General features: G+C 40.2%; 7 protein-coding genes across 7 annotated transcripts in view; 6 read left to right on the top strand and 1 right to left on the bottom strand.

Annotated features, from left to right (window-relative positions):
• LOC311085865 (granzyme B(G,H)-like) overlaps window positions 1-7,967 on the top strand; it is a gene marked incomplete at both ends in the record, with an annotated part of 9,593 nt that extends 1,626 nt beyond the window's left edge. Inside the window, 3 exons of the mRNA XM_084118482.1 lie at window positions 5,200-5,257; window positions 7,665-7,751; window positions 7,840-7,967. Coding sequence (XP_083974608.1) covers window positions 5,200-5,257; window positions 7,665-7,751; window positions 7,840-7,967 — 273 coding nt within the window. The remainder of the gene's footprint in view (window positions 1-5,199; window positions 5,258-7,664; window positions 7,752-7,839) is intronic.
• An 8,267-nt stretch (window positions 7,968-16,234) lies between these two features.
• Window positions 16,235-19,819, top strand: LOC311084971 (cathepsin G-like). Its single transcript, XM_084117339.1, has 5 exons — window positions 16,235-17,134; window positions 17,291-17,441; window positions 18,956-19,091; window positions 19,244-19,495; window positions 19,580-19,819. The coding sequence occupies exons 1-5, from the start codon at window positions 17,071-17,073 to the stop codon at window positions 19,736-19,738; spliced, it is 762 nt and encodes a 253-aa protein (XP_083973465.1). The 5' UTR covers window positions 16,235-17,070; the 3' UTR covers window positions 19,739-19,819.
• Window positions 19,737-22,902, top strand: LOC311084972 (granzyme-like protein 1). Its single transcript, XM_084117340.1, has 5 exons — window positions 19,737-20,494; window positions 20,603-20,753; window positions 21,148-21,277; window positions 22,373-22,624; window positions 22,707-22,902. Exons 1-5 carry the CDS (start codon window positions 20,440-20,442, stop codon window positions 22,875-22,877), a joined length of 759 nt encoding a protein of 252 aa, XP_083973466.1. The 5' UTR covers window positions 19,737-20,439; the 3' UTR covers window positions 22,878-22,902.
• An 8,830-nt stretch (window positions 22,903-31,732) lies between these two features.
• On the top strand, window positions 31,733-45,176 carry LOC311085864 (transmembrane protease serine 9-like; the record flags this gene model as incomplete). Its single annotated transcript, XM_084118481.1, has 10 exons — window positions 31,733-31,790; window positions 31,865-32,015; window positions 32,106-32,241; window positions 32,393-32,656; window positions 40,470-40,631; window positions 43,169-43,241; window positions 43,326-43,476; window positions 43,567-43,705; window positions 43,845-44,102; window positions 44,196-45,176. The coding sequence occupies 10 exons, from the start codon at window positions 31,733-31,735 to the stop codon at window positions 44,343-44,345; spliced, it is 1,542 nt and encodes a 513-aa protein (XP_083974607.1). The 3' UTR covers window positions 44,346-45,176.
• Window positions 45,177-48,148: 2,972 nt separating this feature from the next.
• Window positions 48,149-49,441, top strand: LOC311084377 (granzyme B(G,H)). The gene is made up of 5 exons (XM_084116383.1): window positions 48,149-48,212; window positions 48,297-48,447; window positions 48,538-48,676; window positions 48,814-49,077; window positions 49,177-49,441. Exons 1-5 carry the CDS (start codon window positions 48,155-48,157, stop codon window positions 49,333-49,335), a joined length of 771 nt encoding a protein of 256 aa, XP_083972509.1. The 5' UTR covers window positions 48,149-48,154; the 3' UTR covers window positions 49,336-49,441.
• A 721-nt stretch (window positions 49,442-50,162) lies between these two features.
• Window positions 50,163-56,159, bottom strand: micos13 (mitochondrial contact site and cristae organizing system subunit 13). The gene is made up of 4 exons (XM_084116384.1): window positions 55,972-56,159; window positions 55,538-55,694; window positions 50,797-50,848; window positions 50,163-50,670 (listed from the first exon to the last, which is right to left on the bottom strand). The coding sequence occupies exons 1-4, from the start codon at window positions 55,998-56,000 to the stop codon at window positions 50,573-50,575; spliced, it is 336 nt and encodes a 111-aa protein (XP_083972510.1). The 5' UTR covers window positions 56,001-56,159; the 3' UTR covers window positions 50,163-50,572.
• Window positions 56,160-56,509: 350 nt separating this feature from the next.
• Window positions 56,510-61,527, top strand: hsd11b1la (hydroxysteroid (11-beta) dehydrogenase 1-like a). Its single transcript, XM_084115958.1, has 6 exons — window positions 56,510-56,947; window positions 58,284-58,414; window positions 58,500-58,703; window positions 60,241-60,334; window positions 60,422-60,587; window positions 60,846-61,527. Exons 1-6 carry the CDS (start codon window positions 56,860-56,862, stop codon window positions 61,027-61,029), a joined length of 867 nt encoding a protein of 288 aa, XP_083972084.1. The 5' UTR covers window positions 56,510-56,859; the 3' UTR covers window positions 61,030-61,527.
• Window positions 61,528-71,127: the final 9,600 nt, after the last annotated feature.

The following is a 71,127-nucleotide window of genomic DNA, read 5'->3' as shown; positions in this document are numbered from 1 at the left end:
GTGAATGAGGAAAGACAGAAATACCCTAAACTGTTGCTAGAAATGACAGTAGTAATAATAATAATAATAAAACATATTTCCAAACAGGAATGATGTCATGAACTGTTCTGCTTTAACTAAAAATCATAAAATAATATTTTATTTTGTAAAAAAAAAAAAAAAAAATTCAGACAGGTCAAAATATATATGATAATATAAATATAAAAACAGTCCTGGAAAAGTCTCCAGGATTTGAGTTGTAAAATAAAGAACTTTGTAAAATCTTCCTACAAAAGTTATTTAACAATTTGGCAAGTCTAACCACAGATGGTTTGAGCCAGTTTGACTGAGCTCTCAACTGTTTTCTCACATCTAACAGAATTTACGAGAAATATTAGGCATGGATTACATCATGTGGCAGATTAGTCTACTCCCATCAAGAACGCAAACATAACACCTATCTTTTCCACTTCATTGCAAAGTGAGACACAAGAAGCTGTGAAAGAGGAAGTATGAGCACTTTAAGGGGCAAAACCCTTTAAAATTTCTACATTTTCTTCACTTTACAAACAACCATTCAACCATCAATACTGAAGAGAACTTCAGCACTCCAGAGAAACCTTCCCAGAACAGCATCATGATCATCTCTGTGCTTTTGCTAGTCACCCTGCTACCATATCTGATGGAAAATGACAAACTTATATTGCATCTAACTTATATGCAAACTTATATGTCTTCTACATTTACCATAAATGTGCACTTTTAATGTGCATTTTATACATTTTTAGCATTGCTATCACTACACTCAATAACTTGATCTGAAGGAACATTTAGTCAAATCTATTTCAAATCTATTTTTCACAAGATGTAATATAAATATTTGGTGCCCCCAGAATGTGTCTGTGAAATTTCACCTCAAAATACCAACCAGATCATTTATTATAGCTTGTCAAAGTTTCCCCTTTTTGGGTATGTACAAAAACGCACCGTTTTCGTGTGTGTGTAGCAGGTATTGAGAAGAGAATATTATTGTTATGATTGGTTATTTCATTGGTTCATGTAGTTTGTATGGTGCAGTACCGAAAGACTCCAGCAGGGGGTGGGGAGAACGCGGAGAGTTATTATCAGGCACACAGTTCCCTTCCCCCACATATAATACAGAGATTGAGGGAAACTCAACAAGTGTCTGTTTGTATTTTAATATTTCTATGTTCCCCTTTTCAGGGTAACCCCTTAAATATCAGAATATTTAATGTTAATATGAGTCTGTGTATATAGGATGTTATTGTGGAAAGAGATGAGATTGTCGTACATGGCGAACGTGAATAGTTTCCGATGCTATGCTACCATCAGCACGTATCAATGCACTGTATTGTTAGAACATTAAGTTTTATGGGTTTCTAACAGTTCGTATAATGAAAATACAGTGTTATTATGAGTTTGGCTGTAATATTATATCTTCTAACACTGTTTTATGTTTATTTGAGTTTGTATCATACATGAGTGAGTGTTAATGGGTCACGTGCTGAACCGTCCTTGTTCATGTGTGAAGGCCTGCAGTTATCACATAAAATGGATGACTTTTAAAGTGGTATTTACGGTGGCCGAGAGAGCTCAACGCGCTGCAACTGAAGAAAACACATGCAAATAGAAAAAACACCCGCAAATTAAGAAAACATCTTCATCAGTTTCACAACACATGTGTGCTCCAAATACTCACAACACAACCAAATACAGAAACGCGCTGCAAAAGTTCACAACACAAACAAATACAGAAACGCGCTGCAAATAGGACAGAACACAACGGAAATGTTTCTGGGGAACCCAATAAGTGACGGACAGACGGCTGGGACGTGCTTATTGCTCGTGAGCATTACCTATGCCCTACTCTTTTAAAAGGGCAGACGGCAGAGCCCTTGAATTGGGCACTTTGGAGGGAGCGGGGCACTTGTGTGCCATGTTGATGAAGGGAGCAACCAGAGAATGTCTAAGCAACGAAAGACAACGTAATAGGCCTATTTCCTCATTATTTTCACCTGGGATGTTCCCATGACAACGCAGCGCGTGTCCATCAGCTGAATAGCTGTTCTTACCAGAAATATAGTATTATTGCTTTTCACTGAAGAATGGTAAATGTGTCTGCACCTTAACAATTAAAAACACAATTCAGACGTTGCATTTAAAATGAATGAGGAACAGGCTTTGGGTGTCTTTTTTCACCTCTGAGTCTTTCTTTCTGTTTACAAAGTTTCCGATCTTACAAAGCTGAAGTGTATAAATTGTTTATTCAATTTCAACTGAATATTATTTGGAGCAAGTCACCCAATGCCATCCATCCTACTTCATCTACCTCTGCAATTCCCTCAACTCAACACCAGAGGTCAACATCTGACTTCTAAATTGAGCCTTTTTACATTTCCATTGTTCTCAGAAGCAGAAGTCATCATAGTTGGATAAACTTCTATACTCGTCAATGGGAGACAACAGCAAATATAATTGTTTTATTCCCATTTGCTCCATTAGCGCAATAAAAAATCCATGATAGCGTTTCTGCGACTTTTCAAAAGAGTGGAAAAGTATAAAGAGAATGGTGTGGAATTTGCTGTCACTCTCAGCCGTTGCATTAAAAAACACCCTCACAGCGGGGTTTTTTATTTATTTAAGGTTATGAATTGTATTCAAGGAACAAGATGTATGCTGACCTGCTTAGTACTTCTAGATCTCGGCCAAACCCTCTATGACCTGAAAATGAGATAAAAAAGATTAATAAAAACAATATTCACTCACCAAACTGAAAAAAAAAAAGAAAAAGACTTGTGGTCAGCTCAATGTCTCCACCCACGCTTATATTTATACAGTGTTTTATCATGAGAGCTCACTGATCGTCGTCTTCATCATGACCATCATCATCATCTCTCTGCTCCTGCTGGCCTTTTTGCTGCCACACCTGACCTTCACTGGTGAGATTAACTATATAACAGCATATTATGATGATGTATTTTAAAGAGTATTTAATTTGTATGTGCTGATTAAGTTGACTGACAGCACTCCCTCTCTCTCTTTCTCAGCTCATGTGAATGTGGGTATAGTGAACGGCACAGAAGCCAAACCCCACTCCAGACCTTACATGGTTTCACTCCAGATAAATGGGCAACATAAATGCGGTGGATTCCTCATTTCTGATCAGTTTGTCTTGACTGCTGCACATTGCCAAAATAAGTAAGACTTTTGTTTAGTCTGAATGGAATAATGATTGATTATTTATTGTAGCGAATTAGCTAAAAAAAAAGGCAATACGTAATTAATAAGTAATCATACTGGTTATGATCAATTATTACCTACATATTTTAAATCGCCCAAAAAGGGGATACATAGCCCATGTATTTGTATCTATATATATATATATGGATAATTAATTACAACAAATTATAATCAGTTATGAATATACAGATAGGCTAGAATAGATCAATTTTCAGAATAACCTTTAACAGAATTAATTTCACATCGAATAATCTGTTCGTCCACCGAACCGACAGTACGATCTTCTTATTAACTCTCAAGGAAGATTATGCTTCTTATCAGTTACTCTCAATAAAGGTTATTCTTCTGGTCATGAAGACTAACTTTCCTGTTCTATTAGATTAATATAAAGTACTCAACAATATAAAAGCTTGTAGCTTAAGGTCTCACATTTAAGAGACTTTGTTAGGTGAGCAGGAGTCAGAGGCAATCAAGCGTATAATGGGTTTTAATAAATGAAATCACAAATACATAAGACTACACTTAAACAAAGAATACATATAAACAGAATAACGAAAAGTAAAGAAAGAAAGAAAGAAAGAAAGAAAGAGAGCAGATCACAGAATGGCAAATATCACAAACAGTTAACCTTTGAGAACAGCAAAGAATCAAATCACCTTAAAGCAGGGGCAAACAATCGTAAACGCATCTAAATCTCGATAAAAATAATACTGGCATGGATCTTTGGTGCTGAGCAAGAATGCATGTGTGTGTGATGATCCTCGCTGCGTTCTTTTAGTTCTTCCAGAGAGCGCGTCGCCGGTATATATATATAGCTAAGGCAAACCGAGAGGTTTAATTCGGCACCAAGAAAGATATGTCTGGAAGATACAGAAGTAATATGAGGTGGTAAACACACACAAATATATTATGAGTTAAATGGAAAGAATGTTTGTGTATGTATATTGGTGCATCTCTCAGAGGTCTATCCATGCCACCTGGCCTCAGTGCCTGCCGTGGGAGGGGAGTTGAGTTGATTATGATCTTATTGAAGCTCACAACAGAGTTTGGAGGTGTTTCTGTTTAACCTTTGCCATGCCACTAAAGTGACAATGGGGCAATTTGATGCAGACTCACTGGCTCTAGGCCTGTGATTTACATGAATGAGTCCAATAGGTTAAAAGCTTTCTGAAGCTTTGTCCAGACGCTACAGTGAAGTTTTTTTTATATATGTAATGACATAGTTTACAGACTTTTGTTATCAAATCAGTATGCTCAATATGCTTTTATAAAATAATGCATACAACTGTGAGAAATAATACTACTTTCTTTCAAAAGAAATGAAATTCTGACAGCTGTGGTTGGCGCACATAACCTAAAAAATGAGAGTGAGGGTTCAGTCCGCATCGGAGTAAAGTCCTACATCAAGCATCCGGACACTGAGAATGACATTATGATGTTGCAGGTAAATATCTACACTTGTTCCAGTTGCAGAAAAACATAATTAAACAATAAAATAAATAAATAAAAATTCACATTCAGGACTTCTGTACATTAACTGAGAAAACAATATACTAAACTGTGGTTTAATCTTATGGAAGATTATTAAATCTGTACATTTAATAATGAATGCTTTTGAATCACAGCTAGAAAGAAAACTCAAACCAAGCAAACGTGTAGATTGGATATCATTACCAAACAAAGAATCCATCGACAAAAAAGATCCTGATTGTAGTGTTGCGGGCTGGGGACGTCTGGCAATGAAGGGTCCAAGGAGTGATCGTCTAATGGAGGCCAAAGTGAAGATAGTGGATAACAAAACATGTAAAAAGAAATGGAAAAGAAAACTGAAATACTCAGAGTCACAGATGATGTGTGCACATGGCGACGGTGGATCCTGCAAAGTATGTAATAATTTTCAAGTGAGTTTTAATTGTGATATGGCATTTTAGTGACGTGTTGATCTGTGTTTCTTAACAGGGGGATTCAGGAGGTCCTTTGGTTTGTGGAAACACTGCAGTTGGTGTCACATCTTTCGGTGACCCTAAACACTGTAATTCATATGAGTATCCTAATGTGTATACTAAGATTTCACCATTTCTTCCATGGATACATAAAAACATGAGAAATGTTAAGTTACTTTATTGAAAATAAAAAAGGAAAAGTTTTTCCTGAATTCCTCCAAAAACACAACTTTTATCATTAAAAGTATCACATTGTAAGCATCAATCAGTCAAAGTGTGTTCATTTTCACAACCATTACAAGTTAGCATTTCACATTAGCAAGTATGACCAGAGGTGGACAGTAACAAAGTACATTTACTTGAGTACTGTACTGTAAGTCTGGAAGCTTACGCTGCTATTTTGAACCAATAATCTGAACAAAAGGCAGTTGAAGGATGACGTGTATAATTCAAATCTTTGGGTGTTCGAGCCCCTGCCCTATTTCAAAATTAATCAAAAGTGCCCATCTCAAACAAATATCAATGATAATATTGTGGTTAATAAAACAAAATGCATTTGATTATAATTAACATGACAATGTGTACAAAACTAAAGTAGCTTAAATTCACGCTTATTTTTTAATGGGTTGCGTCAAGTTGCGTGTGTCTTGCTTGCTTTGGTCTTGACTGTCTCCGTCTGTTTTCGAGGGTCTGAAACTCTGGAGTAGTGTGTGGACGGCAGCCAGGCATAACCGTAGCAAAAGTTATGCGTTTTAAAATGAAAATGCACTAGTGTAAACGCAAGTATCCAGACTGTGGGATACTTGCGTTTACACTAGTGCATTTTCATTTTAAAACTCAGGAACCGATGCTCTCGAGCCAAATATGGTTCTTTCAGTGAGTATATGGTTCGACGGCAGGAAAAAAATAAACCGAACAATTTATTTTTATTTTCAGTAATAAAAGGTTGTGTGTCGATTCAATTAAAAATCCACATATCACATGTTTTAAAATATTAAATAATTAATTGAAGCCTGTTTGTCATGTTAATACACCAACCAATCGTCATCTGGCACAACAAGTTAAAATTTCATTGGACAATGTGAAGTGTAGCGGTAACAGACAAATTTACATTTATGAAGCGATCTGAATCTGCGTCGCTGAACTAATGAATTGTTAATTGACTACAAAGCACTGCACAAAACCAGCACCAAAAGTAACATTAATGGTATTCAACTCACAAGTCAAGTTACTTGTAATTAATCTATATTGATACACTGTTTACCATTTGATGAAGCCCAGGCCTACAGGCCTATTATGTGAAGTGTAGGCTGACAACAACACGTGAAATGGTGACTTTATTATTTCAACATTTTTGATCATTTTGTATGGAGTTTCCTTTGTGTCTTTTTTATTCAATCAAACATACTGCATTTGAGAGTAAACCTAATTATTTTGTAATTAAAAAAAATTAAAAGATTGCAAAAAAGTCTTCTTAAGGCTCAAAAATAAAGAAATGATTTGCAGTGCATGTAAATCTTAGACAAGCTTTATTTTTCTTTGTGGATTTCGAACACTTTTACTTTTTAATTTTACTCTCTTTTCTGCTATCTTTTTTGCGGGTCTAAATCTTTTGCTTGCGAGTTGAAAAGTTTTGCTTGCGAATTAAACTGTCTCAGTGGGCGGTCTCTACCAACCAGGATGGAAGGTCCTTTTCTATTGGTCACCCTGGATCAAAGGTTGACAGGTTGACCATGCCCATTACGTTTTCCCGCTGCTGCCGCGCAGTGTGTCTGAGAGAAGAGCGAGCGAACTTGTAACATGGCGAGCAACAGGTCCTTTACTGATTTAATATCATAAACTCAGTGACAAGTGAACTGAATTATTCTCTTATTATGCTCTCCCATTTTAAATACTTTTAAATACATTTAAATACAGCAATAGTATAATATTAGTACTACTGGTCAAAAATTTGCACACAGATTACTTTTTTTTTTTTAAGAAGTCCCTAATGCGCATCAAGCCTGCATTTATTTGATCAAAAATACAGAAACAAATTCTATTTTTTATTCTATTTTTATAAGGTTTCTCTTTAATATACTTTAAAAAATAGAATTTATTTCTGTGATGCAAAGCATATATATATATGTATATGTATATGTGCCCCTTTTTACATTTGAGCCCCTGCCCCTGAGGAACTCTCTGCATCGGATTGTTCTTGTATATCCTGCCTATAAATCTTAGCCTTTTTGGAATGATATTATGCTTTTTTAAGGGTAACAATCTGCATACCAGGTATAATGAAGTGTAAAATATTCAAGTACCAAAATGCATGCATTCATGCTTAATTCTTATCGTCTAAACCATCTTTAGTCTGAATAACAAGAACAGTATCTTTTCATCACTGTGTTGCTCATACTGCAAGAAGAAAAAAAAGAATTGGGGGCAACTCAGTGACTCCACCCACTTTTACAGTATATTTATACAGTGTTTTGCCATGAGAACTCAATGTCATCTTCATCATGACCATCATCATCATCATCTCTCTGCTCCTGCTGGCCTCTCTGCTGCCACACCTGACCTTCACTGGTGAGATTGATTATATTATGATGATTTTTAAGAATGTTTGATTTGTATATGTGCTGAATAAGTTGACTGACAGCACTCTCTCTCTCAGCTCATGTGAATGTGGGTATAGTGAACGGCACAGAAGCCAAACCCCACTCAGACCTTACATGGTTTCTCTTCAGAGGAACAGGGAACATATCTGTGGTGGATTCCTCATTTCTGATGAGTTTGTCTTGACTGCTGCACATTGCTGGAACCGGTAAGAGTTTGTTTAGAAAGACCTTTTGACTGACAAAAGGAATGCAGTACAACCACACAGTGTTTCATATGACATAAATGACTATCATGACTTCCTCTTTCAACAGATATGAGATTCTGACGGTCGTTGTTAAGGTACAGCAAGAGTTCAGATCACATTGAAGTGACATCCTACATCCAGCATCTAAACTATACATTTAATTATAATTGGAATGACATCATGCTTTTGAGGGTAACAAACTGTAATACTTTTAGTTGTTCTAATAGAATCTGATCAGGAAACAGTGGCACAAAACGCCTCGGTTACGACTGTAACCTCGGTTCCCTGAAGAGGGAACGAGCGTTGCGTCGAGTTTGACGCTATGGGAACGCTTTGCGTGATGACGTCTTGAAGCACATGTAAAATCAGTCCAATGGTGTGGCGGAACGTCAGAGGCGGGTGACGTCACGTACCAGGAAGCTATAAAAGCCGGCCCGAAACAGAAAACGAAAGCTTCGTAAAGTCTGAAGTCGTGTTGACAGGCATGAAGGAGATATGGCAAGGTGACGCAACGCTCGTTCCCTCTTCAGGGAACCGAGGTTACAGTCGTAACCGAGGCGTTCCCTTTCAAGGGAACTCGCGTTGCGTCGAGTTTGACGCTATGGGAACGTCTATACCAACGCCTCCATAGCTACAAATGTCTGTCCTGTGTGAAATCTGGAGAGCAGCACTAGGAAGACAAAACATGAGACCCTGGAGCAGAGTCTAGATCCAGAGAGTAGAACCTGACGAAAGTGTGCGGTGAGGACCAGCCTGCCGCATCACAAACGTCCTGTAACGAAACTCCTGATATAAGGGCCTTAGAGGCCGCCATACTCCTCGTAGAGTGCGACCGGACAGCCAAAGGAGAAGGCTGTCCAGCCGCCTCATAAGCAAGTGAGATAGTCTCAACCACCCACTGCTCATCCTTTGCTTAGACACTGGACCTCCCTTGTTAGGGGAGCAAATGTCACTTTTACGCCACAGGGCAGCTCTGTGGACATACGCGTCTAACGCCCGAACAGGGCAAAGCAAATTATTAGCCTCCTGGTCCGATTTCGAAAGGGAGGAGGACCTCCAAGTGCCACGAGGGAAACGAGATACCAAAGGGGTCTTTCCCCACAGACATTCCACCCAAAGGACTGTGGTAAGCACCTACGGCCGCCACATAAACCTTTAAAGTGGACGGGGTCAGACCTGCAGTGAACCGGTCCTGCAGGAACTCCAGAACTGTACCAATTGGGCAGTTGACTGGATCCAACCGACGGTCACTACACAAAGAGGTGAATACTCTCCAGTTCAGGGCATAAAGTTTCCTCGTGGAGGGAGCTCTGGACTGTAGAATGGTCTCAACAACCTCAGTTGAGAGACCTGACTCTATGAGCTGGGCCCCCTCAGAGGCCAAGCCCACAGGTTCCACAGTTCTGGGCGGGGGTGAAATATCGAGCCCTCCGCCTGGGACAGAAGGTCCCTCCTGACGGGTAGCTCCAGAGGAGGCCCGTCGAGGAGCGACACAAGATCGGGAAACCATACTCTGCCCGGCCAGCGCGGGGCTATAAGAAGCAGGCAAACCCGGTCCCTGCGAACTCTCTCCAGAACTCCCGGGAGCAGAGCAACTGGGGGAAAAGCGTACAGACGTAGCCTCGGCCACGTCTGCACCATAGCATCCAGTCCAAAGGAGCTGGATGCGTGAGGGAGAACCAAAGTGGACAGTGAGACGTCTCTCGAGACGCAAACAGACCCACTTATAATTTCCATATCAGCTCCACCACCTCGGGGGTGGAGCCACCATTCCCCGGGCCTCGGCCCCTGTCTCGACAGAGTGTCTGCTCCTATATTCTGGACCCCGGGGATGTAGGCTGCCTTGAGTGACAGCAACTTCCCCTGGGACCACAAGAGGATATGGCGTGTCAGCGCAAACCCCCTTGATATAGGCGACTACCGACGTGTTGTCCGTATGTACTACACATGGTGTCCCCTGAGACCTGTGACAAAGCTCCTCAGAGCCCGGAAGACAGCTAACATCTCTAGGCTATAGAATGCCAGGAACGATGATGGTCTTCCCACAGACCTTGAGATGAGCGACCCTCAGGATCGCTCCCCAACCCGTGAGGGAAGCATCCGTCGTTAGCAGTTTGCGACGACAAGGAGCTCCCAGCACTGGGCCCTGGGACAGGAACCAAGGTTTCTTCCACATAACCAAGGCACGTAGGCATCACCGCGTGACCTTGATTGTGCGAAATGGGTTGCCCCTCGGGGAAAAACCCTCTGGTCCTGAGCCACCACTGCAGGGGCCTCATGTGCAGCAGTCCAAAAGGTATCCCGTTGGAAGCTGCTGCCATGAGACCCAACAGTCTCTGGAACTGTTTGACAGTGAGTAGCTGGCCTAGCTTTACACTTCTCACAGCTGCCAGGATCGAAGCGTGGCGATGACAGGCGCGCCTGCATCGACACTGAATCCCAAACCACGCCTAAAAAAGTGGTCCTCTAAAATAGAGAAGCACACTTTTCTTGGCGTTCAGCCGTAACCCCAACTCTTTCATATGGGCGAGAACAACATCTCGATGTTGAACCGCCATCTAATGCGACTGAGCTAAAATCAACCAATCGTCGATGTAGTTCGTGATGCGAATACCCCGGAGGCGCAGAGGCGCCAGAGCTGCATCCACGCATTTGGTGAAAGTGCGGGGTGATAAAGCCAGGCCGAATGGAAGAACTCAATATTGGTATGCTTTGCCCCCGAAAGCAAACCTCAGGAACTTCCAATGACACGGACGGATGGAAATATGCGTCCTTGAGGTCTATCGTGACAAACCAGTCCTCGGACTAATCTGTGGCACGATTGTCTCAATGTTAACATTTTGAACTTGAGCTGCATGACAACTCGAAGACCTAAAATGGGACGCAATCCCCCGTCCTACTTTGGAACTATGAAGTACCGGCTGTAAAACCCGGTTTCCCTGTTGGAGGGAGGTACATATTCTATGGCCCCTTTCTCTAACAGAGTGTTTACTTCCTGTTCCATAACCAGAACCTGCTCGGGGCCCACCATTGTGGGCAGGACCCCCATAAACCGCGGTGGGCGTTACTAGAATTGTATCTAATACCCTTTTTCCACGGTCTGCAGGACCCAACGAGAAACATTTGACAGTAGCTTCCACGCTGTCAAAGATTCTACTAGAGGTACCAGTCTCTCGAGACTGGTTTCTGGATTTTGTTGCTGTTGAGTAGTCGGTTCGTCGCCCTGTAACGGCGCACCGGCAGGGAACGACCAAACAGACTGCTCTAGCACCCTCCTCAGAGGGGGCGGGCATCCCGAGGCCACTACGTTTCCGGGTGGACCTTGAGATATGTGCTCGCCGGAGACCGCTGCGCCCTGTAACACCGGAGGCGGCAGGGTTAGCAGAACGGTCCCCTGAGGGCACCGAAGAGAGACGGCACCGTATTTTTCTCCTGCTGTTGAGCAGTCGGTTCGTCGCCCTGTAACGGCGCACCGGCAGGGAACGACCAAACAGACTGCTCTAGCACCCTCCTCAGAGGGGGCGGGCATCCCGAGGCCACTACGTTTCCGGGTGGACCTTGAGATATGTGCTCGCCGGAGACCGCTGCGCCCTGTAACACCGGAGGCGGCAGGGTTAGCAGAACGGTCCCCTGAGGGCACCGAAGAGAGACGGCACCGTATTTTTCTCCTGCTGTTGAGCAGTCGGTTCGTCGCCCTGTAACGGCGCACCGGCAGGGAACGACCAAACAGACTGCTCTAGCACCCTCCTCAGAGGGGGCGGGCATCCCGAGGCCACTACGTTTCCGGGTGGACCTTGAGATATGTGCTCGCCGGAGACCGCTGCGCCCTGTAACGCCGGAGGCGGCAGGGTTAGCAGAACGGTCCCCTGAGGGCACCGAAGAGAGACGGGCACCGTGAAAAGAGGTGTTAACCGCTCTGCTTCGGGGGGACTACCCTCAATTGTCCTGAGCCCTCAGACATCAGGACTTTTTCCCAGCAGCCTTCTTGGCGGTAATAACGGTCCGCAGATCCGTTTTACCCCTCGAAGACTGCTGGGTTTGAGAGCGCCCTCCGTGTCCCCGAGATTTTTGTGGGGGAGCACGGGAGGAAACGCTCTGTTTCTGAGTGGCGCGGCGCTCAGCGCTCTTTCTAGAGGAGTGAGGCTGCTCCCGCTCAGCAGCCTCATAGAAAGAACGGCGGGGGAGAAGTTTCTGGAGAGCAGCAGCTTGCTTAGCGGCTTCTTGTGATTTTGCTACCGCAACACTAACTGCATCACCAAACAGACCAACAGTGGAGACCGGAGCATCTAAGAGAACATGCTTTTCTTTATCCTTGATATCACTTAGATTGAGCCACAGATGCCTCTCAGTGGCCACCAGGGCTGCCATAGACCGCCCGATAGATTTAGCGGTCTCCTTGGTGGCCCTGAGAGACAAATCTGTGGCTCTGCGAAGTTCGGCCACAGTGTCAGGTCCAATTCCCCCGCCCTCCTCCAAATCCCCCAATAATTCAGCCTGATAGGCTTGTAAAATGGACATCGTATGCAGACACGCTGCAGCTTGACCAGCGGCTGCATACGATTTATGAACCAGGGAAGATGTTACTTTAACTGGCTTAGAGGGAAGTGTAGGAGCTTTCAGAGAAGATGCCGTTGCTGGAGAGAGATAGCCCGCAAGCGTCTCTTCCACCTTCGGCATCTCCCCATAACCATACTCTTTATATTTAGATATTGAGGAGTAGTGAGATGTTTGTGGTGTATAAACTCTGTGAGACACTGGTTTCGCCCACGATCTCGACACCTCGGTGTGGAGATCGGGGAAAAACGGCAGGCTCCTGCGCTGGGGCTGCGCACGAGATGGCAGGAAGCGTTCGTCGAGCTTACTTTTCGAACGAACGTCCTGCCTATCTTCTGGCCACTCAATAGACAGTCTGTCAACAGCTCTAGTAATGACATCGAGCAGTTCCTCAAACGCATGAGACTGAGGTGGCGAATCCTCAGACTCAGCTTCAATACTCACAACATCCAACTCCTCAGAGCTGGATAGTTGCAGTACTGGTGCCTCTATCGGGGGGGAAGAAACCGCCGCGCGTGCTTCCACACCCTGATGAGAGGCACTGGATCTGTCAGTAAGAGGCTGAGATAAGGCAGAGCCCGTCTCAACATCCACTGACAGATCCATTTGCGAACCCCAGGTCTGAGATCGCCGCCGAGCCTCAGCCGCGGCGGGACCCGAGCCCTGGGGAACGTGGTCGGGATTGAACCGAGCCAAGCGGGATCGGAGCGTCCGCAATGGAAGCGCACAGCAATGCACACAGTCACCACCCTCGAGTGCTGACTGGGCATGCTCCTCTCCCAAACAAACAACACAAAGAGTGTGTGTGTCACCTCCCGTTAAATAACGCGGGCAGGGATGGACACACACTCTAAACTGCTGCTCGCTCGCCATACTGAATATATATATATATGATATAGACAGACAACACCAAATATACAGACAGATTTCACACAGAGCGCAACTGAAGACTCAGAAAGCTTTCGTTTTCTGTTTCGGGCCGGCTTTTATAGCTTCCTGGTACGTGACGTCACCCGCCTCTGACGTTCCGCCACACCATTGGACTGATTTTACATGTGCTTCAAGACGTCATCACGCAAAGCGTTCCCATAGCGTCAAACTCGACGCAACGCGAGTTCCCTTGAAAGGGAACTGACACACACTGTGTTTGAAATTCTATTGCAATTTCTTGCTGTAAGAAATAACGGAAGGGATTAATTTCTAAAATGGGGGGAAATTAAAAATGCAGAAAATCTTAAAAATCATTGGTAATTTATTAGTCATTTTTGGTTGCTATACACAGCAAACATTTAAAGGTAGGGTAGGCCATTTATTTTATAAACACTTTTGTTATACTGTTGAAAATCTTGTAACTCATCCTGCTAATAATCAATAATAGAAGTGGTCTTATTAAAACATGTACATATATCTTCTGTAAAAATCTCAGGATCAAAAAATCTCTTAATTCCACTGGACACTTCAACTGTCTGAGAAGTCTCGTAATTCCACCTCTTCTTCACTCCACAGGAGCCTCCGCGTCATTTTTTCTCATCAAGATTGAAAGTCGCAACGATTAAGAAATCCTTGTCGGGCTACACGTAAAGCAAGCCTTAACTAGTGTTAAGATATCAGTTATTGATGTATTTTAAATATCTACTTATTACTAGGCTTATTATTACTAGGCTTATTATACTTGTGCATTGAAGTTTTAAAATGTATCTAATATAATACTTGCATTGAATTAAATGTTTTGGATACCATCGTTAAATTATTGTTTTTATTATTATTATCGTTTTTTGTTTTGCATCTTTTATAGCTCTTAAACCTTTAAAATGGAGTTAAGGAAGATGTATGTAACCACAGTCGTTAGCTTTGGTTAACTATTGAAGCCTTTTCTCTTGTCAAAAGGCTCAATGCGACCGCCGACTTTGTTTGCGTGCAGATTAATTTCCGTCTATTAGACAGCCTAGTCAGTTTATCGTTTTATTTTGGTATTGTATCACTCATAGCTCTTAAACGTTTAAAATCGAGTTTAGGAAGATGTATGTTACCACAATCATTAGCTTTGATTAGCTCTTAAAGCCTTGTCTCTTGTCAAAAGGCTCAACGCGACCACAGACTTTGATGAACACTGCTGGCAGCAGCGACGTCTGTGTCCGTACCATTCTTATCAATGACAGCGTAACCTCGTATCTCCCTGCTCCCAAGTCATAAATCTTGTATCTCCGATTAAACATGATTTTGGGGAAATGTTGTGTTAAAGCAGCATTATGCAGCTTTGCCGATTTCTTCGCTGTTTTCTCGCTTTTTGCTCGCGGGTTTCTCTTTAGAGCTCCCCCTACAGCTTCGGAATAAATATTTGACAACACTGTCGTCAAAACTCGTTGGCGACTCACCCCCCTACCATCTTCTCCCGCTGGTCCTGAGCATTTGTTTTCAAAGAAGCCGGCGAACGCACGGAGCCATGTCCACTGAGGTATGTATGATACACAGAAGGCCAGCATATAAATGTTTAGATAGTGTATGTGTGCAGTGCCGTAAAGCAATTCTTTACATCGCGAGGCCTGATATCACGCAATACTTTCTGACGCTGCGGCCCGCCGGCCCAAAGTTGCAAGTGTGTTTTTTTTCCGCTCACAGGCGCTCGGGGGGTGCGAGAAGACCACCATTCAACCCGAAAACAGTCATATAACCATTCCAATGACTCCGAAGCTGTTCGGTTAAGATAAAAAAGTTACTTAGAGCACCTTTAATGTTGGTACACAACAATATATGATAGCAATATAAGGTATAATACCAACTTTAACGATGCAATGTTTAATAACTCAAAAAATATACAGGTTTTTTTATTTCCTGAAAAAGAATGGTTTTGGAGATGCAAGGATTATGCCCGACAGCGACGACATGTATATCCATACCTCAGCGCACCCTGCTCGCGCAGACATCACACGTCATCAGCGCGTTGTAGTCACCGAGCTACAGTTACCGAGTGTCAAAAACAAACAGTAGCCGCCTTTTGCAGTTCCTCCTGAACCAAAACAATGAGCTTTTGCTGTGTTCCCGCCATGTCTTAACCATAATTCCGAGATGGCAACCAGTGACGTTCTACCCGGAGCTGTTCACATCCTCAGACTTGGATTTATGCGTTTCTATGTCAACACTATCAACGCCGAACAGCAGTCAGGTGGTACAAGTAAGAGCTCTGTAAGTTGTTTACGTTTATTATTATTGTAATGTTATGTACTGTGAGTTCTCTCGTCTCATGATGCTTTGCAAACTTTCATGTTTTTGAAGGAGGTGTGGCTTTGGAGAGCGCTCTGAAGCAAGGGTGGGATTTCATGCTTTCAAAGCTAGCTTGCTATTGCTAGCTGCTCCGAAATTGCCTACCATACCTTAAATAGTGTAGGAAATAGGCTTTTTTTTTATGTGCCAAGTGTCTGAAATGGTTTGTTTGAAGATTCAGTCTCTCTAGTCCCCGCCTTTCTAAGAGCCTACTCTGCTCTAATTGGTCAGTTGGCCCAGTCTGTTGTGATTGGTTTACTGCTAACAGCACATGTCGGAAACAAAGCACCTATAACCATATTTCAATTTCAAATCCTGAGGATTCCTTAGCACAGTGGTACGAACATTGATGTGCCTGTTTTATCTAATCAATTCAAGCCCTCATCCTTTTGAAGTACATGCAAAGTAGATTCGGGATGCTGAAAACAGCACATTCTCCATGTCAACAAGCACTGGGGACAGGTGGATGGCGACGAGATCCCGGTGGCAACGTTTTTTTAGAGACAGCGCAGGGCTGCAAGCATCTAGTAGTGATGGGGCTGGAGGACTGGCTGAGCTAGGTGATGGTGGTAACACAAGACTTGTCAAGGCCACAGTCAGAATGACACAGTCAATGCAGGTTAATGAAAAGAACAATTATTAGTCCATAAACAGCTGTAATTCTGAACCAACTGACAGATCATAGTCCAAACATTTCTCATTGTGCAATAAAGATTTAGATACTGGGTGGGATAGGGTGGAAGTCGACAAGTCCCCATTAAAGTCCCTCACCCAGTCTTCGGCCGCTAGTGTCACAGGCTCACTCCCCTGGTCAGATTCACGCTGGGGCTCCACTTCCGGGGGATTGGCAAGCTCTGTCCTCTTGTCCGTAATGCTGTAGCCCATGGGGTCTCTGGTTATCGTAAGCCGCCCCTGGCAAAGACCACAAGAATCAGACAAGTCCTCTGCACAGACCCCTACTGCCAGTTTCGTCTCCATACCAAAATATTCAAGTACCAAAATGTATGCTTACATGATTAATTCTTCTCGCCCAAACCATCTTTGGCTTCAATATGAGACTGCAAGGATTTACAAGAACAATACTTTATTATCATTGTGTTGCTCACACTACATTATTTATTTTTAAAAGGAGGTGGAGTAACGGTCACCCTTAGAGACTCCACCTACCATTAAAGTATATTTATACCGTGTTTAGCCAGTGAGAGCTCAGTGATCGTCTTCTTCATCATGACCATCATCATCATCTCTCTGCTCCTGCTGGCATCTCTGCTGCCACACCTGACCTTCACTGGTGAGATTGACTATATAACAGTATATTATGATGATGTATTTTAAAGAGTATTTAATTTGTATGTGCTGATTAAGTTGACTGACAGCACTCCCTCTCTCTCTCTCTCTCTCTCTCTCTCTCTCTCTCTCTCTCTCTCTCTCGCTCTCTCTCTCTCAGCTCATGTGAATGTGGGTATAGTGAACGGCAACGAAGCCAAACCCCACTCCAGACCCTACATGGTTTCTCTACAGACAAATGGGCAACATAACTGCGGTGGATTCCTCATTTCTGATCAGTTTGTCTTGACTGCTGCACATTGCTGGGAAAAGTAAGTCTTTATGAGTTAAAATCTCCTTTTACTGTTACTGCAGTGCAACCATACAATATATTGATCATACTTATCATACTTAGATCGTACTTATCTGACCGCTACCATTTTGTCTATTTGAATGGAGAAAAATCGATCATAACTTCAGTAAACTATGGAGTGCCGCAGGGATCTGTGTTGGGCCCTCTATTATTCTCAATATATATGATGCCACTTGGAAATATTATAAGGAAACATGGAATTAGTTTCCATTGTTATACTGATGACACTCAAATATATATTTCATCACGGCCGGATGAAAACGCTAAATTATCCAAATTGACAGAGTGTGTTAAAGATATAAAAGATTGTATGACACGTAATTTTCTTTTATTAAATCCAGACAAGACAGAGGTAATACTTATCGGTTCAAAAAACCGCCCACAGAACCTCTCACAATACAACTTTGACATCGTAGGATGTCCTGTTACTTTATCCTCTACAGTAAAAGACCTGGGTGTTATACTCGATTGTAACCTGTCTTTTGAAAATCATATTTCATATGTTACAAAAACAGCCTTTTTCCACCTTAGAAACATTGCTAAGCTACGTGATATGTTATCAGTTTCTGATGCAGAAAAGTTAGTTCATACATTCATGACCTCGAGACTAGATTACTGTAATGCTTTATTAGCTGGTTGTCCTGCATCCTCAATAAACAAGCTACAGTTAGTCCAAAATGCAGCCGCTAGAGTTCTTACTAGATCAAGAAAATATGATCATATAACACCGATTTTATCATCACTACATTGGTTACCTATAAAGTTCCGTATTAATTACAAGGTATTGCTACTGACTTATAAAGCCCTAAACGGCTTAGCTCCAGTCTATTTAACGGATCTTCTATCGCCCTATAATCCATTGCGCTCTTTAAGATCAATAAATTCGAGGCTTTTGGTCATACCTAGGATATCCAGATCAACCAAAGGAGGGAGAGCATTTTCACATTTGGCTCCGAAACTCTGGAATAGTCTTCCTGATACTGTTCGTTGCTCGGACTCGCTCTCCCAGTTTAAAACTAGATTAAAGACGCATCTTTTCGGCCAGGCATTCATATAATATTTTTAATCTTACAGTTCAAACTACAATCCGGCCTCTAGTTCATAAATGCCAGAGGAGAACTGGTCCCGACTGAGCCTGGGTTCTCCCAAGGTTTTTTTTTTTCTCCATTAGGTCACCTGATGGAGTTTTAGGACACCATTAGGTCACTTAATGGAGTTTTTTCGGTTCCTTGCCACTGTTGCCTTTGGCTTGCTCAGTTGGGGATATTTTGGGGATATTTAATTTTATTTTATCAATCAATAAATTCCACTAGAAACAAACCTTGTTGTATTATTTTATTTTAATTTAATACTGTGAAGCTGCTTTGATACAATCTGTATTGTGAAAAGCGCTATACAAATATACTTGATTTGATTTGATTTGATTTGATATTGTATGACATAATGCGCATTTCCAATATGCCTTTTAAACAGACAAATGATTCTGACGGTTGTGGTTGGTGCTCATGACTTGGGTACACATCATTCAGAACACATCGGAGTGAAGTCCTACATTCCGCATCTAAAATATATATCCAGGCCTATGCAGAATGACATCATGCTTTTGAAGGTAACATCCTGTAATACATAAAAAAAATTAAAAAATTAAATAAACTTAGCCTCCTTAGCCTTCAGGGCTTCTGTACAAAATCAGTATAATCCAACGAACTTCAGTCTTATAAAAGATTGTTTATTAAAAATGGTTGTATTTTTTAATTACAGCTAGAGAAAAAAGTCAAACTAAACAACAAAGTTAGACTGATATCATTACCAAAGAAAGGAGAAGACGTGGAAGCAGGAACTCTCTGTAGTGTTGCCGGCTGGGGAAGACTGAAGACTAATGGCACACTGAGTGATCATCTAATGGAGGCAAACGTGTATTTAATGAATAACAAAAAATGTAGCTATAAATGGGGAAAGTTCTTCTCAGTCTCAAAGATGATGTGCGCCCATGGTCATGGTGGATCCTGCCTTGTATGTTCAAAAAATTATTCACAGACTTATGGTAATGTACGAACTGGTTTCACTAGTGACGTGTTGATCTGTGTTTCTTAACAGGGGGATTCAGGAGGTCCTTTGGTTTGTGGAAACACTGCAGTTGGTGTCACATCTTTCGGTGACCCTGATCGCTGTAATTCACCTCAACATCCTGAAGTTTATACCAAGATTTCAGCATATCTTCCATGGATCCGCAGAGAAATTGAAAATATTAAGTGACTTCATTGAAACTAAAAAAGCAAGAATTTGTTTTTCTTTAATTTTTCTATAAACCCATTAAAATATCACATGGCAAGAATCAGTTATAGTCAAAGTGTTCTCATTGTCACCTCACCTCACCAACACCCCCACTTTCCTATACATTCATATCTCAATAGATGGGGAAAAACTGAAACACCCAAAACTGTTGCTAAAATTAAAATAAAATAAAAATTCAAAACAGCAATGATATCATGACCTGTGCTCTTTCAACAACAACAAAAAAATCATACAAATTATATAATATTTTTTATGAATAAAACAAATTTTCAGACAGGTCAAAATAAAATATAAAATAAAAACAGTGAAAAGCCTCCAGGATTTGAGTTGTAATATCTTCCTGCAAAAGTTTGGTAAGTCTTATCTAACCACAGATGGTGAGTTAGTTTCAAGCTCACACCTGTTTTCTCACATCTAACAGAATTTACAAGAAATATTAGGCATGGATTACATCATGTGGCAGATTAGTCAACTCCCATCAAGAACGCAAACATAACACCTATCTTTTCCACTTCATTGCAAAGTGAGAACCACATGAAGCTGTGAAAGAGGAAGTATGAGCACTATAAGGGGACCACCATGCAGACCACTTTACATGAAATACCATCATCAACACTGAAGAGAACTTCAGCACTCCAGATAAACCTTCCCTGAACAGCATCATGATCGTCTCTGCGCTTTTGCTAGTCACCCTGCTACCATATCTGACCCTTCAAGGTAAGTCTGATAGAAAAAGAGAGCTTTCTATTGCATTATATTAGTCTGAAGGAACATTTAGTCAAATCTATTTCTAATCTAACCAACCTAAACTAATTTCTCTCTCAGCATCTGTGGATGTAGGTATAGTGAACGGCACAGAGGCCAGACCTCATTCAAGACCCTACATGGTCTCCATTCAAAGAAATAACAAACACATATGCGGTGGCTTCCTTGTGTCTGAACAGTTTGTTATGACGGCTGCACACTGCTTTACACAGTAAGTTTTTTGTTCAGTTAGAATTTCGTTGTGAGACAAAGAGTCCCAGACCGCTGCAAAAGGGTCTTCACTTGGTGTGACTACTTACTATATATATAGTGATACCAAGATACTAACATACTATGATAGTACCCAACCTAGTGGGTACACGACTTAAAGGGAGTCTGCCAATTATAGTTTGAACCCAAAATGTGTTTATACTTAAACCTAAACCAAAGTTACCAAACTTAAAAATGTGTGCCTTTGCAATGGAAGCATCATAACAAAGTATGCTATTACAATATGGTTCTAAATTCATATTGTTATACTGCAAGTCAAGCCTAAAATGCAAAACTCAATTTTGAGCAGTCCTCATTTACAACTAAAACGGATGTTTTCTTCCTCGTCTTGACAGAGGAGAGAATCTGACAGTCGTGGTTGGAGCTCATGAGCACAATCATGGTAGCCGCATGGAAGTGAAGTTCTACCACATCTACCCTGGGTATGAGTCTAACGGTCTGCTAAATGACATCATGCTACTTCAGGTAAATGACTCAGCTAGATTTTTCAGGGCAAACTGCAAGAAAACTATTTTATCCTTTATGCTATACAAAATTCTGAGGAAGAGAAAACTATACTGAATGTCCTAAACCCTTTGTTCACATTGCACACAAATTTTATTTGGTTTCAAAACTAATTTCAAAACTAATTCAAAACTAATTTACAGGACAAACCACATACGCATATGGTTATGGTTTGTATTGGGATTGTAAACAACATTGATTTTACAGTGTATGTGTGTTAGTTTTTTCAAATTACAAAATAAAAATAAGAAAAGCCTTAGAGGTATAATCGGATAACTGGTGTAAAACTGCAGCCTCATGCAATTATACATAGGCTGCAAAATGAATAATAATCAATTACTATGAATCATTTATTTTGAATCATATATTTTTTTTATATAATAAATAAAAAAAAATAAAAAAAACTTACACTGATGAGCCAAAACAGTATCACCACTCACAGGTGAAGCAAACAATGTTGATCTGCCAGCAAGGTCACATGTCAAGGTCTTGGTTGATTAAGTGAACAGTCATTTCTCGTAATCAACGTGTTGGATGCAGGAGAAATGGGCAGGAATAAAGATGTGAGCCATTTTGTTGCTCCCGGTCAACAGTGGTGAGAATTTACCAACAGTGGTTCAAGAATGGGCGCCCAAGGCTCATCAATGCACGAGGACGACAAAGTACATTCCAGGATTTTTCTCCATATAGTGGACTTCAATGGGGTACAATGGTTTGAAGGTCCAAATTGCAGTTTCAATGCAGCTTCAAAGGGCTCTATGCGATCCCAGGACTATCTGCTACTAACTTCTTAGTGCCAGAGACCACAGAACACCCCTTTCAGGACTCTTGTAGAGTCCATGCCTTGGCGGTTTGGTGCTGTTTTGGCAGCTCGTGGAAGACTAATAGCATATTAGGCAGGTGGTCATAATGTTTTGGCTTATTGGTATATGTAGCAATTACAAAGTACTAGCACCTAATATTTCCATTATCCTTTTTTTAAATAATTTGGTTAAATTTGTCATTTATATTCATTTTGAAAATTATCAGCAATAATGTTTGAATTACTTGATGCAGCTGCGTATAAAGGTCAACAAGAGCAAAAAAGTCAACTGGATCTCCATACCAAAGAAAGATAAGGACATCAAGGCCAAGGCCCAATGCAGTGTTGCAGGATGGGGGAAAACAACCACCAATGGTCGCGCAAGTGCTAAACTTTTGGAGGTTGATGTCAAAATCATTGATAAAAAAGCATGTCAGAAGTACTGGGGGAAAACGTACTTCCCCTCAAGGATGGTGTGCGCAGGGGGTCATGGAGGATTTTGTCAGGTACAAAGTATATTCTGGAGACATCATAAATAGTGTAGCAGTTCAATTTTATTCACATGCTGTAACATTCTCCACTTCTCAGGGTGATTCTGGAGGACCTTTGGTGTGCGACAAAGTTGCAGTTGGTGTTGTTTCATTCAATCAGCGAAAGAACTGTGACTCACCTACATTACCCAATGTCTATACCAAGATTTCCAAATTTCTGCCTTGGATAAAATGTATTGTTGGAGGTGTGAAGCAAAATCTTGATTAATAAACATTTTATTTTCTAACAACACACTCTCTTGATTGTATGTGTGGATTTTTGGAGGTTTTATGATTTGACATGTTGATCAGATGTGACACTTTTCAGTGGAAAGATGGTCTCAACCCTTCTCAGCAGGTTTCCTGTGGGGGGCTGATGTGGTCAGACACCCTGTGAGAAACACTCTAGTTTGCAAAGACATCTTAAATAGAAAACCTGATGACTGTGCAAAAGTAATGAGACTCATCACCATATTAGAAAAGGTCTATTCTTACTGGAAGCACCTAAAAAAATGACATGTCAGCTCAAACCTATTATGAGTCTACTACTAGCATTAAATTGTCATTGAAAAAACTGAATGGAAATTATTTAAAAATAAAACTGTTTCCACACATGTTTCTCAGAACATTCTCCTCATCTGCCATTGACCAAACAGCCCTGCCCCAAACTCACGCCATTGGTTGAACTGTTACTATGTCAGGCTGGTCAGGATTTTCAAAGCAATTGAGCAATGTTTTGACTAACAAAGCCACAGTGTTTGTACTTTTCAGGGAAATCAACCTAATTTTTTTTATTTATTGTATAAAAAGGAAAGTTCACCCAAAAATGTCATCATTTACTCGCTCACTTTTTTCAACACAATGAACAATGTTAATGGGGTTGGGGTTCAATCATAGTTTGGGTGAATTATCCCTTTAAACTGGGAAAAAATGTTTTAACATAACTATTTACATTTGATTTTATATATATATATAACAGAACAAACATCCAAGAAATGCAGAACTGTGGTTTGCTGTGAAGGGATGCCTGACCTTGTACTTTGAGTAGTAAAAAGGCAGTGACACATTTTGCACATACCACAAGCACAATGAGGCGCTAAACTGCGATTCTGCTCGCCACAGCTGTGATTCACACTGCACATCACAGGTAGGTTATTTTATTAGTAATCCTTTACCTTTACACATTGCACCAGTGCCATTAAATTGACTTTTTTTTAAGTGTATAGTTTCAACACGACGCAGTTTTCATTTTCGCGTCCTGCATCACGTTGTTTAAATAGCAAATGCATTTGCGCCCATCTATTCGCTAATGGGCATGCAGGTCTGAAAACGTCTCTGGTTACTTACGTAACCTATGTTCTCTGAATAGGGAACGAGACGCTGCGGATAGCACAGTGGGATATTCTCTGAATGTGCCGATTGTCTGAAGCCCTATAGAATCATGCCAATTCATTGGCTGATGGCGCCCGCGCAATCTGGCTCCGCCCCGACGCTCTTACGTCGCATCATTACATATTCGCGCGCGCCATCTGCTCCTCAGATTTCTCAGCCGAAAAGAAAAACTGTCAGCAGCGCAAGGAGCTTGGCAGCTAACGCAGCGTCTCGTTCCCTATTCAGAGAACATAGGTTACGTAAGTAACCAGAGACGTTCTCTTTCATAGGTTCACTCAACGCTGCGGATAGCGCAGTGGGAACGGACTACCAAACTCGCCAAGCTAGAGTGCTTTCTATGACTGGTACATAATGAGACAACGACCAAGATGAGTTCAAACAGAAAGAACCTGGGAACCCGGGGTCATGTCAAGATCCAAATTATAGAACCTTACAAAAGTGTGCGGAGAGGACCAGCCTGCCGCAACACAAATGTCCTCCAAAAGTGCTCCTCTAAAATGAGCTTGAGAAGATGCCACACTTCTGGTGGAATGTGCTCTAATGCTAAGAGGTGAAGGCAAGCCACGCACCTCGTAAGCCAACGAGATAGCTTCTGTGACCCAGTGAGAAATCCTCTGCTTTGATGCAGCAAGCCCACGGCGGCCAGCACCGAAGAAAACCAGAAGCTGGTTAGATTTCCTCCAACCGCCTGAGTGGTCTACATATATCTTAAGAGAACGAACTGGGCAGAGCAAGTTAAGCTTCCTATCTTCCTCAGAAGAAAATGGAGGAGGGTGGAAAGCGTTAAGGTTAACCACCTGCGAGCGGAAAGTTGTGGAAAGAACTTTGGGGACATACCCTGGTCTCGGCCTCAAGGAAACCTTGACCAAGCCAGGAGCAAAGTCCAAGCAAGACTCGCTAACGGAAAGAGCTTGTAAGTCTCCTACCCGCTTTAATGAGGACAAAGCCAACAAAAGAGAAACCTTGAGAGTCAGAATCCGCTCCGGAGCTGACTCCAAGGGCTCAAAGGGGGCCTTCGTCAAACCCTCTAGAACAGGGGTGGGCAAACTACGGCCCGCGGGCCACATACGGCCCGTTAGGCTGTTTAATCCGGCCCGTCGAGTATTTAAAAAATTGTCTTAAGATCGCAATCATTTAGCCTTTTTCTTGCAATACTTTGCGTAATATATATATTTCGTTGCATATATTTGACAATCGGAGTATCAGATATTGCATGCCATAGCTAACAAATGTAAAAAAGGAAAATATGACATAAAAGCAGATCATCATTCATTCAGTGCTGTTGTGGCTGCGGTGTGTCACGTAACAAGCAATGACGCGTCACCATGGAAACCAAACAGACAGCGACTTAAGCGCATAGACTTGTTGCACGTTAATGTTTTTTCCTTTTTTGGAAACTCACAGAGAAAAAAAATGTTTGGTAACCGCTTGGACGCCTGTTTAGTTTTTCCTTTGATTTGTCTGCTATTTAGTTGCTTTGCTCCTCTGGATTTGTGGATGTATCCTGACTGATTCCGTTTACCGACCTTTATCGCCCGGTTTTCGGCTGCGCTCCCCTGTCTGCCATGTACAGAACCCGTTTTTTTTTTTTCATTAAATGTTCTGATCTGCCTTTGCTTTTTATGTTTTATTTTATTATTCTTAAAATAAATTTGTATATTCGTTTATTTCGTTTTTTTCCCCACAAATGTATGACTTTTTGAAGTGAAAATTAATTGCCATATGCAGTTTTAATAAAGTTGAATTAACGTAACCTTCTGTCATTTTTACTCTTCTAAGTGTACACTTTCTAATTTACTGTTAGGCCCATTAAATAATAATAAGGATAAACAATATTTAAAAAGTATAGGCTATAATTATCTAACATATGACTAATTAAAAATTAACCTCAAACATTTTTGGCGTATAAATGGCACGAGAAATAAAATTTGTGGTATAGATACGCACTTTCATGAGATCGTGTTTCATAATCTGCTACTGGGCCGGCCCTCTGTCAAATTTTAAAACACAGTGTGGCCCTTGAGCCAAAAAGTTTGCCCACCCCTGCTCTAGAACAACAGAAAGGTCCCATGAGGGAACTCTAGGGGAGCGAGCCGGTTTCAGGCGCTTAACCCCACGCATGAAGGCCGAAACTAACCTTAGTTTTCCCAGGGGAATCTCGTCCGATTCCCTATGTGCTGCAATAGCTGCGACATAAACTCTGAGAGAGTTAGCAGCTGCTCCAGAAGCAAACTTCTCCTGCAGGAATTCCAGTACTGAACCAACAGGGCAGTTAACTGGACTCCTATCATGTGCTAAGCACCATGTCTCAAAAACCTTCCATTTGGAAGAATATAGCCTCCTTGTAGAAGGGGCTCTAGCACTCGCAATGGTCTCCTGAACGTCAGTTGGGAGATCAGAACTTAATGCTAATGGCCTCTGATCGGCCAAACATACAGCTTCCACATGTCTGGGCGAGGATGCCATATCCTGCCCTGCAGCTGGGACAGCAGGTCCTCCCTGACCGGGATCTTCCAGAGACGGCCAGAACGGAGCTACCAGGAGGAGGCGGACTCCGCTCTCTCTCACTCTGGCCAAGACCGCCTGGATCAGTTTGATGGGTGGGAAGGCATAGAGTTTCCGCGTTGGCCAAGGGTGAGCGAACGCATCTATCCCTAATGGAGCCAGGGGACTCAGGGAGAACCAAAGCGGGCATTGGGACAACTCTTGAGATGCAAAGAGGTCCACTTCCGCTTCTCCGAAACCTCCCAGATCAGGGCCACTGTCTGGCGGTTCAACATCCATTCTCCCGATCTGAGTTTCTGCCTCGACAGAAAATCTGCTGCGAGGTTCAGAACCCCTGGGACATGAACTGCTCTCAGAGATAGGAATCTGCTCTGAGACCACAGGAGAAGGTGACGCGCATGCCTGTCCAGGGTGCGCGACCGAGAACCCCCCTGCCGGTTCACATGAGACACCACTGCCATGTTGTCTGTTCTGACAATTACATGGTGTCCCTCCAGAAGAGGGAGAAAATGATGCAGAGCCAGAAAAACGGCTCTTAACTCCAGGCAGTTTATGTGCGAGAGAGAGTCTCGCCAGTCCAGACCCCACACGCTGGTCTGCCCTCGAAAACTGCTCCCCAGCCGGTGAGAGAGGCATCCGTCGTAATCATCTGGCGACGAAATACCGCACCCATGCTGACCCCTTTCCGAAGAAAAAGAGGGTCCCGCCAAACTGACAGGGCTCGAAAGCAACTGCGCGATACCTTCAGTAGGCGAAGGGTTGGCCCGGAGGGCCGAACCCCTGAGAGCTTCATCCACCACATGAAGGGTCTCATGTGGAGCAGGCCCAGTGGTAGCACGGAGGAGGCCGCGGCCATTAGGCCCAGCATCCTGCGGCAAGTGCCCACAGACACATGATGGCCTAGCGAAAAACGGGCCAAGCATGACGTCAGACTGGAAATCCGTGCAGGAGCCAAGCGGGCCTGCATGAGAACGGAATCCATGTTCACCCCCAAGAAAACGGTGCTTTGAGCCGGAGCAAGAACACTATTCTCCGAATTCAACCTCAAACCGAGAGACTGGATATGACTCAGGACGATGTCTCTGTGGTGGGTCACTAGCTCCCTGGACTGGGCTAAAATGAGCCAATCGTCCAGGTAATTTAGAATATGGATGCCCTGGAGCCGCAAAGGGGCCAGAGCTGCATCCATACACTTCGTGAATGTCCTCGGGGCCAGAGCGAGGCCGAAGGGAAGGACCCTGTACTGGAACGCTCTTTCTCCAAAGGCGAACCTGAGGAACTGCCTGTGTCGCCGTACAACCTGGATGTGAAAGTAAGCATCCTTTAGGTCTACTGTCACTAACCAATCCCCTGGCCGAATCTGAGATATGATAGCTTTCAGCGTCAACATCTTGAATTTCCCTTTGTAAAGGGCGAAGTTCAGTCGGCGGAGGTCCAGTATGGGACGCAAACCGCTGCCCTTCTTCGGGACCAGGAAATAACGGCTGTAAAAGCCCCGTTCGGTTTCCCCTGAAGGAACCTCTTCTATTGCTCCTTTGAGAAGGAGGGATGAAATTTCCTGCTGAAGTACAGAAGCCTGAGTGGCGCTGTCTACTACGGTAGGAAAGACCCCGTTGAAACAAGGGGGATTGCGGCAAAACTGAAGAGTGTAGCCGAACCGAACTGTGCGAAGAACCCAAGACGATACCCCTGGTAAGCGCTCCCATTCTTGAAAGAAATGTGAAAGAGGAAGAGTGATGTTGTAATGCAGACGACATACCTGAGTGAGGGTGCCGTGTTGACGTTCGTGAGGTAGAGAAGTTGACTGTGCAGGAGAGCCCTTGCACGTGATGGGAGCCCTGGCACGTGATGGGAGGCATCGATGCTGGGGTCATGGTGACCAGGTCCGCCTGCTCCGGAGGAAAGCGAAAAGTGCCTCAGAGGATGCGACCGGCAGTTATAGAGAGTGTCGGGGGTGAGGGGAGAAAGCAAAAAGCGTCTCCTTCCTCCCGCGCCGGGCTGAGTAGAGATGGTGAAAAATGGCCTGCACTTCGAGACACTCTGAGTGCCGAAGGTGACAGGGCAAGGAAAGGAGAGCTGGGAGGTGGGCAGAAACGCTTGTGCGGTCTGTCCCAACCTTGAGGAAGCAGAGGAGCTCTCCTTTTCCCGACCGGAGGGTCAGGAACGGCTCTGGGCCGCCGGAGCGGTCGGTTTGTCGGACCGCTTCATCTGGAGGCGCTTGTGAGGCCGTTGACGGGGAAACGGGCGACCGCGGGCTCCCCAAACCGTGGAAGGTGGGGGATGCACCGGTTCGCTCCTCCTGGAAGAGAACTCCGGTCTATAAGAGGGACATTCTCTGGGTCGAACAGGGGAGGGAGCAGAAGGTTCCCTAGCCCTCCTGGGCATGAACTGTCTGAACGCGGCCGATTGGGATTTGGAGGAGCGGAATTTCTCAACCACCGTGTTGACCGCCTCACCAAACAACCCTGTTTGAGAAATGGGGGCGTCCAGGAGGAAAACCTTCTCCTTGTCATGGATCTCCGTGAGATTAAGCCACAAGTGGCGCTCCACCGCAACGGAACCAGCCATAGAGCGACCTATAGTGCGTGCGGTATATTTGGTGGCTCTTAAGGCTAAATCCGTAGCCTTACGAAGCTCCTTGACTGCTTCAGGGGTCACGCCGTCGCCCTCGTCCATTTCCTTCAGGACGTCCGCTTGGTAGGCCTGAAGAATGGCCATAGTGTGCAGGGTCATGCCTGCCTGCCCAGCCGCCATGTAGGGTTTCCCAATGAGAGAGGAAGTAGTCCTACATGCTTTAGAGGGGAGGAGGGGGCGCGACTTCCAGGACGGCGCAGACGACGGAGTAAGATGGTCGGCTAAAGTCTCCTCAATCGCCGGAATGGCGGAATAGCCCTGTTCCACAGAACCTACTAGGTTGGTGAAATCAGCAGCTGCCGCATTAGTGAGGCACGCAGAGAAAGGCTGCTTCCAGGATCTGGAAATCTCGTGATGCAGATCACTGAAAAATGGCAGCTTTCTCCGTTGAGGCCTAGAATTAGGGCCACTGAGGAGTCTCTCGTCGAGTTTCGACGACTGAGATTCGCGGGGCTCGTCGGGCCAATCAATAGCGAGCTTCTCAGTAGCGCGCGAAAGTACGTCAACGAGCTCCGCGTAGGCCGCAGTAGGCCGCGCTTCCTGGCCGCTCGGCGGGATAACCTAGTCGGCGAGAGTAGGCCTGAAATCCTCGGAGTCGGAAGCCTCGGTAAAAAGTACATCCTCCAGCCCGAAAGAAACCGCGTTGCGTGCTCCCGGGCTGGGGCGCAAATAATCGTGTGAAAATTCTACTGGCATGCCTCGCGTGTGCCGAGGGGAGGGAGGGAGAGAAAGAGCGGGGCTCGTCTGCTTGAACTCCACATCCTCAAGCTCTACATCCGAACCCCAAGTCGCGGATCCTCGAGAGGCCTCGGGAGCGTGACGGGGGAGACGAATGATTCCCTCTCAAAAACCGCGAGCCGCGATTTGAGGGTTTTGAGCAACAAATTTTCACAGAATTTGCATTTAGACGATCCTATGACTGCCTCGCGCACATGTGAAAAGCCCAAACATTTAACACACTTACTGTGTGGGTCGTCGTTAGCGATGTAACGAGCACATGGCGGAGTACAGCGTCGGTATTCTATGGCAACTTCACCGTAAGGAGAAACAGAGTTCCGCTTGAACAGTCGCAGAAGCTCCGAGAATAATCCAGAAGTCATTTTGAGCTCAGAAAAATCACGAGCGAAGGGCAACGTGACCGCTTCGTTCTGAAGGCAGAGAAATCTGAGGAGCAGATGGCGCGCGCGAATATGTAATGATGCGACGTAAGAGCAACAGGGCGGAGCCAGATTGCGCGGGCGCCATCAGCCAATGAATTGGCGTGATTCTATAGGGCTTCAAACAATCGGCACATTCAGAGAATATCCCACTGCGCTATCCGCAGCGTTGAGTGAACCTATGAAAGAGAACGAGTTGTATTCGGGCGCAAAGTTGGCACGTTGCTATTTTGAGGCAATCGAAATAGCAGAATTTTTTATTTATTTTTATTTAAAGAGCACATTAGTGATATGCGCCTTAAATTCCACCATGTAAATAGCGAATCCACCATGTCTTGAGCACAACTGGCTTTTAAAGGTAATGCGAGATGAAACTCTGGTTGGTTGATTTCATGTTACACCCAAAACACACCCATTACTCATTAAAGGGTTAGTTCACCCAAAAATTAAAATGATGTCATTAATGACTCACCCTCATGTCGTTCCAAGCGCGTAAGACCTCCGTTCATCTTCGGAACACAGTTTAAGATATTTTAGATTTAGTCCGAGAGCTTTCTGTCCCTCCATTGAAAAAGTATGTATGGTATACTGTCCATGTCCAGAAAGGTAATACAGACATCATCAAAGTAGTCCATGTGACATCAGTTGGTTAGTTAGAATTTTTTGAAGCTTTGAAAATACATTTTGGTCCAAAAATAACAAAAACTATGACTTTATTCAGCATTGTATTCTCTTCCGGGTCTGTTGTCAATCCGCGTTCACGATTCCGCAGTGACGTGCTGACGTAAGATGCTGCTTAGTTCTTCGTCCGTGTATTCGGGTTCAAATAAATATGGCTGGGCAAAAAAATGCAAGTAAATGTAAATCAGACATTCAGTGTGTTTAAAACTAGCTAATATTGTATACTAGATTAAATAAATCGAACTTATCTAATATTTGCACAAAAAAAAAAAAAAAAACATAGGATGTGTACATCTAATGCATTGAATAAAGTAGTGGGACACTAGTCTGTACCCTATTCAAAATGCCATATGCAATCGCATGTTCTCTGCTGTGTAAAATCTGGCAAATTCACTGCATACTATTCATTTATCTACTACACATTCACAATAAACCATTACTTGGGGTTTAAAAAAGAAAACAGGTTTAAATCAAACCAGAAGATCACATGAACCCATAAATTGAGTTTTCCCCATAGTTTTACCAAAATATGCTGGAAAAGATCTTGTATTCAAGGAAAGCTAAACTTATTTGTGGCACACTATGCAATAGGTGGCAAATTCAGCATTTTGCATCATCTCTGTCTGTCAGGATGTGTCGTGCGCGTGTCGTGTCATGTGGTGGAGACCTATGGTGGTCTGGAAACTGGTGATCTCATCAGCAGCGTCTTATCAAGATGACTAGAGCGTACAGCCTGTTGCTCTCGGTGGCTTTGACAAGCTTGACACTGACTGGTTAGTAAAATCATGCTATACTTATAATACAATGATAACTATGATAACTCAAACTTGCATCTTGATTGGTTTAGGTACATTTGGAGCTGATATCATCAATGGCAAAAAAGTCAAGAATAGCTCCATGCTTTACATGGCATCAGTTCAGATTGAAGGACAACACAGATGTGGAGGATTCCTGATCGACCCGAGCTACGTGCTCACGGCCGCACACTGTGATGAAAGGTAATATGATAGTTAGTCTACTGTTAAACTGGGATATGTTTGGGGTTCAACAGAACTGTTCACTAATCTGCAATTGTGTTCATGTTAAAGTGGCAACATGACTGTGGTCCTGGGCACCCACAACATTAGTGCACAAGTGGCGAATCTGAGAAGATATACAGTGCAACATAAACATAAGAAATCTTTCAAAAATGAGAAAACTGGCAATGACATCATGCTTCTGAAGGTACAATATTTCATAATAAGAACATTATTATTAATAATAATAATAATAATAATGGATACATTTATACTTTAACTATAAATTAAATAATTGTAATACACATACAATTAATGGTCATCATGAAGACCTCACATTTCTTGTGTGGAAATCCTAGCTGTCCAAAAAGCTGAAAACCAGCCAAGGTGTGAAAACCATCAAAATCCAGACCAAGGACAAACCACTAAATCGTAAATCCAAGTGCAAGGTTGCTGGATGGGGTAAAACCGAACAGCATGATGATGTGAACGATCTGCTGGTCACATACGTGTCGCCTATCAACTTCACAACCTGCCAGATGTTGTGGGAAAAACTGCAAAAAAAACTCCCAAACAATGTCCTGTGCACTGGGGGCACCAAGACTAAAAGTGGCGCTTGCCAGGTACCTCTATTTTGGTGAAAGTTCATAATTTGTAGGTCTATTCTTCTGAACTCAACGATGTGATTGTAATCAATATCAAACATATTATTGCAGGATGATTCAGGTGGACCGCTAGTGTGCAATGGGAAAGCGGTGGGCATCGTCTCTATGGATCGCTGTGACAGCCCAAATGTTCCCAATGTTTACACTCAAATTTCAAAATACAAAGACTGGATCAAGGAGGTGATCAAGGGAGGTGCCTGATAACTTTGAAACTGAATTTTATTGTTGTGCAGGGTGGTGTCAGAGGTCATTCAGTCTCATTTTGCTGTTTCTTAGATGGTGAAAATGGTGTTGGTGCATTAGGCAGGTTGCTTCAGAACGTGCATTTGCTGCCACATTACTTACTCTACAGGAAAACATGTGTTGTATTTCCTTAGGTTTAAACAGATCTCTGCTCAACTATGTAGGCCATAATGCACACAAAACCCTCAAACCCTGTATTTTTTTCCCCACACATATGTTTTCTTAATCTAACATGTTCTGGTAATAAAACGTATGTGACCACAGAAAACTCAAAATGAGTCGAGACGTGCAGAAAGGAGTTGGGGTCCATCTTGACACAAATGCAGCATCACTCTGTGGTAAAGCTGAATAGCGTTACTAACTTGTGCTTTTATGTGGTTAACAGATCGTTTCCGAGATTAACTTCCATAGTCTTCTAAACAATGTTAAAAAAAAAAAACACATTCACACAGAAGAACTAATATTTGACATTATTTATTTTACATTAGACAAAGCAACATGGGATTATAAACTATACACAACTCCATGTGTGTCTATATGAAAGGTGAATTTTGGTGAATCAATGCCAGAACAGACCATTTCAAGGAAGATATTTCCTAAATAAATAAAAGAGCTGGATAACAATATATATATATATATATATATATATATATAGAACACGTTTGTATGTTGTACAAATTATGATTAAACATACAATACTGACCAAATAAATTGTTTTGCTAATGACTGAGTCTGTATTTTCACAATGACAAACTATGGGCATGCAGAAAAACCTTTGTATGAGCTGCTTGTGTGTATAATATGGGTTACTTTAGAGAAATAATACATTCATTCACAGATATAAAAAAAACAGGGATGGACAGCATAGTAAACCTGTGACTGAAATCTTTGGTCTGAAATACACTTTTGAAATGTTATTTTCCTTCAATAGGTTACAAAATATCTTAGAACTCTTAAATTAATGAAGTCGTTTTTCTTTTAAACAAAAGGACAGTGAAAGGAGGAGTTTAGCATTCAGAAAGGTTAATTGATAACATTATTATCTGTTCAACTTCTTTGACGATACTAAAATTTGGAAATCTAAATACAGTTTAAAACACATTTGTTTGATTTTAATTTTCTAGGAAGATATATTTATAGGGTTGCAAGTAATGGTCGCAAATTTAGCCAAATTTATTACAGTCCAGATGGCCAAGACCTCAAAAGTGGGACAGGCCAAAAATCACAACATAAATAAGACATGTGATGTGCTTATAACTAGGTAATGCCTGGTTTCAAAGATGGGGCTTAGATTAAGCCAGGATTAGGCCTTAGTTTAATTAGAGCATTTAAGTGACTTTTATAAAGGTGCTTTAGAAAGAATAAAACACTACTGGTGTGCATCTTGAGACAAAACAATGGCACTGATATATTTTAAGATAAGTCAGTGCAAGTTGCTTTTAGTTAAAGGGGTCATATAATGTCATTTTTGTACAAGCTAATATGATTCTTTAGGGTCTAAATTAAAAGTTTGTAATATACTTTAATTAAAAATTCTCATTAGTATTGTAAGAAAACACTCATTTTACCTGGTCAAAAACAGCTCTGTTTTCAGCACACCGTTTCAGTGCATGTGTCTTTAAATGATAATGAGCTTTGCTCACCCCACCCCTCTGTTCTGTGCGTACACCGTTTGTAACACAATAACACAATAACCAGAGCCCATCTAAGGACATTCTCTGACAATAACGCGTCGTTCATTATAAACGTGGGATTATGAATTATATTGATAACGTCGTACATAGAAAACATGCCATAATGTACCCTGAGTGTAAAAATAGCCACATTCATTGTGAAGCGTGCAAGCTATTTGCAAAGATTAATATAAAGATTAATATAAATGTCAATAAAATGTTACACTCACTTGTTCTTCTGGAGGTTCAGCAGGAACACGAATAGTTGGTACTGATCCTTTTTTCAGGAGCAGCTTCTTAGCAAATGAGAATTTTATACTGACCCTCGTTTGTAAAGCAGTCTGGTGAAATGATTCACGCAAACATGACAGCATTGACGTTGATCGTGGGGAATATTCCCTTCGAAAACAAACTCAGCCACTGCGTCTTCAGCTGTACGGATTTAGAAACATCATCAATATGACTGCTGTGTTCGTTATTACACCCAAGAACAGAACACCACAATCGTTAGACGCCATTCTACTCAGCACTCCAGCTATCAACAATGAACGCGCCGGTCAGCCATCGTGGGAGGGGCGTCGATTTTGTGACGTCACAATATCGAACAGCTTGATTTGAGACAGGAGGAAACATATAAGAAGATTAAAAAAAAACACTGGATGGATTTTTATCGTTTTATGATGGTTGTGTACAGGCACTGCCAACACACATTTCAGTACAATCAACTTGTTAAAGTGCATGTACCATTATATGACCCCTTTAAAACAGCTCAAACATACATTTTAGTCTGGGACTAGCTTAAGCCTTGTCATACTAGATGATATACACCAATAATCCAAAACATGACCACCTGCCTAATATGCTGCTCGTCCACAGTGTGCTGTCAAAACAGCGTTGACCCGCCGAGGCATGGACAAGACCCCTGAAGGGTCCCCTGAAGGGTCGTGCCTGTGGTCCCTGGCACGAAGACGTTAGCAGCAGATCCTTCAAGTCCTGTAGGTTGCGAACTGTAGAAAATGGGAATTGTTGGTCCTGTCAACCTTCTTCTACTGCTCCAAGGTCCAGTTCTGACATGCCCATTGCAGACACTTTCGATGGTGGACAGGGGTCATCATAGGCACTTTGATTATTCTACAGGTACGCAGCCCCATACACAGAAGACTGTGATGCACTGTGTTGTGACACATTCCTCCCATAACCATCATTAAGATTTTGTGTGGCGATGGCAAGCTCTGTCCTCTTGCCAGTAATTCTGTAGCCCAGGGGTCTCTGGTTATCGTAAGCCGCCCCTGGCAAAGACCACAAGAATCAGACAAGTCCTCTGCACAGACCCCTATACTGCCAGTTTCGTCTCCATACCAAAATATTCAAGTACCCAAATGCATGCTTACATGATTAATTATTCTCGCCCAAACCATCTTTGGCTTCAATATGAGACTGCAAGGATTTACAAGAACAATACTTTCTCATCATTGTCTTGCTCACACTACATTATTTATTTTTAAAAGGAGGTGGAGTAACGGTCACCCTTAGTGACTCCACCCACCATTTATATATTTATACCGTGTTTAGCCAGTGAGAGCTCAGTGATCGTCTTCTTCATCATGACCATCATCATCATCTCTCTGCTCCTGCTGGCCTCTCTGCTGCCACACCTGACCTTCACTGGTGAGATTGACTATATAACAGCATGTTATCATGATGTTTTGCATAAAGAATGTTTGATTTGTATATATGTGCTGATTAAGTTGACTGACAGCACTCCCTCTCTCTCTCTCTCTCTCTCTCGCTCTCTCTTTCTCAGCTCATGTGAATGTGGGTATAGTGAACGGCAATGAAGCCAAACCCCACTCCAGACCCTACATGGTTTCTCTACAGACAAATGGGCAACATAACTGTGGTGGATTCCTCATTTCTGATCAGTTTGTCTTGACTGTTGCACATTGCTGGGAAAAGTAAGTCTTTATGAGTTAAAATCTCCTTTGACTGTTACTGCAATGCAACCATACAATATATCGTATGACATATGCACATTTCCAATATGCCTTCAGACAAATGATTCTGACGGTTGTGGTTGGTGCTCATGACTTGGGTACACATCATTCAGAACACATCGGAGTGAAGTCCTACATTCCGCATCTAAAATATATATCCAGGCCTATGCAGAATGACATCATGCTTTTGAAGGTAACATCCTGACCTGTAATACCTAAAAAAAAATATATAAAAAAAATAAACTTAGCCTTCTTAGCCTTCAGGGCTTCTGTAGAAAAACAGTATAATCCAACGAACTTCAGTCTTATAAAAGATTGTTTATTAAAAATGGTTGTATTTTTTAATTACAGCTAGAGAAAAAAGTCAAACTAAACCACAAAGTTAGACTGATATCATTACCAAAGAAAGGAGAAGACGTGGGAACAGATACTCTCTGTAGTGTTGCCGGCTGGGGAAGACTGAAGACTAATGGCCAACTGAGTGATCGTTTAATGGAGGCAAATGTGTATTTAATGAATAACACAAAATGTAGCTATAAATGGGGAAAGTTCTTCTCAGGCTCAAAGATGATGTGCGCCCATGGTCATGGTGGATCCTGCCTTGTATGTTCTAAAAATTATTCACAGACTTATGGTAATGTACGAACTGGTTTCACTGACGTGTTGATCTGTGTTTCTTAACAGGGGGATTCAGGAGGTCCTTTGGTTTGTGGAAACACTGCAGTTGGTGTCACATCTTTCGGTGACCCTGATCGCTGTAATTCACCTCAACATCCTGAAGTTTATACCAAGATTTCAGCATATCTTCCATGGATCCGCAGAGAAATTGAAAATATTAAGTGACTTCATTGAAACTAAAAAAGCAAGAATTTGTTTTTCTTTAAGTTTTCTATAAACCCATTAAAATATCACATGGCAAGCATCAGTTATAGTCAAAGTGTTCTCATTGTCACAACCACACCCTCACTTTCCAGTCATGCCTGTAGACTTGTATCTCATTGAATGGGGAAAAACTGAAACACCAAAACTGTTGCTAAAAATTACAGGAAAAAAAAATGTATTTCAACACAGGAATGGTATCATGAACTTTTCTGCTTCCACTAAAACATAATAATAATAATAATAATAATAAATGAAATAATGTTTTATTTTATTTTATTTTATGAATATTTTTTTTTTTTCAGACAGGTCAAAATAAAATATAAAATAAAAACAGTGAAAAGAATCCAGGATTTGAGTTGTAATATCTTCCTGCAAAAGTTTGGCAAGTCTTAGAGATCTAACCACAGATGGTGAGTTAGTTTCCAGCTCACACCCGATATCTCACATTTAACAGAATTTACACAAAATATTAGGAATTGATTACATCATACATGGGGCAAATTAGTCAACTCCCATCAAGAACGCAAACATAACACCTATCTTTTCCACTTCATTGCAAAGTGAGAACCACATGAAGGTGTAAAAGAGGAAGTACGAGCACTATAAGGGGACCACCATGCAGACCACTTTACATGAAATACCATCATCAACACTGAAGAGAACTTCAGCACTCCAGATAAACCTTCCCTGAACAGCATCATGATCGTCTCTGCGCTTTTGCTAGTCACCCTGCTACCATATCTGAGCCTTCAAGGTAAGTCTGATAGAAAAAGAGAGATTTCCATTGCATTATGTCAATCTGAAGGAACATTTAGTCAAATCTATTTCTAATCTAACCAACCTAAACTAATTTCTCTCTCAGCATCTGTGGATGTAGGTATAGTGAACGGCACAGAGGCCAGACCTCATTCAAGACCCTACATGGTCTCCATTCAAAGAAATAACAAACACAAATGTGGTGGCTTCCTTGTGTCTGAACAGTTTGTTATGACGGCTGCACACTGCTTTACACAGTAAGTTTTTTTGTTCAGTTAGAATTTCGTTGTGAGACAAAGAGTCCCAGACCGCTGCAAAAGGGTCTTCACTTGGTGTGACTACTTACTATATATATAGTGATACCAAGATACTAACATACTATGATAGTACCCAACCTAGTGGGTACATGACTTAAAGGGAGTCTGCCAATTATAGTTTGAATCTAAAATGGGATTAGGTTTATACTTAAACCTAAACCAAAGTTACCAAACTTAAAAATGTGTGCCTTTGCAATGGAAGCATCATAACAAAGTATGCTATTACAATATGGTTCTAAATTCATATTGTTATACTGCAAGTCAAGCCTAAAATGCAAAACTCAATTTTGAGCAGTCCTCATTTACAAGTAAAACGCATGTTTTCTTCCTTGTCTTGACAGAGGAGAGAATCTGACAGTCGTGGTTGGAGCTCATGATTACCATCATGGTACCAGCATGGACGTCAAGTTCTACCACATCTACCCTGGGTATGAGTCTAACGGTCTGCTAAATGACATCATGCTACTTCAGGTAAATGACTGATTTTTCAGGGCAAACTGCAAGAAAACTATTTTATCCTACAAAAATCCTATACAAAATTCTGAGGAAGAGAAAACTATACTGAATGTCTTTAACCCTTTAGGCTTTGTTCACATTGCACACAAATTTTATTTGGTTTCAAAACTAATTTCAAAACTAATTCAAAACTAATTTACAGGACAAACCACATACACATATGGTTATGGTTTGTATTGGGATTGTAAACAACATTGATTTTACAGTGTATGTGTGTTAGTTTTTTCAAATTACAAAATAAAAATAAGAAAAGCCTTAGAGATATAATCGGATAACTGGTGTAAAACTGCAGCCTCATGCAATTATACATAGGCTGCAAAATGAATAATAATTAATTACTATGAATCATTTACTTTGAATCATATATTTTTTTAATATAATAAAAAATAAATAAAAAATAACATACACTGATGAGCCAAAACAGTATCACCACTCACAGGTGAAGCAAACAATGTTGATCTGCCAGCAAGGTCACATGTCAAGGTCTTGGTTGATTAAGTGAACAGTCATTTCTCGTAATCAACGTGTTGGATGCAGGAGAAATGGGCAGGAATAAAGATGTGAGCCATTTTGTTGCTCCCGGTCAACAGTGGTGAGAATTTACCAACAGTGGTTCAAGAATGGGCGCCCAAGGCTCATCAATGCACGAGGACGACAAAGTACATTCCAGGATTTTTCTCCATGTAGTGGACTTCAATGGGTTACAACGGTTTGAAGGTCCAAATTGCAGTTTCAATGCAGCTTCAAAGGGCTCTATGCGATCCCAGGACTATCTGCTACTAACTTCTTAGTGCCAGAGACCACAGAACACCCCTTTCAGGACTCTTGTAGAGTCCATGCCTTGGCGGTTTGGTGCTGTTTTGGCAGCTCGTGGAAGACTAATAGCATATTAGGCAGGTGGTCATACTGTTTTGGCTTATTGGTATATGTAGCACAAAGTACTAGCACCTAATATTCCCATTATCCTTTTTTTTAAATAATTTGGTTAAATTTGTCATTTATATTCATTTTGAAAATGATCAGCATTAATGTTTGAATTACTTGATGCAGCTGCGTATAAAGGTCAACAAGAGCAAAAAAGTCAACTGGATCTCCATACCAAAGAAAGATAAGGAAATCAAGGCCAAGGCCCAATGCAGTGTTGCAGGATGGGGGAAAACAACCACCAATGGTGTAGCAAGTGCTAAACTTTTGGAGGTTGATGTCAAAATCATTGATAAAAAAGCATGTCAGAAGGACTGGGGGAAAACGTACATCAGTACATCAAGGATGGTCTGCGCAGGTGGTCGTGGAGGAGGATTTTGTCAGGTACAAAGTATATTCTGGAGACATCATAAATAGTGTTGCAGTTCAATTTTATTCACATGCTGTAACTTTCTCCACTTCTCAGGGTGATTCTGGAGGACCTTTGGTGTGCGACAAAGTTGCAGTTGGTGTTGTTTCATTCAATCAGCTAAATAGCTGTGACTCACCTACAGTGCCCAATGTCTATACCAAGATTTCCAAATTTCTGCCTTGGATAAAATGTATTGTTGGAGGTGTGAAGCAAAATCTTGATTAATAAATATTTTATTTTCTAACAACACACTCTCTTGATTGTATGTGTGGATTTTTGGAGGCTTTATGGTCACATGTTGATCAGATGTGACACTTTTCAGTGGAAAGATGGTCTCGACCCTTCTCAGCAGGTTTCCTGTGGGGGGCTGATGTGGTCAGACACCCTGTGAGAAACACTCTAGTTTGCAAAGACATCTTAAATAGAAAACCTGATGACTGTGCAAAAGTAATGAGACTCATCACCATAGATTAGGAAAGGTCTATTCTTACTGGAAGCACCTAAAAAAATTACATGTCAGCTCACACCTATTATAAGTCTACTACTAGCATTAAATTGTCATTGAGAAAACTGAGGAAATTATTTAAAAATAAAACTGTTTCCACATCTGCCATTGGCCAATCAGCCCTGCCCCAAACTCACACCATTGGTTTAACTGTTGCTATGTCAGGCTGGTCAGGATTTTCAAAGCAATTGAGCAATGGTTTGACTAACAAAGCCAGAGTGTTTGTACTTTTCAGGGAAATCAACCTAAAATTTGTTATTTATTGTATTAAAGGGAAAGTTCATCCAAAAAATGTCATCATTTACTCGCTCACTTTTTTCCACACAATGAACAATGTTAATGGGGTTGGGGTTCAATCATAGTTTGGGTGAATTATCCCTTTAAACTGGGGAAAAAATTATATATATACATGCACATTTTGCACATACCACAAGCACAATGAGGCGCTAAACTGCGATTCTGCTCACCACAGCTATGATTCACACTGCACATCACAGATAGGTTCTTTCATTAGTAATCCTTGACCTTTACACATCGCACCAGTGCCATTAAAGGGACTTTTCTTTAAGTGTATAGTTTCAGCACGACGCAGTTTTCATTTTTAAGTCCTGCATCATGTTGTTTAAATAACAAATGCATTTGCGTCCATCTATTCACCCATGCGTGCAGGTCTGAAAACGAGGTGTGTTCGGGCGCATTGTTAGCACTTTGCTATTTTGAGGCAACTGAAGTAGCAGAATTTTTTTATTTAAAGAGCACATTAGTGATATGCGCCTTAAATTCCACCATGTAAATAGTGAATCCACCATGTCGTGAGCACAACTGGCTTTTAAAGGTAATGCGAGATGAGACTCTGGTTGATTCATTTCATGTTACGCCCAAAACACACCTATTACTCATTAAGAGAATAGGGACAACCCTTTTAGGCCATGTGCTGGGCATGTCAACCATTTTTCCCATCTTTAGCAAAAGTGGATTTGGGCACGCCCTAAGTGCACTTGCACCGCACACTTTAGACCATGCACATAGATCGTTAAAATAGGGCCCACTGACTCACTGATCTGGTTGCAGTGGTTATCTAGTCAACAGCTCACTGAAGGGGAAGATTTTCTGTAAATAATGAATTTTAATGTCCTGCCTTTTATGAGCCATGTTCACCATTAAAGGGAAAAAAAACTATTCAGAATGTCTGATCGTTGGTTCCACTGGAAGTCAAATGACATTACAATGAGTAAATGTGTGTTTGACTTCCTGTGTTGTATTTGATTCCAGTAAAGAGATGACTGTTCTTGGCGAAGAGTAGAGTAAAGTATAGGCGTTAGGGTTCATAAAGTAGTTAATGAACTTCTGGCCTTGAGTGTATCAACTGTTGACATCCACAACTACAAGGAAGCATGGAAGAAATACAGACAGAACATAATTTGCCATATTGTAGGTTTTTAGATTAGGAATTCTATTGCTCTTCTCTTTTAAGCCCATCTTTGCATATATTCTTCAGGAGATCCATTGCTGTGCAATTCAATGTAGGGGGGCATCGCCTACTTCATCATAAAGGGATGCAAATATCCTGATATCAGTATCATTCAGAAAAGGTTGATTGTCGACATTTTTGACAATACTAATATTTGGGAATATTAATACAGTTTAAAACTCTAATTTGTGTGATTTTTTTTCTAAAAAGATATAAATAGGGTTGGAAGACTGAATACACCTCAAGTTTGAACAGGCCAAAGTTACCATAAATCAGACATTCAATGTGTTTAAAAATAGCTAATATTTTATACCTATCTAATATTTGCACACAAAAAAAAACAAAAAACATAGGATGTGTACATCTAATGCATTGAATAAAGTAGTGGGACACTAGTCTGTACCCTATTCAAAATGCCATATGAAATCGCATGTTCTCTGCTGTGTAAAATCTGGCAAATTCACTGGATATTATCCATTTATCTACTACACATTCACAATAAGCCATGACTTGGGGTTTAAAAAAGAAAACAGGTTTAAATCAAACCAGAAGATCACATGAACCCATAAATTGAGTTTTCCCCATAGTTTTACCAAAATATGCAGGAGAAGATCTTGTATTCAAGGAAAGTTAAACTTATTTTGTGGCACACTATGCAATAGGTGGCAAATTCAGCATTTTGCATCATCTCTGTCTGTCAGGATGTGTCGTGCGCGTGTCGTGTCATGTGGTGGAGACCTATATAAATGGTGGTCTGGAAACTGGTGATCTCATCAGCAGCGTCTTATCAAGATGACTAGAGCGTACAGCCTGTTGCTCTCAGTGGCTTTGACAAGCTTGACACTGACTGGTTAGTAAAATCATACTTTACTGATAATACAATAATAACTGAACTGCTTTTGGTTAACTCAAACTTGCATCTTGATTGGTTTAGGTACATTTGGAGCTGATATCATCAATGGCAAAAAAGTCAAGAAGAGCTCAATGCTTTACATGGCATCAGTTCAGATTGATGAAAAACACAAATGTGGAGGATTCCTGATCGACCCGAGCTACGTGCTCACGGCCGCACACTGCGATGAAAGGTAAGATGATAGTTAGTCTACTGTTAAACTGGGATATGTTTGGTGTTCAACAAAACTGTTCGCTAATCTGCAATTGTGTTCATGTTAAAGTGGCAACATGACTGTGGTCCTGGGCACCCACAACATCAGTCCACAAGGGGCGAATCTGAAAAGATATACAGTGCAACATAAACATAAGCACCCATCTTTCAAAAACGTGAAAACTGGCAATGACATCATGCTTCTGAAGGTACAATATTTCATAAATAAAAACATTAATAATAATAATAATGGATACATTTATATTTTAACTATAAATTAAATACTTTTAATACACACACAATTAATTGTCATCATGAAGACCTCACATTTCTTGTGTGGAATTCTAGCTGTCCAAAAAGCTGAAAAAAGGTGTGAAAACCATCAAAATCCAGAGCAAGGACAAACCACTGAAGCCTAAATCCAAGTGCCAGGTTGCTGGATGGGGTAAAACCGAACAGCATAATGTGGTGGACGATCTGCTGGTCACAGACGTGTCGCCTATCAACTTCACAACCTGCCAGATGTTGTGGAAAAAACTGCAAAAACAACTCCCAGACAACGTCCTGTGCACTGGGGGCACCAAGACTAAAAGTGGCGCTTGCCAGGTACCTCTATTTTGGTGAAAGTTCATAATTTGTAGGTCTATTCTTCTGAACTCAACGATGTGATTGTAATCAATATCAAACATATTATTGCAGGGCGATTTGGGTGGACCGCTAGTGTGCAGTGGGAAAGCGGTGGGCATCGTCTCTTTGGATCGCTGTGACAGCCCAAATGTTCCCAATATTTACACTCAAATTTCAAAATACACAGTCTGGATCAAGAAGGTGATCAGTGGAGGTGCCTGATATCTTTGAAACTGAATTTTATTGTTGTGCAGGGTGGTGTCAGAGGTCATTCAGTCTCATTTTGCTGTTTCTTAGATGGTCACAAAAATGACCTAATGTTGGTGCATTAGGCAGGTTGCTTCAGAACGTGCATTTGCTGCCACATTACTTACTCTACAGGAAAGTTATCATAATTTGTTGCATTTCCTTAGGTTTAAACAGATCTCTGCTCAACTATGTAGGCCATAATGCACACAAAACCCACAAACCCTGTATTTTTTTTCCATGCACATATGTTTTCTTAATCTAACATATTCTGAGTCGAGTCGAGACGTGCAGAAAGGAGTTGGGGTCCATCTTGACACAAATGCAACATCACTCTGTGGTAAAGCTGAATAGTGTTACTAACTTGTGCTTTTATGTGGTTAACAGATCGTTTCCGAAATTAACTTCCATAGTCTTCTAAACAATGTTTTAAAAAAAAAAGAAGAAAAAAAAAAAAACACATTCACAGAAGAACTCAAAATATCTGACATGATTTATTTTAAATTAGACAAACCATCATGGGATTATAAACTATACACAACTCCATTTGTGTCTATATGAAAGGTGAATTTTGGGGAATCAATGCCAGAACAGACCATTTCCAGAAAGATATTTCCTAAATAAATAAAAGAGCTGGTTAACAATATACATATAGAACAAGTTTATATTTTTATCTTCAAATTAGGATTCATCTCAAAGCTTTACAAGATTTTTTTTTTTGTGTGTGTGTGTGTGTGTGTTATTTCTGCAACCGAAGAGCACAAGCACAAAACAAAAATAAAGTGGAAATTTTTGGTTTATACCATTATAATCTTCATATCTTACATTTTACAAACTTTTATCGTTGTTCCTCAAAACTTACTGTAATGTGAATCGACTCAATGATGGACTATTAAGAGTTTCATGTTTTCTGTATTTTGCAAATTATGATTAAACATACAATACTGACCAAATAAATTGTTTTGCTAATGACTGAGTCTGTATTTTCACAATGACAAACTATGGGCATGCAGAAAAACCTTTGTATGAGCTGCTTGTGTGTATAATATGGGTTACTTTAGAGAAATAATACATTCATTCACAGACATAAAAAACAGGGATGGACAGCATAGTAAACCTGTGACTGAAATCTTTGGTCTGAAATACACATTTGAAATGTTATTTTCCTTCAATAGGTTACAAAATATCCTAGAACTCTTAAATTAATGAAGTCGTTTTTCTTTTAAACAAAAGGACAGTGAAAGGAGGAGTTTAGCATTCAGAAAAGGTAAATTGATAACATTATTATCTGTTCAACTTCTTTGATGATACTAACATTTGGAAATCTAAATACAGTTTAAAATGCATTTGTTTGATTTTAATTTTCTAGGAAGATATATTTATAGGGTTGCAAGTAACGGTCGCAAATTTAGCCAAAATTATTTATTACAGTCGAGATGGCCAAGACCTCAAAAGTGGGACAGGCCAAAAATCACAACATAAATAAAACATGTGATGTGCTTAAAACTAGGTAAATGCCCGGTTTCAAAGATGGGGCTTAGATTAAGCCAGGATTAGGCATTAGTTTAATTGGAGCATTTAAGTGGCTTTTATAAAGGTGCTTTAGAAAAAAAAAACATTACTGGTGTGCATCTTGAGACAAAACAATGGCACTGATATCTTTTAAGATAAGTCAGTGCAAGTTGCTTTTAGTTAAAACAGCTCAAACATACATTTTAGTCTGGGACTATCTTAAACCTTGTCATACTAGATGATATACACCAATAATCCAAAACATGACCACCTGCCTAATATGCTGCTCATCCACAGCGTGCTGTCAAAACAGCGATGACCCGCTGAGGCATGGAGAAGACCCCTGAAGGCGTCCTGTGGTCTCTGGCACGAAGACGTTAGCAGCAGATCTTTCAAGTCCTGTAGGTTGCAAGGTGGAGCTGTCGAGGATTGAACTTGTTGGTTCAGCACATCCTATCGATGCTCAATTGGATTGAGATCTGGGGAATTTGAAGGCCAGGGCAACACCTTAAACTCTTCATCATGTTCCTCAAACCATTCTTGAACAATGTGTGTAGTGTGGCAGAGTGCATTATCCTGCTGAAGGAGGTTTTGGTGTACCTGGTCTGCAACATTGTTTTGGTAGGTGTCACGTGTCAAATTTACATCCACATGAATGGCCGGACCCAGGGTGTCCCAACAGAACTTTTCCCAGAGCATCACACTCCCTCCAGCGGCTTTTCATTGTCTCACAGTGCATAACTAAACTGCGCACACATACACGGCCGATGTAATGTGATGTGATGTAAAAGAAAATGGGAATTGTTGGTCCTGTCAACCTTCTTCTACTGCTCCAAGGTCCAGTTCTGACATGCCCATTGCAGACACTTTCGATGGTGGACAGGGGTCATCAAAGGCACTTTTGATTATTCTACAGCTACGCAGCCCCATACACAGCAGACTGTGTGTTGTGACACATTCCTCCCATAACAATCATTACGATTTTGTGTGACTTTGGTTTGCATACACCAGACAGGATGGCCTTTGCCGTCCTCGTGGATTGATGAACCTTGGACGTGTTCAGTTTTTAATTGTAGAGTCTGTTCTCTAACTGAACGAAATGATTTTTATTACTATAAAAAAAATCAGAATGATGGTGGGGGCGGTGCCGCGGTGGGCAAAGGATGTAACCGGTGTTGCGGCTGAACATCGTGTAACACCAGTAAAACAGAGTATCGCAGCAAGCCTAAGCAAAATACATCCCGCCTTCTAAATAATAAAGCCAATCGCTGATATGAAAAGTTATTGCGTCACTGCAGCTGCCGTTAGAACCTGAGGCTCGCTCTTAGGACTAAACGTGCATTGGCTGGTCTAGCTTGGAAAATAAGCTTTTTTTTCTACAGAATTTGAGCCTATGAAACAACATCTGTAGAACAGTGCGTGCCAGATTCTGTTGCTGATTTAAAATGTTACTTAATTGTGAGTTCAGCAAGCACTTTTTGAGATTTCAGGATTCCCCCAGTCAAACAGATAGGACTTGGTCTTGGATGCTCCAGAGGCGTTGCAAATATGGCCGCAGAGTGAACAGACTTTCCTTGAAAGAGACTTTGTCTGTGGTCTCTCCCCGTTTGAAAAAGCGCATCGTAATCAATCAGCGACTGACAAATGCAGATTCAAGTAGCTCTATTGACAATTGGGCAATGTAAAAATGCTGTACATTGCCAAAGCACTGATCCAATTGTGTTGAGCACTGTCAAATTTGCAGGCAACAATGGGCAGCAGATTAGGCTGTGATTGACAGCGCTCTGATCCAATGACATTGAGTATTTTCAAATGAACAGTTCCTGTTCGTGCCAAGCACCAGTTTAGAAAACAAGCGCTCCCCGGCACTGGTGAGAGGTGTTGTGCTGAATTCTGACCACCGCCAGATTATTACTTCCCTGAGTCTCCAGTATATGTAAATTTAGGATTAGGTGTGGTCGTCAATTGTCTGATTTTTTTAAACCTCCATCCAGTAACACCAGTAATTACTAGTACTGCATGTAGAAAAAACGCTTTTGCATAATTGAAAAAAAAATTGCATAAACCGCTAGTTAGTCTGCGTTAATACGCCACTGCCTGAAAGGCATCAGTTTTACTAAGAAATACTGGACTATTCAAGGCCTACCACACTATGCAATAGGTGGCATTTAGCATCACCTCTGTATGTCAGGATGTGTCATGCGCGTGTCGTGTCATGTGGTGGAGACCTATATAAATGACTGGTGGTCTCAACAATCTTCAGTCTTATCAAGATGACTATAGCGTACAGCCTGTTGCTCTCAGTGGCTTTGACCAGCTTGACACTGACTGGTTAGTAAAATCATACTTTACTGATAATACAATAATAACTGAACTGCTTTTGGTTAACTCAAACTTGCATCTTGATTGGTTTAGGTACATTTGGAGCTGATATCATCAATGGCAAAAAAGTCAAGAAGAGCTCAGTGCTTTACATGGCATCAGTTCAGATTGAAGGACAACACAAATGTGGAGGATTCCTGATCGACCCGAGCTACGTGCTCACGGCCGCACACTGTGATGAAAGGTAAGATGATAGTTAGTCTACTGTTAAACTGGGATATGTTTGGTGTTCAACAAAACTGTTCACTAATCTGCAATTGTGTTCATGTTAAAGTGGCAACATGACTGTGGTCCTGGGCACCCACAACATCAGTCCACAAGGGGCGAATCTGAAAAGATATACAGTGCAACATAAACATAAGCACCCATCTTTCAAAAACGTGAAAACTGGCAATGACATCATGCTTCTGAAGGTACAATATTTCATAAATAAAAACATGAATAGTAATAATAATAGATACATTTATACTTTAACTAAATCAAATACTTTTAATACACACACAATTAATTGTCATCATGAAGACCTCACATTTCTTGTGTGGAATTCTAGCTGTCCAAAAAGCTGAAAACCAGCAAAGGTGTGAAAACCATCAAAATCCCGAACAAGGACAAACCACTGAAGCCGAAATCCAAGTGCCAGGTTGCTGGATGGGGTAAAACCGAACAGCATAATGTGGTGGACGATCTGCTGGTCACAGACGTTTCAACTATCAACTTCACAACCTGCAAGACGATGTGGGAAAAAGTGCAAGTAAAACTCCCAGACAATGTCTTGTGCGCTGGTGGTTTCGAGACTAAAAGTGGCGCTTGTCAGGTGCGTCTACAGCAATATTTTGGTGAAATTTCATAATTTGCTATTCTATTTACTTCTGAACTCAATTGGTAATCAATCTGAAATGCATTGTTCTTGCAGGGTGATTCAGGTGGACCGCTAGTGTGCAGTGGGGAAGCGGTGGGCATCGTCTCTTTCAACTTCAGGGGTCACTGCGACTACCCAAATGTTCCCAATATTTACACTCAAATTTCAAAATACACAGTCTGGATCAAGAAGGTGATCAAGGGAGGTGCCTGATGCCTTTAAAACTGAATTGTACTGTTGTGGAGTTTATGTTGAGGTGAATGCTACCTGTCAACATTTTTCAATAAAAGCGAGAAAAGAGCAATAAAAACTCAATAAGCAATGACTCTGCATTTCTTTATTTCTAAAGAGCCACTTCACAGAGAACGAAACCGTTCAAGGGCTGTTTGATACTTAACCACAGCTAAAGTTCACAGCCATCACCACATCCTAGAAGTTGCACAACAGTCTTTTTGAACAAAAATAGATGCAGCACTGGGGGGAAAAAAGGTTGAAGACACACACACTCCTTCAAAAACTAAATGTTAAATTTTAAGGTTTGTTTAAAAAGCCCTGAAGACACAAGCAATCGATTTGTCAAGGTGTATAAAGTGTCTCAAAAGAAATGAACAGAGTTCATTCAGTCTCATTTTGCTGTTTCTTAGATGGTTACAAAAATGTTGTTGGTGCAAGAAGAAACTGCTTCTGAAAAGGTTCTCATCATTTGTTGTATTTCCTTAGGTTTAAACAGATCTCTGTTCAACTATGTAGGTCATAATGCACACAAAACCCACAAACCCTGTATTTTTTTTTCCCACACATTCTTTTAATCTAACATATTCTGGTAATAAAACGTATGTGACCACAGAAAACTCAAAATGAGTCGAGACGTGCAGAAAGGAGTTGGGGTCCATCTTGACACAAATGCAGCATCACTCTGTGGTAAAGCTGAATAGCGTTACTAACTTGTGCTTTTATGTGGTTAACAGATCGTTTACAAGATTAACTTCCATAGTCTTGTAAACAATGTTTAAAAAAAAACCACATTCACACAGAAGAAGTCCATCCATCAAAATATTTGACATGATTTATTTTACATTAGACAAAGCAACATGGGATTATAAACTATACAAAACTCCATTTGTGTCTATATGAAAGGTGAATTTTGGTGAATCAATGCCAGAACAGACCATTTCCAGACAGGGATTTCTCAAATAAATAAGAGAGTCAAACAACAATATACATATAGAACACTTGTATTATTATTATCTTTAAATTTGGATTCATCTCAAAACCATTTCTGTTATTTCTGTAACTGAAAAGCGAATGCGTATAACATTCATATTTGAATTTCACAAACTCTAATTGTTGTTCCTCAAAACTTAATGGAATTCAGTCTGGCGTATATGAGGGTGAAAACGCTTCTTGATGTGTGTCTTCTCAGATGCTGAAACTTTGAAGGTTTAAATGCTCATTTTAAATGGTTCTTAGCATATTGCAGGCCTTGTTTGGTGTATTCACTAACTGTGGACGGAGCAACCGATAAAGCGTGGATGGACTTCTGGACCCCTGAGTGAAAAAACAGAGCGATTACAAGACTAAAATATACTTATATATGTGGTAAAAACTTATTTGATTTTATATATACACACACACACACAAAAACATTTTCCACCAAAATAAACGATTGTTTACCTGAGTTCCATGCGTTCAGTGGGGAGAACTCAATTTTGGGCGTGGCTGGAAGCTGAAATATTGCATTAAATATGTTATAACAAAGTGGCTTGAAACAGTAATATTGTGAAATATATATTCTATTTGAATGCATTTTAAAATGTAGTTTTTTCCTGTGATGGCAAAGCTGTATTTTCAGCATCATTACTCCGGTCTTCAGTGTCACATGATCCTTCAGAAATCATTATTGTATACTTTAAAGAACCACTATTATTGCTATTTTAAAGGTTTCTAATTTTGTGTCCTAAAACAGGTTTACATGCATAATGCTGTCGCGATAACCATGATATCGTAGTACCAACACTACTGACAAGCCAACCGCAGAGGAATGCAAGTAAGTGCCGCAACCGCAATAATCGCGTGTTTTCTTTTTTCATAAGGCTATACCTTTCTTGTTTTGAACCTCGTGCCATCCATGTGTATTGAATGTTAAATAAGTTAATAATGATAACAAGACTGTGTTTATCATGGTGATTTGTACAGAGGCTTCGTGGATTTGCACTTAACAAGCCTAAACAGACAGAGAATGAGAGAGATCGACTGAGCGCGGTGTCATACATATTCGTGAAAAGGTTGCCGTGTCCAAGGAAAGCGAAATATTTGTCGTATCATCCTTTTAATGTGTAAGGGTATTTACCATGAATGGTGTCAGCGCTGGTCAATGGATCAATGCCACTGGTCTCTATTAAGTGAAGCTTCAGCGTTACCCATGCAACACATTGCTGGTCAGCTGAGCCTTGAAAAGTGGAGCTCAAAGTTAAAATAATGAACACCCTGTTTTATTACATCTACCTTTTAATGAATCAGCGTTTTTGAATGTGTTTTTTGACTGAACGGTTTAATGACACACTCAAAGACAGTCCCTTGCTGTCACCTAGTGGCTTAACAATGTAACAGCCCGTCTATGCACAGAGACGAAGACGATGATACTGGTGAAATATCAGCAGAAAGCCTCTTATCCAGTCAGATTCGAGGATCGGAACTGACTGTTATACATATAAAAATAGCCTAACGAGCTTATTGTCAGGTTTATGTTCTGTTATGTGGACTCTTATTTTGACATTCTCTTCTGTTTACTTCACTTCCTGTTTCAACACTGTTTAGTTTCGGTTACATTGGTTACTGAATATGTCCTCGTTTTTGTGCATGCTGACCACATTGTAACACTTATTTACATAGCAACAAATAAATATAAATAAATAAATGGCGATTATACCGCATATCACGCTATCGAGCCACTCAAAAATATTGATTTACTACATCAAAGGTCCAAAAACACTTTCATTTTCTCATAATATACATCAGATCACATTATTCAAAGATTCGCAAACGACTCGTAGGATGATTCAGTCTCTCTAAATCCCTCCTTCCCGTGAGCTACTCTGCTCTGATTGGCCAGACGGCCCAGCCTGTCGTGATTGTTCTACCTCCTTCAACACAAACCGATGTGTATATTTCAAATGTATTGTTGTGCATATGCAGGAACTGTATCAATAACAGTTCATATGTTCGCCCAGCACTAATGTGAATGACTAATGTAACACATTTTTGTAATACAAATCTCGCTTCATCCTTAATCTTTACTCAAAGTAGTAACAACAGACAATCTGCATTAATAGACACATATATAGGTAATAGTGTCCCACAGCTGATTTGCATTAGTATTTCAGGAATACAGTTATAACGTAAGTTAGCCAGAAACACAAAACTATGTATTTTTACCACCCGTTAGAAAATATATACGTCAATAATTAATCATAATAACAGGTTGTGATTCTGAGGAGCAAGTTGGTCCAAATAAAGTGTGTACTGTCCCATCTTTAATGGATAAGCGTTTTAGACCTCATGGAGATTTGAGAAGCAATCATCGAAAGGTTATACTACTGCTGTATCGCTGTGGTAATTTAAAGTATAAATCAGCCTTAAGACTGGAATTACTGATGACATGTTTCAGCACTTCAAAATCAATTATTTTTCTTTTGGAGAGAATACATTTATTTGTAGTGCACTTTGATCTTTAAAACTTTGCAGACCTTTTACATTCACAAACAGCTATTTTATACAGTGCATGAAAGGGAATATTTGAAAAAGCATAATAGGGGCACTTTAATTTAACGCTCAAGAAACGTTTCTTATTATTATCAATGTTGGGAACAGTTATGCAGCTTAATCTTTTAGAGGAAACAGTGATACTTTTTTTCCAGGATTCTTTGATTACTAGGAAGTTCAAAGAAACCGCATTTTTTTGGAATAGAAATCTTTTGTAACATTGTTAAAGTATTTACTGTCACTTTTGATCCATTTAATGTGTTCTTGCTGAATAGAAGTTTTTTTTTTTTTTTTTAAACACCAACTAACAAATCCTAAATTTTTAAAGGGATACTCCACTTTAAAGGTGCCATGTGTAAAAATTGAGGTAAAAATATCCAAAAAATGAGCTACACGCATCAAAAGAATGAGAAGAAATAAGGGTGATGATGTCATTAAAAAAATGTCAAGTTATAGTGCTGCAGAGATATCAACCTTAATTAGCATTAGCATTACTAGCCACGGCCCGACAGGTGTCGTAATACCAGTTTCGGCCATGGGAGGCGGTATACGGGCAACATAACCACCAGCCAACCTGCAATACACGAAGAACTCGCACGGCTTGTGGGCGTACTTGAACCTGATGTCAATCGTGTGGAAAGTACAGCCCACTACTACATTTCAGTTCAGGGAAGAGAGCAGAAGGATGGCTGAAGCCCTTGGCAAGAGACCTTTCAACAGTGTTCGTGTTTTTTTTACTATTAGCTAGTAGAGATGATCAGTTCACGTGCGCTAGGGATCTGTCGTGTAACATTTACAAGCGCCAAAACGGTATTTATTGTTTGAATTGCGTAATAAAATTGACAGAATCTGATATTTTTTTTATATCATAACTAACCTGCTCTGTCTAGTCTGTTGGTCTCCGTGTCCTCTTTGCTTCGCGATTTTTCTGTGCGTGAGAAAATTGATGTGTGGCGTGAGAGCGTGTGAAAAGTGTAAATTGCGTGTGTCTCACGGTGAATGCGTGAGAGTTGGCAGCTCTGGTTACGTTGGTTGGCGCTAGCTTGGTCAACATCAGCTGTCTGATGTTGACCAATGATGTTGACAGAATGCTGTCTGTCAAATTAATTTAATTCAAACAATGTGTATATACAACTCAAAATGTAATATGAACAAAACGAATATGAACATATTCACTGGTAAAGGTGAAGGGAAGTAGCTTGAAGATGTCATGTTTCAAAATCACTTGACATCACCCAACGTTCCTCTGGAGGCAAAACGTCCTCTATTAAGCTTCGGCTGTGGCTCTAGGGTCATTGTGAAGGTAGGGGCGGAGCATAGAGACTATGCCGTTTCTCGTTTGTTACTCTAGAGTAGACCAATTCACTTTCTGGAGGTATACTGCCCCCATCTGGTATGGAATGTGGAGTATGACTTGATTTTTTTGCCAGACATAACACATGCCACCTTTAAAATGAAAATTCTGTCATCATATACTCAGCCTCATGTTGTCATTGACTTTCATAGTAGGAAAAAAATATACCATGGAAGTCAATGAGACCAGAAACTGTCTGGTTACTGATATTCTTCTAAATATCTTCCTTTCTGTTCAGCAGAAGAAAGAAATTCATAAAGGATTGAAACAACATGAGGGTGAATATATGATGACAGAATTTTCATTTTAAAGTGGAGTATCCCTTTAAATAGTAGTTTTTTCTTTCCCTGCCTTCACATCTTTGTAAATAAATGTCTGGTGAGGTTTAGTTGGTGTCATCTGAATCAAATTATAAGGTTGCCCTACAAATAAAGCTTATCCGTCAGTTTGACTCAATGAGCTATCAGTTTTCTTTCATGTTTTATTTAAGAATAACATGAGAATAACGTAACACTTGGTATTTTAACGTGACATGTTATAACAATATCTATGGCAAGAGCTCTTTTCAGTCACTGCATTCTTTTCCTATTGATTATTTTCTTTTTTTCCTTTTGCATTTCGCTGTAATAGTATGAAAAATGTCAACATACACTGCACATTTGTGGTCTGTTCTCCCGATTTAATTTAAGATATTATGCCATTAATAATTCACTGGAATGCACGACGAATCTCTCTTTTTTTTTTTCTCCCCAAATCCTCACGTCTCTTTCCAGGTTTGTTTTCACAGTTAAATACAATTTATTATCTGTCAAAATGGCTTAAATCACTTTGAAATACTATCACGCAATGCTGAAGTAAATATATATATATATATATATATATATATATATATATTTATAGCAATATATATATATATATATATATATATATATATATATATTTATTTATTTTTTATTATTATTAAGGCAACATAGCCTATGTATAATACAGATTAGTAATTATCATGATATTTAACCGTCCGATTTTGCTGTGGAATGATTTAATGATTTATTTTTATGATTTAAAGTACCTTGTTGATGCTTTTACACTTTTAAATGTACTTTTAATGTCCAATGGTTGAAGGGTGAGTAGAATAATTTAATGTCATTGTACACAGTTTAAAAATATATATTATTGCGTCCATAGAGCTAGTCTTTCACTGATTGTTTACAGCTTAACGGAAGTTACACCCATAATTCGCGCAAAGAGTCATGGGGCGTAGGAATAATGTGGATACGTTCAGTTTCAGTACTTTCGTACCTCAAAGCCAAAGTACTTCATCCACTCCTCCACAGCTGGTGGGATGGCTGTTTTAGCTCGGCCCAAGGCAACAGATCCCTCCTCGCTACCTCCAAGAAGTCCCGAATCATATGCCACATATAGGGCTCCTCCTGCAATGGTCACCTTTGTGGCAAACCTAAGATACACATAACAATTCAGTCATTCCAAGTCAAAAAGCCACATTGAGAAGATGTTTGTTAGCACGCTAGCTATGCTTAACCTACTATGTAAATGAACACAGCTAAGTTACTCAAATGCATGCTAATTTAATTTACAAGTATTATAGATATATATAAAACTATCGAAAATAATAATGCACAAAATATGCCAATCAACATAACTCTTAAGCCCAAACAAACACTTAAAAGCTAACTGCTAATTAGCTCCATATACAAAAACGCAATGACACTTACTTGACTACAGGCAAAATCTTGGCAGCCATGGTCTTAAAAGCAACAGTATGCTAAAAAGTGCAAAACTGTGAAAAAAACCCCTCAACTTTACTAAATATTTTGCTCTTTCTTGACAGCGAATTCCACTGACAAGGGCATTTGCACCAGTGGAATGAACTGGACTGGAGGCAATAAAGTTGGTTTTGAATGACTTCAGACGTTCGCAATCCGCAGATTCGTCTAAATAAACGTCGGATGTATATAAATGATATTTGTGTTTCTGTAATAAAAAAAAAGAGAAAAATAATAATAAAAATAAAAGCACACGGTTGTTAGTGTTAATAATAAACGACTTGGTTTTATGTATTTGTTGAATGTGCCGCCATGACCACTCCGTGCACTTGCTGTCAGCCGCTGTTTCAGTATTATTAATCGTATTAATCATTAAGAAAAAAATAATTTTATATAATATTGTGGTTTTATGTTAACTGAATCTCTTTCCAAGCCCTAACAACGTCAATGTCAAATCTAATAAGTAACTCAATAGCTTAGCCATGCAGAGGTTACTGAAAAGTAATCCTTAATCATGACTTTAGGATTTATTTTCTAGCCGGTCTGTTTTATTTTTTCTTTTATAAACACTTTTTTTTCTTTTTTCTTTTTGAATAATAATGACAACAAAACTTAAAACAATTGTTAATACACCAGTAATAGGCTATAGCGCGTTTGTTGCTCTCAAGATTATTGAAACGCCACTTAAATCTGATTGTACTTTGGTTTGGCTCCGCCTGTCTGACACGATCTGGTTATGCAGGTTCTTTGGTTATGTCGACTGACTTTTAACAGTTGATCGGTTCAAAGTCACATTTCTGTAAGCTGTGCTGTCGCATCTTCTACAATTTTTCACAAATGAATCTTTATGCCAAGTTACTGTTACTGTGCAGCATAGGCGTCGCTTTCATTGCGGTTCGATGGAATGCTACGTCGTTTAATGAGGGTGAGTTGAACGGACGCCTTTTTTTTATCTGTGCTGTAATAAAATGTAATATTCGTAGGCTATAGGCTGTAACACCAGATTAAAGTCATGTGCAAGACCCGTGATAAGTCAGTCCGGGATTTAGGAGGAAGAAATGTTTTTGTCTTCCTGTTTTGTAGCAATATTTGTAATAGCAATATAATATAGTTAGGCTATTTCGGGTAATTAGAGTAGCTATTTGCACTTTTTTAGACTAATATTTTATATAGCCTAACGTTACCTTGCTGTTGAGATTGTCTGTTCTCTCTCTTGTATGTGGGAAAATAATAGTAATTCTGAAATAATAATAAAAAGATTTTTCCTTAAAAAAAAATGTTATATATTCCTCAAAATTCAAGTAACCACTCAGAAATGTGATATTTATCCAATAATATAGTAAAGTTTGGAGTTTGATATATTTATCAACATTTATATTAATATAAATTAATATTTAAATTAATTAAAATTTATATATATACAAATTTTATTTTAATATATATATATTAACTTTCAGGAAAGTACATCAGTCAGAATTAAAATATGAAAAGTGAAATGCCATTCATCATTATTTTTTTGTCACTGTGATATTTAAATCAGCTCTGTGTTGCGCAAGGCAAGATAACAGAACTTATCTGAACAGTTGCATATGCAATGCATAATGTTATTTTATTACTTTATGTGCTAGGAAGTGGGTGAGTGTGATAAAGAAAGAAACATGATAAAACAGCATGAACTTTGTAAACCGAAATGAACTGGCCCATTCATTCAAGTTTTAATATAGTTGATTATTGCACTTCGTCTCATTGAAAATTGATTTTCTCCAGTTGACAACTCATGTGATAGATTTCTACAAATGTCAACATTTGATTGCCATCAACATGACTATTCAGACATGATTCAGACTATTCATGAATCAGTTCATGCTTTTATTTTGCAGCCTACAGTGACATTTATATAATTAAGCGTCTCTGCCCCGCAGGTTATCAGCTGTACAAACAAGCTCGTTTTGCCCTCAAAATAATTACTGTTACCGCAGACTGTTTGTCATAATACAGAGAGACTATTGGAGAAGTTTAATATAACTTTCTACCCAAACCAGTCGGTTTTCAATGGGCATGACTAATGGGAAACGGCCAACATTAAATACATTAAAAAAAATTACAAACTGATATTGTGATAACCTAAAAAGCATAGAAAGCTTGAAAACCGACTGGTTTTATCATTTGACCTTTACAACCATGAACATTAAGTACACCATTATGAGGCATGTTTATGTAATGATATTTAGTCAACATTAAACTGATTTGTGTCTTTTTAGAGTCTTTGAAAGGTGCCCGGGTGTTGGTGACCGGGGCCAGCACTGGCATCGGCGAGCAGTTGGCGTACCAATACGCCCGTTTAGGAGCCCAACTCGTTATCACGGCGAGGAGAGGAAATGTCCTAGAAGAGGTCAATGAGCTTTTCTTCTTTCGTTCATCATTTACATTTGATTCAAGGAGGTATGATTGTTTCAAAATGATTCCTCTGACTGCAGGTTGTGCGCAAGTGCCAGGAAATGGGGGCTCAAAAGGCCTTTTACATCCCCGCGGACATGGCGAGCCCCTCCGATGCCGAGCGCGTGGTACAGTACGCCATCGAACAGCTCGGGGGGCTGGATTTCCTGGTTCTGAACCACATTGGGCCCAGTCCATACCGTATGTGGAATGGAGACGTGGAGCACACGCGATGGCTGTTAGAGGTGTAGAATCACAATGAAGAAAAAAAAGGTTTTCATAAAAGGATAGTTCACCCAAAAATGAGATTTATATTGTTTTTTTAATCACCCTCATATTGTGTCAAACCTGTATGATTTTCTTTCCTCCGTGAAACACAAAAGAAGATAGTCCACATAATGTCCCGACTGCTCTTTTTCATACAATGAAAGCGATTGGGGACCAAAAATGACATAGGCCTTCTGTAAAATTACAATTAATAGTAATGTAATAACTAATTTATTAAAAGAATCACTGTAGCTCTCAAATCTCATTCAGACTGTATACTTAAAGGTGCTCTAAGCGATGTTGGGTGACATCACTTCTTGTTGACGTTCAAAGTATTGTCAAACAAAACGGAGGCTAGCTCGACCCTCCCTCCTCCTCATCCCGTCCCCTCCACCTCCCTTCTGTGCTTCCTGAAACAGGCTTTTCCGATGTAAATTTGGGACTTTGCACGTTCCTTCTCCTTTTCTCTCTTATTTGCTATTTGTTCATCGGTACGTCGTCTCTTTGGTCGTGTGTCGGCCATATCAAAATTCAAGAGAATATAATTCTAACGTTAGTCGTTGTCTAGGACATCTCTCCTCTAGCTAACTTCCCTCTTAATGCTTCTCTCTCCTCCACTCCCCACACCCCCCTTCATGTGCACGCGCACTAACCCCCCAACCCCCACCCCCAAATCATTCTTGTCGGTTATTGGCTGGAACACTATTTTATTAGCTTTTCCATTACCAGTACCAGCTCGACTCGACTCGACTCGTCTCGTCTCGCTTTTCGCTCCGTTTTCCATTGCAGATAGTACCTCCACAATAGTACCTGGTCGTCATATCGACGCCGCAGGAAACTGCCGTGACGCGACACTTCTAATCTTCTACGCAACACCCGCTTACCCACACACAGGACAATGGAGGAAATCGAGTGTATGCTGTTTTTGGATGTTTTTGTTTTTGCTGTTTTTTATTCAGGATACTCCATGCAATGATGATGCAGTGAATAGTGACGATTCTCTCTGACCAATCAGCAGTCTGCTGTGTTTTCACGTCACATTTTAGTATCGCCTCAGCTCGCTCAGAACCTCGCCGGAGGTTATACGAAAAAAAGTACCTGGAAGCAGGTACAGGTACAACTTTTACACAGTGGAAAACCAAACAAAGGCGAGTTGAGTCGAGGCGAGTTGGTACTGTGTAGTGGAAAAGCGCCTTTTGTTATGTTTCGTGGTCCAGGCTGGGCCAGTTTGTTTTTGTTGCCGTTTGTGGAGCCTGGGCTGTCTACAGAGACCGCGTTTTTTTACAGTGTGTTCAGGGGACAGGCAGCTAGCGGATTGTGAGATGTTTGATGTGTGACAAAAAAAATTTCGGCCTAAAAAACACGTTACATCGCTTAGAGCACCTTTAAATATGACACATCAGGTCTTAATGGTAATATTTGGGTGAACTACCTGTTACTTTTAATCCCTTATGGTCAAACTAACTGAAATATATGACTTGATTTGTCTTTCATTCATCATACACTCTCTTATAGGTGAATTTTCTCAGTTACCTACAGATGGCTCAGAAAGCTTTGCCGACTCTTGAAAAGAGTAAAGGATCGATAGTTGTTGTTTCCTCCCTTCTAGGTGATTAAAATATTAAACTTATCTCACAGCTCTTGCTGCTTCAACCAACGAACAATTGCTGAAATAACACCTAACTGTTTTTCACAGGAAAAATATGCGGCCCCTTCGCTTTGCCGTATGCCGCAACTAAGTTTGCACTCAACGGTTTCTTTGGAGGCCTCCAGCATGAGCTAGCAATGCAAAAAAGCAATGTGTCCATAACCATCTGCGTACTTGGACTGATCGACACAGATAGTGCTATGGAGAAAATCAAGTGAGAACAAACTAACATCAAAATCTTTGGTTCTTAATGCTAATAAATGACAATTAAAAGTTTAAAAGCTTTTACTTAAGGGTGCTTGTTCAGTACTAGTTAAGCTACTAAAGAACAAATGGGCAGGTATAAAGTCATAAATAGCAGTTGTTCACTTACTTGTGTAACTCATAGTTTTGTAACAATCTATATCACACATGACAGCTCATGTTCCAGATAAAAGGCTCATTCTTCATGTCTTTAATGTGTTTAATGCAGAGGTTACATCAATATGACCGCCTACCCTGCGCATGAGTCCGCCCGGCACATTATCGAAGCTGGAGCATCTCGACAGCCTGAGGCATTTTACCCCTGGTACACCTTCTACGCCTGTCTCTTCAGGGATTGGTTCCCCTACTATAGAGATCTGGCCATTCAAAACTCCTACACATATAATCCATAAATTAATACAGAACTAATTACTGAAAGCTGACAGTTCCTTTGGAATCCATGTGTGGTAACAAGTAGTATGACCAACTATTAGTTAGTTGGGGGGTATCAGCCTTATGTTTCATTATTCAATTAGACTAATCTACTTTTTTTATGTAACTGACTTAAAATAAAACTTTTGAGAACCTGTTGTGAAATATTTTATGTTTTAAACGAATTTAGACAATTAAAGATTGATTAAAGTGTTTTATGGTACATTATCAAGGAATTATTGCTGCTGTGAGGATTAAAAGTGGTTATGTCTGTTTATGTCCATGTCTGTTCAAAACTGTGTGCCCTTTTTTGGAAGAAGCTCTAAGAAATTGTTTGTAACCTCTGAAACATTCCCGGGTTGTGACTGTAAAGCACTCTGAACTTAGGCCTACCTCATGTTTTCTTATCAGTGACTACCTGACCTATAATGCCGACGCTAAAATCTGCTATCATACTTGACAATAAAGACGTTACACTAAATGCTTGCCGCTTGAGTTTTATTGCTGATAAAATTAAACATTTAGAGCTTACAACATTTGATAATGAATATGATGTTTAAGACAAATAAGTGGGCGCGCGCTGTCTGTGTTGTTTTTGGCCCGTAGCCTAACTGTTACACTAAATTCAAATCAGAAAAAGCCGCGAATACGAAACAAAGATACTTTGTCGTAACTTTAATAGCTATTATACTTGATTCGAAACAATAACTACATCATTAAGTTACATTAAACCTCTGTCCTCGGAATATGACGGTTATTTTCTTTACCTCAAGCATACTTAACGCTATTTAATTTGAATGTTGTAGCACAATATGTCCGGAAGAGGGCAGCAGTCTCTTGATAGTTGCGAGTGACATAAAACAATTGTAAGTGCACGTGTTCCCCATTCAAGGTTTGACCAGTAGGTGGATTTATTGTATGACCGCCAAGAATCAAGATTAAGACTTTTTTTCTTTTGAGTGAGTCCTTCATTAGAAAGATGCTCCACATTAATTCCCTGCAATTACCAATTGGGTCATAATATACTGAATTCACCGAAGAGCTAGATGAGCTGAAATTATGCCAGGCTGTTTCAATTCTCATGTACTTGACTGGGTTTAAGAGGAAAAATCAAAGCCAGAACCGCCTCCTACTTAACATGCACTGCCTTAAGCATTACGCATACCCTATCTCTTTTTTACTCACACTTTCCCCTTCTTTCTCAGACACACACCCACACATGCCCGCATACACACTCATGATGGGGCCTCCAGGGGGAAGGCGCAGGCCCGGCTGCCTGGGATAGCAGCCAGTAACACCTGCAACAGATTAGAGCTCCTAATGCTGAGCAATAAATCCCCCACCCTGTCCTGCATCACCATGAACATGAACTGCAAGACTCTATCTATCTATCTATCTATCTATCTACAGTACACTGTAAAATGTGATATGATTAATAAGTTATAACAAATCATGTTTTCTCGTCTCATCAAAATAAGTTAAGCATTTTTCAAATGCTGTAAAGTTATACAAGATTCAACTATTTTTTTTAAAGTCAATTTAATGTAATTTAAGTTTAAATGACTTAAACATCCAAGTTGATTGTGCTTAAAAATGTAAGGCAGCAACTTTTTTACAGTCTCTATCTATCTATCTATCTATCTATCTATCTATCTATCTATCTATCTATCTATCTATCTATCTATCTATCTATCTATCTATCTATCTTTATCAGGACAGAAGTAGTATGCTTCATAAAATAACTGTTTAGACCTTTAAATAATCAGCTGATTCTATTCACAAAACTGGTTTGAATGATTTGTTCACAAAAACTAGTCCATTCTCAGGTCAACACACTGTCTGTCTAATTAGGTACGGATCTCAGTCTGTTCTATTATATCTCCAAATCATCCAAACATCTTTAAAACAAAATTTAAGAAACAACATAAACACTTAAAAGTCGTATTTCACATTAAATGGCTTAAAATCCAACTTTTCTACTTTCTAAAAAGACCCCCAGTGTCCCCAAATTACATCTGAATCTAGAAACAGTACCACTGTTGTTCTGGACCCAGATGTCCTGTTCAGAGTGGACAGTGCTAGTCAAGCGGAGGGTAGACGCCGGAGGGGGTGTTTGTAGATGGAAAGGGTGTGCTAGCCCACCCTCTAGCCTCCTAACCCCTTTCTCGCCATGCTTTTCAAATAGCACACAATGGTTGACACCTGTGTCCTTTCAGAGCGGCCACTGTTATTGTTTACACACTCGGCAGAGGGGAGGAAGAGGCCAAAAGAGCTGTGAAACGGGCCAAAACTGCAGCCCTTGACCTCCCTCCTTTTAATTAGAACGCTTCACCCAGACCCAAGCACACATGGGGTGTATGTGAATGTGTCTGTTCATTTCTGCACCAGTTGCAATGAAATTTAAAGGAATAGTTCACTAAATTAATTTCCAATTCATGAAGGAATTGTTCTCATGACGAATCAGTTGATCCAGTTTACACAACCAGTCAGAAGGATTTGTTCACAAATCAGACTGATGCATTCTTAAGTTTAACTCATGGACAGACAGACAGAGAGACAGACAGACAGACAGATAGACATAGAGGCAGACAGATGATAGAATCTGAATGATTCTATCAACTCTGTCCTTATGAGTTTCGAACAACATGGTGATCAGTGAATAATGACAGAATTCACTCTTGAGAGAACTATAGCCTACCTTTAAGTCCGTTCAGGGCGGTGTCGTAGCCTACTTCCGAGGGGTGTTTGAACTTCAATAGATGTGGCGAACAACAAAAGGGTGTATGGGTTTATTTGTTGTTTTTTCCTGCTTGCTACATGAATAATTTGTACGGTTGTCTGTTGGCTTGGCTTGTATTTGTGGTGATGTATTGATTAAATAATTAGGGGGCATCTGCCGTGGTTCTGAATGTGTTTGCGGGCATTATTTCGACATGACATGTTTTCGCCCTGTTTCTGAGCTTAATGAAGTCCAATGCACAATTATGCATCTTTTTGTACCCTAGCCCTTCTCTTTCCCTTCTGTTTTGGGGGGCTCATGGGTGGTAGGGTGGGGGTTAGATGAATTCTTCTTTCTCTCTCTGTCTCTTTTTCTATATAAAGGAGAGAAATACCAATTAACAAAGGATAAGAAGTGAACCGTAAATACCCTCAACAAGGCCCAGCAAGAACAAGAACTGGCTTTCTCTCTCTATCTCTCTCTCCCCCCCATCTTCTATTCCCTCCACCTTTCACAAAGGGAAGGCTCGGAGCTTACAAAGTGCCAATTAACACTGAATGTTTGGCCCTTGCGCTTCCCTCCCGGAGCCGCTGACAGCGATGGTGTTTGGGTTAATACCGAAGGCCTGCAAAGAATTATAATTCTCCTCCTTCGCCCCCCTCCCCCATCCCTCCATCTCCTCCCATCCTCAATCCCTTTATTTTGTTTCCAATGGGGTGGTTTTACAGTTCAATGCACGTTCAAAGGGTGATATAAGATGACTTTCCAAAGAATTTCGTTTGGAGCGGTGGAGAGGGGCAGGGTAGGGGTAGGCCATTGCGGTGGGACGATCGGTTAAAGGACAGCAATCGGAAAAAATATTCAGACAGACAACCAAGGCTTCCTTTATAGTGGTGTTTGGCATGCATTTTGGATTTGAACAAAAAACAATCACTAAGGAGCGAATTGCCTGAACGTCTGTCCAGTGTTTATCTCCTCAACAAAATGACTGAAAAAGTTTGTTATTGAGGGGTTGGAACTGTCAAAGAAAGTGAGACGAAAAAATCATGAAACGGAAGTTGCGATAGTCTTTTCTTCCGTACGTAAGGCTCGTTCTTCCGTACTAGAGCACGAATGCACATGCGCACTCTTCAAAAACGGCACTTTAACAGCAATTCTAACTCCAACCACAGGATGAGAGCTGTCGTTCCACCCACACAACGTTGCGATGCTGTTTGCTAATGTTCGTTGGAACTATGGTTTCGGAAAACAACGACTCGTTGAACTAAGCTGATAACAACAGAACTTGCGACCATAGTTGACTAACAATGTTTTCGGGAAACACACCTCTGTGTAGTTCAAGTCTCTGAAGCCCCTCCTTCCGAAAAGCGCAATGTTCTCTGATTGGTCCTCTGGACCAGTTTGTTGTGATTGGTCAACCGCTTCGAGCGTGTTTCTGAAGTGTCGTGTATCCAAGTGAAACGGCTTGTCCATGGGGGATTGAGCGGATGGTTGTGGTTTGCTATTGGTCGATCTCATGTGAGTGACAGGTTGTCCCGCCGTCACACCAGTAAACACGTCATTAGAGAAGAGAATGTCACTGTAAGAGGGAGGGGAAGTTATTTTAATTAATGATTGCGAGGGCATATGAATTTAAAGAAATGATGTGCATGGATAAATAATTTATAATAAATACTGCAATATTCCATAAAAAACAAAAAACAAAACAAGATTTGTCAATTTTGATTCCATGGTGACTTTAAAATTAAAAGAATTCACAATATTTTATTACAACTGTGTACCCTATAGCATTATTTAATGAGCTCAAGTTTTCAAATTTTGTTAATTTTGACACATATAAATTAGTATAAGTGGTTGAATATTTTAATTATGCATGTTCTTGTAAACTAAAATGTCATTTTCATCATACAGCATATGCAATGCAATGATGACAAATATGTAAAACACACACACATGCTCAGCAAAATCACATGCATACCGGAGGCTCCAGTGGGCGTCACCATGCTGGTTTGGGTCATTTCGTGGACCATATGGCAGTGACATGGCTGTTTCTCTTCTATGCCTAGACTCATAAATCAGCAGGTTAAATAAAAGAGAGGGCAAATGAGGTTAAACCCTTGAACATGCCCACGTCTTCAGTCAGGACATCCTTCACCGTCAATGTGGGATTAGTTGATCATCAGTGAAGGTCACAGTATAAAAGGAAAATGCGACCTCAAATTAACCTTTTCAAGTCCGAGTCTAAATGCATGACATTTTGCTGATGACAGTGAACTAGAGTCTGTAATTGTGGTGATCATGACCAAAAAAATCATGAGGACAAGGACAATAACTTTAGGTTAAACTTTATCAGGTGAATGTGATGTAGAGCAAAACTGTAAAACAAATTTGGGACTTTTCAATGAGTTTCAAAGTCTTGATTTTGTTTCTGGGGTCTAGAATAGTTTTTTATGCTTGTTAATAAAATACAATAAAATAAAAACATTATTTTGATATATTTTACATTGTTGCAGCACCTCTCTTCCTGGTCTGTCAGTGCATTTCCCGTACAACCATGTAACTCCCTGATGCATCGTTGAAGAAATCAACTAGTTACAGCTGTTCTCTTAAACTGCATTGTCGCAAATTTGTCATTAATCCACGTTGGTTAAAGGGGTGGTATAATGGCATTTTCACAAGATATAAAATAAGTCTTTGATGTCCCCAGAGTGTGTATGTGAAGTTTTAGCTCAAAATACCACACAGATATTTTTATATAGCATGTTAAAATTGTCACTTTTTGAGGGTGCGCAAAAACGCAGTTTTTGTGTCTGTCCCGTCACGTCCCTTTAAATGCAAATGAGCTGCTGCTCCCGGCACAGAGGGCGGAGTTACAACAGCCTGTGTCCTTTTACCTCACACAGACATGCACTGAAAATGTTTGCCTTTTATGTTCAAACCGTGTCAGACAATGATGGAGAGACTCAAGAAGAAGGGGCAACATGTAGAATGCAACAGGACATTTCTGAATGGTTAGTAGATTAATTTAGGTAGCTTATGTGTAGTTATCTTCTAGTCATTGATTAGCATATTCTGTCATGATAATCTATAAATGCTGTCCCAGGGGCGTGGTTTATTTAAATTTTAGGGTTAGTGATGTCACTAACCCAGGAGGAATGTCGTGTAGTCCCTACCAGCCGTTTGTTGTAGTCCTTAAAAAGCAATTTCTTTCAAATAAAATATCTCCCTTTGCTTTGAACTTTGAGCGTTGTAACTTTGCAGATGTTGTTTATCATAATCAACCACCCCTTTAATTCACACAGGTGGTGGATTAATAACTTTTAATGAATCTGTTTGAGATCGAATTAATGCTAGATGTTTTGCTAAAAATTACAGACATGGCATCTGAGGACTAATTCTCATTTTTCTCAGTTATTTTGCTTTATTTCCAGATTCAATCATAGGCTATTAGGCTTGTTCTTCCATACTGGAGCACGAACACACATGCGCAATCCTCAAAAACAGCACGTTAAATCTCTTGACAAACTAAAAGACGTAATGACATTTACATATATTCAGAAAAAAAAAAGATATAGATTGTACGAAATGTCAGCTTGCTTATTTTGCTCAAGATAAGGATTTATTAAGTTCACATCATGCAAACAAAAAACTATGGCTGCACCTGAAATTGCATACTTCTCTACTTTTTAAAACAGTGTGACTCGTTGAACTAAGCTGATAATGGGGGAACTTGCGACCATAGTTGGCTAACTGGTTTCGGGAAACGCACCGCTGTGTAGTTCCAGTCTCTATGAAGCCCCTCCTTCCGAAAAGAGCAATGTGCTCTGATTGGACCTCTGGATCAGTGTGTTGTGATTGGTCAACCGCTTCGAGTGTGTTTTGAAATAATAATTATAATTCGTTACATTTATATAGCGCTTTTTTAGGTACTCAAATTGCTTTTTGCATATGGAAGGGGGAATCTCCTCAACCACCACCACTACTAACTCACCCAGGCCGTGTCCCTTTTTTTTTTTTTTGCATTTGACTTGGGCGGGAATTATTTAAAGCAGGAATATTGTGACCCCTTTCGTTCCTGGAAGAAAACTATAATTGAGGCGTTTCAGGAAGCTCAGAAACTGATAATAACTTCCTTTAAAGTGGACTGTATATCTTTGCAGACCTTTTTTCATGCTCAAACAGCAAAATTACACTTAAGTTTTAGTTTCAGATTCCCTTTTAAAGAATCTGCTCAATGAATAAATGTAAACTATCTCATAAATGTAATTTTAAACTAGTAGCAATTAGTCTTATTAACATATGATGGTTCAGTGCTGGCTTCAAAGAGACAAAATGTGCATTTTTCCCTCCTCATGCTGCATCTGTTTTTGTGCCGTGGTGGAATTTCCCAAGTGTGTGTCGTGTGAAGCTCTGTGTCTGCCTGTCTGGGGCCTAGCTGACCTCTTCAAGGTGAGCAGAAGTTAGAAAGAAGCAGAGAGAAAGACAAAGCAACAGACAGAGAGAGAGAAAGAGAGAGAGAGAGAGTTTGGTCGGCAAGTGTTGTTTGATGCAGTGACTCATGAGGCAGTAGAGGGATGATGTGAAGGTCAGGCAGACAAGAGAGAGGAGAGGGAGCTCACAAACACTGTCAAGAACAGGTTTAGGTCAAAGAAAAAATATTTTGCATATAGAACACACACACACACTAAGAGTTTGGGGTTGGTAGGCTATGATTTTTTTTTTTTTTTTTAATAAATGTTTTTTTAAAAAGTAGTCTTTTATGCTGACCAAGGCTGCTTTTATGTGATCAAAACACAGACAACAGAAAATATATTTACAATTTTTGAAAAACTATTTTAATGTAGGCCTATTTTAAAATGTATTTTATTCCTGTGATGGCAAAGCTGAATTTTCAGCATCATTACCTTCAGAAATAATACTAATATGATGATTTGCTGCTCAAGAAACATTTCTTATCATTATCAATGATGAAAACAGTTGTGCTGCTTATTTTGTGGAAACCATGATGCATTTTTTTCATGACTGGATGAAAATTAAGTTCAAAAGAACAGAATAGAAATCTCTTGTAACATTATCAATTAGTATAAATTAAACCCAGACAACAAATACTATGATCTATAAAAACTTTATAAAATGTATATACCATAATATGCAATTGTATACATTTCTGTTGGTCTTTAAAAAATCGCTGAACACGCCCATGATGTCACCAACGGTCGCTGTCGCTCTTATTTGAGTAAATATACATTTACTCACTTTATACATTAATAAAGTTAATAATGCATCAAAGTATTCTAAATATTTAATAAAATGAATAATTTTGCTTAATCTTCACAAATGACTTAGAGGCAAACATAAATATGGTCGGGTTAAGACGGCGTGTCACCTCACACAGCGCGAGAGCGGACCAATGGAAATGATTAAAGAAAAATATTCAACATCTGGGAGCGATTCCCCCAGAAGACGAATTTCAAAGTGTATGCAAACGACAGCGTAAAAAGCAATTGCACATGATCTACCAATTTGGTATCTTATTCACATCTTGTTCCGTGACTTTTGACCGCATGTATTCATACATTTATGCATGAAGGTGCACGGTGTCACACGCTCACACACACGTTGTTTTTTCCTAAAGATGACCCTGAAATTGTTTAGACTGCACTGCATCCACTGCAATTGCCTTTGGACTTGCACAGTGAGCAGTTGTGAACTGATTTAAGGTTATGTTTTTTTTATGTTTTTTTTATTTTTTTATTTTTTGCTAGATAGCCTATCTCTGAGAAAGCATTTCAAAATTATAGCCACACACGATTTAAACATATAGGCTACGTTTTAACATGAAACTGTCATTTTAAAAAAAGCATAGGCTACTGACCTTTTAAGGCTGATTTCCTTGAATATCCACTTTATTAATCGCTGACAGGATTGACATTTTAAGCTCGCCCCCTACTGACGAGAATAACAAAACATTAAAAAGCGTTTCCATCCATGCCGAGTTCACTTGTTAAAGGGATAGTTAACCCTAAATATTAAGATATTTTGAAAAATATCTCAGTATAAGATAGCAGTCAATGTTATTTGGTTACTAATGTTCTTTAAAATATCTTCTTTTATGTTTCACAGAGCAAAGAAAGTCACACAGGTTTTGGAACAACATGAGGGTGAGCAAATAATGGCAGACCATCACTATAAAAGGATGATGATGTAAACAAAGTTTTATGATTTATGGAAAAAAAGGGAAAATATTACAACAGGGTACTTTTTTGATAATATTTTTGTTAAATAAAATCTTTAAAAAAGTTAAAGACTAAGTTTTTAAAATAAAGGAGGTTTTGTGGATTTGAAAGTTTCCATGGATGTCAAAGGTTCTTTATGGAACCATCAATGCTAATAAACAAACTTTATTTTTAAGAGTGCATGCATACAGCAAGAATGGTCAGTGATAAGAGGAACCTAAAGTACTGCAAATAACCATTGCCGAAAATTGCAATTTTTGTAAAAACGTAAATGATCAGATCGCCAACTTGTTTGCAGATGACATGGCACGTATATCCTCCATCTCAGCTGTGGCTTTGATGGCGGCACAGTAGCAGGGTAATCTCTCTGCACAGTAGCTACTGTTCCTCTCCATCCACCCCTCTCTATGCCCCAAGCTCCCCCAGCCCTGGTCTCCCCTTCACAGCTTGCTGTGACCCATCTTGCACCTCCCGGAGTCCACAACAGACGCTTGGTGTGTGAAGAGGGTCAGGAGTTCAGTGCACGACTCTAGCCTCCCCCCTCCTCTCTCTGTGCAGTGAGAGCTCACGAGGTTTATAATTGTCTGCTGTTGGCATCCTGGGCAGGTTCAAGCGCAGTGCAGTGTCACTGATTAGATGCAACTAATTGACAGGGCCTTGTTTTTACTCTCCTTTTCTCAGCTATAGCTCCCTTTCCGACAGACATACACACACCTCCCTCTCTTCAATGTGCCCTTTTTTATTCATTCTTTCTTCCTGGCATTAAAACGCTCGGAGCTGCTGAACTATCAAATATATGTTTTTATCATTTATTGTTTACCCAAATTTTTGTAATTTATATATTTTATATATAAATTACATGTAATTTATTTTATATATATATATATATATATATATATATATATATATATATATATATATATATATATATATATATATATGACTAATCTCATCCAAAATAAAAGTTTGTTTACAAAATATATGTGTGTACTGTGTATAATTATTTATATATATGTATATATTTAAGAAAAATGTGTCATTTATATATAAAATATTCATATTTAATGTAAATTATGTATAAATACTGTATATATACAGTATATACATGCAAATATTTCTTAAAT

Source organism: Abramis brama (genome assembly GCF_963993115.1).
Source record: "Abramis brama genome assembly, chromosome: 6".
Lineage (NCBI taxonomy): Eukaryota > Metazoa > Chordata > Actinopteri > Cypriniformes > Leuciscidae > Abramis > Abramis brama.
Note: the sequence above shows the minus strand (reverse complement) of the source record. Positions and strands in the feature narration are given on the sequence as shown.

Excerpts from the sequence above, each read along its gene's own strand:
- LOC311084972 (XM_084117340.1), top strand. The coding sequence starts at position 20,440 with ATGATCGTCTCTGCGCTTTTGCTAGTCACCCTGCTACCATATCTGACC. Across the intron at positions 20,495-20,602 it reads ACCATATCTGACCCTTCAAG|CATCTGTGGATGTAGGTATA; the intron begins GTAAGTCTGATA and ends TTTCTCTCTCAG. Across the intron at positions 22,625-22,706 it reads GTCATGGAGGATTTTGTCAG|GGTGATTCTGGAGGACCTTT; the intron begins GTACAAAGTATA and ends TCCACTTCTCAG.
- micos13 (XM_084116384.1), bottom strand. The coding sequence starts at position 56,000 with ATGGCTGCCAAGATTTTGCCTGTAGTCAA. Across the intron at positions 55,695-55,971 it reads AAGATTTTGCCTGTAGTCAA|GTTTGCCACAAAGGTGACCA; the intron begins GTAAGTGTCATT and ends TGTGTATCTTAG. Across the intron at positions 50,849-55,537 it reads TGAAGTACTTTGGCTTTGAG|CTTCCAGCCACGCCCAAAAT; the intron begins GTACGAAAGTAC and ends GCAATATTTCAG.
- LOC311084377 (XM_084116383.1), top strand. The coding sequence starts at position 48,155 with ATGACTATAGCGTACAGCCTGTTGCTCTCAGTGGCTTTGACCAGCTTG. Across the intron at positions 48,448-48,537 it reads GCCGCACACTGTGATGAAAG|TGGCAACATGACTGTGGTCC; the intron begins GTAAGATGATAG and ends TTCATGTTAAAG. Across the intron at positions 48,677-48,813 it reads ATGACATCATGCTTCTGAAG|CTGTCCAAAAAGCTGAAAAC; the intron begins GTACAATATTTC and ends GTGGAATTCTAG.
- hsd11b1la (XM_084115958.1), top strand. The coding sequence starts at position 56,860 with ATGAATCTTTATGCCAAGTTACTGTTACTGTGCAGCATAGGCGTCGCT. Across the intron at positions 58,415-58,499 it reads GAGGAAATGTCCTAGAAGAG|GTTGTGCGCAAGTGCCAGGA; the intron begins GTCAATGAGCTT and ends CTCTGACTGCAG. Across the intron at positions 60,588-60,845 it reads AGTGCTATGGAGAAAATCAA|AGGTTACATCAATATGACCG; the intron begins GTGAGAACAAAC and ends TGTTTAATGCAG.
- LOC311084971 (XM_084117339.1), top strand. The coding sequence starts at position 17,071 with ATGACCATCATCATCATCTCTCTGCTCCTGCTGGCATCTCTGCTGCCA. Across the intron at positions 17,135-17,290 it reads GCCACACCTGACCTTCACTG|CTCATGTGAATGTGGGTATA; the intron begins GTGAGATTGACT and ends TCTCTCTCTCAG. Across the intron at positions 19,092-19,243 it reads ATGACATCATGCTTTTGAAG|CTAGAGAAAAAAGTCAAACT; the intron begins GTAACATCCTGT and ends TTTTAATTACAG.